The sequence below is a fragment of the Camelus dromedarius genome, chromosome 21 (genome assembly GCF_036321535.1).
Source record: "Camelus dromedarius isolate mCamDro1 chromosome 21, mCamDro1.pat, whole genome shotgun sequence".
Classification (NCBI taxonomy): domain Eukaryota; kingdom Metazoa; phylum Chordata; class Mammalia; order Artiodactyla; family Camelidae; genus Camelus; species Camelus dromedarius.
The window spans coordinates 26,010,050-26,082,138 of record NC_087456.1 but is presented as its reverse complement, the minus strand read 5'-3'; positions in this window follow the sequence as shown (position 1 = coordinate 26,082,138).

The following is a 72,089-nucleotide window of genomic DNA, read 5'->3' as shown; positions in this document are numbered from 1 at the left end:
CGAGTTTGAAGACACATTCAAAGTCATCCAGTTAACTCAATACAGAAAGCTCTTCTTTTTACAACTTCCCAACAATTGACTATTTATACTCTTTAACTCTAACAGTGGGATCTCACGATGTGGGACAATCCTTTCCATCTCTGGGTAGCTGAGACAGTTAAAAAGTTCTTTCTTAAAATGAGCTAAAGTCTGCCAACCTGAACTTTCCATCTCCTTGCCCTACTTTTTCCTTTAGGAAAAATATAAACTAAACATGATTCCTTTTCTATATGCTAACTGTTCAAATATTTGAAGACAGCTATCACGTTTCCCTCGTGTTTTTTTTTTTCATTTTCCCTTTCATGCAATCTACTGTTAAGTCAAGTTTCCCCATTTTACAATTATATTATTGAGTTTTTGAGAAACAAATGTATAACGTTATATTTTTTCAAATTTCACTGTGTCAGAGGAAATACAAATAGCTGGTAAAATACAAGAAATAATTCAATTTTATATGTGATACAGAAAGTCAGTTAAAACAATCGAGATACCATCTGTGACCTATACATGGACAAAGATTCACAAAAAAATGAAACCAAGAATTTTGGCCAAGGAGAAACATAGGGAGCCTTATATACCACTGGTGAGAAGGTAAATTGATACAGCTTTTTTTTGGAAGGCAAGTTAGTGCTCTCTCTATATATATATCGTTATATATATATATATATATATATATATATATAAATCACATTTTAGGATTTCTTAAAGAATTAATGGTTTGAGCATTTAGTTATAAGAATGTTCATGGTAACCATGTCCAAAATAACAGAACTGAAAACAATCTTATAATTGTTAAATAAATTACAGAATGCCTCCTGTGGTATTGGAAGATGATATTCCAGAAGAATATTTAATGATGTGGTGTTAACTGGAAAAAAATAGATTACACAACACTATGTGCTGAGGGATCCCTATTCTCTGACAAATAAAAGTGTACACGTTTATCTGAACACATATATACTTACATAAAACTAGAGAGACAGAGAGGTGTGGATAACAACAGCAACAACAGAAAGGAAGGGTTTACACCAAAGTGAAGCCAGTGGTCATTGCAGTGAGGCCCTTTTTTGGTTCTGTGTAATCGTTTTATACTGTCTTTGGAGATCATTTTGAGTCGTTTTTCTGGCAAGCACTCTGTGAGCCCCGCCTACACACCTTCGGCGTCGTATCAAGGTGTGAATCATCTTTAAACGCGACAAACCTATTGCCTCTGCTTCCATCGGAATCATTTTGTGCAATGCACAACAGGACAGGGAGGGCCCAGGACCAAGCCAGTTTTGTGTTTTGCCACCAGGATCACATTGTCATGGCAGTTTGACTGTGCGCTGATGTCAAAGACAAAAGTTCATTAATTTAATCATGTATTTTTGAATCAAATATTTTTAAAACACCCGGAATGTATCAGGCCTGTGCTAGACACTGAGCTTCTCAATCATCTATTCAACATCTTGTTCTACTTTAAGGATATTTAAACCTTGGCCAGGGACTCTTCATCTGTTCATTCAGCAAATATAGGCTCAATAATATAATTGTAAAACGAGGGAACTTGGCTTGACAGCAGATTGCAGGGATTCAGCCAGTCTGATGGGTGTTAGGGACATTAGACATAGTTCCTGCCTGTATGGAGTTTACAGACTTGTGTGGGTTAAGCTCAGAGTTGGGGAGGTTGCATGCAAAATTTTTAGTTTGTAAAATATACCAAGCACTGTTATAAGTGTTTTGCATGTATCGTTCCATTTACTGTCCTTCTCAACCTTAGGACATAGTGCTACCCTCTTGGCTTTAGAGATGTGGGTGGTGGTGCTAGCAAGGGGGATTTAGTGACTTTCTAGCCTGGGGAGGCCATGATGGGTGATGTGATGAGAAGAGGGAACTTCATTTATCAGAAGTCTGGGAGGGTTTTCTTGGGAAGCTGAGACCTGAAGGTTAGTAGGAGTGACTTGACACAGAGGGGAAGGAGAAGAGGAGCATTTCATGCAGAGGAAAGAGTGCAGGCCCCAGTGTTGGGAGGAAGATGAGTAGAAGGGACCGAGAGGACAGCAGGACCAATGGAGTAGAGAAATAAGTCAACACCACACCGTGGGTCATCTTTGTAGACCATCTGGAAGAGTTTAGCTAAACTTTAAGAGGAATTAATTGGACTTAACAAAAGACTTGAGGCCAAGAGATGTTTGAATCACTAAGATGTGAAATCCTTTTGGCTATAATATTGAGAATAATTGAAGGGAGGGAGACAAAAGTTGGTGTGCAGAGATCAACTCGGAAGCTATTGAAGTAGTTTAGGCAAGAACCTAGGATAGTAGCCATGGAAGGAAAGAACAGTAAACAGAATTGAGCAGCCTAGACTTGGGCAGCAGAGCCCTGCCCTAGGCCTCACACTTTAAAGGGCCTTGTTCTGGCCTATTTCTGCCTATGCTCCCCACCCCTCCCCAGGGCCAACCCACCCCTTTCTAGACCACACTTGGGTATACAGAGCCCTGGAATCCTTGGCCCAAATAGCCCTGTGTCTGCTTCCTGGGCCTGTGCTGGCCTCTTTCCAGGGTGTCCTCCCCAGGGTGTGCAGAGCACACAGCATGTATGCCCCAGGCTCCAGGGTGGCCAAGAGGCAGCTATGGGCAGAGATGGTAAAGAAAACTTACAGAGCTTAGACATGCAGCCTGGGTGCTCACGTGTGTGTCCACCAGATCCCTTGCAGCCGGATAGGGTGAAAAGGGGTATGCAAGCCAGCTCTTCCTGAGTCACTGATTAAGGACACAGAATGCCAAGGAGATGAAGAATTTTTCATTTGAACCCTTCTCTCTGGGTCATTGTGGAGATGTATTTGTCAAGGTAGGAGAATAAAACTCTCTTATCTAACAACTTGTCCACTTTATTTATAACTTATAAATATTTGGACATATGGTATGTGGGGCTCTTTCCCTGGGCTCTGCAAATGTCAAGGGAAAGCCTCTATTTGAGAGTTATGTAGGGGGTTAAACAGCAGGATCTAGAGATTGGATATAATGCTGAGTAGAGGGAACTCTATATAACTGTGGGGTTTAGCTCTCAAGGAGGTGGATGGCGGTAACATTTCCTGGAACAGAAAACATGGGGAAGACTAGAATTGGGGGGAGGACCAAGAGTTCATTTTCAATATGTTGATGTTAGGTGTCTTTGAAAAATCTAGGAGAGGTCAAGGAGGATTTATTGACCTAGAACTCAGTCTGACTAAATCTCTCAGTGCCAAAAAAGACAGAAGGTTCCAGTAGCTTTCTGCTCGGGTGGCATGAATAGACGAGGGTATGTATGCTACAGAGTAGGAGGAAGATGAAGTCTCACAAAGGCTAGATCCACTGATGCTCTGCTTAGCGGTACAGCACTGAGTGATAAGAAGACTAGCCATAGGGTCAGTGTGTGAGCAGTGGGCCTCCCGGGTCTTCATTCTACAACTGTTAGGACCTTAATGCTGTTGCTGGTATAGCAAAACCATCCTACTGGAAGCTAAAGTGTTCATCTTTCTTTAAGCTAGCATTCCATGCACAAAAGCTTATTGAGCATGATGGTGGTGATGCATGGTGATGGTGATGATGATGGTGGTGGTGATGATGGTGTTGGTGATGATGGTGATGATATGGTGGTGGTGGTGGTAATGGTGATGATGGTGGTGATGGTGATGCATGATGATGGTGATGATGATGGTGGTGGTGATGATGGTGATGATATGGTGGTGGTGATGATGATGGTGGTGGTGATGGTGATGATGGTGGTGATGGTGACAATGATGGTGATGGTGATGATGATGATGATGATGATGGTGGTGATGACAATGCAGTAGAATCCATTAGTATAAAGATGGAAATTCATTGAAATAATGCCTTTTTAAAGAACATTTACCTTCTCAATTTAGACTTTAAAAAGATCAAGGTGGAAAAGGTTGTGTCATTCCTCCATTACTGAACAAACTGAATCTCAGAGTAGATGGCTTCTCCAAAGTCAAGTCATTACCTAGTAGCAGAGTCAGAAGAACAGAGACATTACTTTGGAGCCAAATATATGGTTCCTGCCCTTGAATTAGGGTGTAGAAGATTTGATCCCTCAGTCGTCAGAGGGGCTAAAGACACGAGATGAGATTGAACTCCTTCTGCCTAAATGAACTTGTGGTTTGACTGTACCCACAAGGATTTGCTATAATGACTCAAGTTCAGTGGGAGGGCACCTTCCCAGAGCTGAGATTACATAAAGAATGAGTAGCCAAAACAGGGAGAGAACGCACAGCTTCTTTTTTCCTCTCAGAGATCCAAACGAGAACTGCTCATTTTAAAGACAAAAGAAGTCTCTTCCACATCTAAAAACGTTTATACATGTGTATATGTGATATTTATTTATGACTCCCATGTGGTGATTTTAGTACAAATGATTCTGGAACATATGGAGTACATTTTTTTAAAAGTAAACAGAGATTGCTAATATTCAGGAAAACCCAACAGCAAAATGAGTGTTGGTTCCTCTAAATCCTAAGAGCTTGAGGAAGTTACTAACTTGAGGTTACAAAAAAGAACTCCACCTTTCTGGTGATAATCGCAATTTCTGAGCTAACATAAGTTTGGTCTCTGTTGAGGGGTAGTGGGAGGTTTATGTGCAAGGTACTCAGGTGTTACAGCAGGCAACGTGGTGATGTAATCCGTGTTCAAAGTAGTACAGTATCGATCCGATCAGATCAGAAGCCGATCATCCTTATATTCATAATTAGTGATCCACGCTTGGTCCAATTAAAAGTGTTAGCTCAGGCTGAGGTTAATGGGACTGTAGACAAGGATCACACTCAGACTTGAGCCTATTAGATTTGTTCTAATCCATATTTATAGACTGCTCGCCCTTAATTTACTCATCATAAAATATGTACTTAACCTTATTTACATAATCCACCACAGTTTAATACTGTAGGGGAGGAAAAAATTTTTCTGTACCCTCTCAGCTTCAGTGACTAGAGTTTGTTAATTAAACTGATTAGAGGATGATTAACAAGGCAAAAGTCATACATGTTAGATATTAATATTTAACTTGTGTGTGTGTGTGTGCATGGAAGCCTTCATAGAACAAATGAACACCCAAAAAGCAGGTTGGATGTGGGGGCTTACATGCCATTTTAACAAAAGGGTTTGAACTTCTAGGGGTGCTATACAGTGGGGAGGTAGATATTTGGGGAAACTATGGAAGATAAGGGTTATTTTAGTAAGGTGGGTCGGTGCAGACCCATCTCCGTGCTGACTTTTTGTCTCCAGTGAAAAGAAATTTTCTTTTCCTGGTTACAGAGAGGATCAGGGGAATAGCTTCACAAAGGGAAACTTATGTCCTGCTTTTAAGCAGAGAAAGGCAGGGCAGGGGGCTCTTTCTACATTTGCTGCTGCTTAATTGCCTTCAGCTCAAAACAGTCTTTATGCCAAAGTATCATATTTGGAGGTGGCAAACACAGACTCCCATCAATATCACCTGAGATTTGGGTGAATGAGGATGAATGAAACAGATTGTGTGACTTTGAAGATCCCACTGTCAGCGGAGAGAGAAAGGCACGCACACAATTGATCACAATCATGCAGGCGATGCCGAAGTTTTGGACTGGATGGCCAAAGTTGGTGTGGAAGAAGGAGTGATTACTTCCTCTTTGAGGATGTCAGGGGAGGGTCAGAGGAGAGATGCCTAAGCAGAGTTGAGACAGCTGAGTGGATGCAGTGGCTTAGGGAAGAACTTTCAGGCAAAGGGAAAAGCATGCTCAAGGCATGGAGGTAGGAAACAAGAGTGTGCTGGGGCTGGGGTAGTTCAACATGGCAGCAGCCAGAAGTGCAACGGGCAGCGTAATAAAGAAAATATTAGGGATTCTCTTAAAGAAAAATAATGCAAAATCAGAAATGCAAAATTTTGGTGTGAATATGAAGACTTATTTAGAATGTGAAAAGAAATTACCACAAATCAAATATTTTTTTAAAACTTGAAAAATAGCACAATAATTTTTTAAAAAAAAACTTGATGTTAAAAATTGATTAATAATCATTCATTTAAATTAATCTGTGGCTGCATAATCATTGATTACCTCTTCACATAAAACTTTAGTAGTACTTTTTTTCTATGCTGGACAAAGAAAGATAATCTTTCCTCTTTCATGGTTGATACAAAGTTATTTTTAATAATGACATTTTAATGATATTTCTTTCCAATTCCCAACTCACTTCTAATGTTGTAAGTTTTAGAATTTTTCCCAAGTTCAAAAAAACATTTATTAAGTTTATTCCCTATATGAGTTCCTTATGAGTTAGGAGAAGCTTCCATAAGTGACCTTTGAATTCCATCCATTTGGATTCTGCTCCTTGTGCTGAGTGCTATAGAATGTGTTAATGCTGCGGCCCTGCAGCTTTGTGTCACAGCTTGGGGTGAATCACTAATGTGGCCACTAGGAATATTCTTGGAAGCCATTCCTACACCAGCATAGCCAGCAATAATTGAACTATGCATGGAAGTGTCTGGGAGCCACACAAATCTGTTCCACTGAAAGCAAATGAAATTGATCTCAAACTCAGTTTCTTCTTTTCGAGACCTTAAAAATGCCCGTAACTGCCTCAGAGTCACCCGCTATAAGGGGAAGACAGGGTGGATGAAATATCTTGGTTTTGTAAGTTTTACAAAGGTAGTTGACCATATGAAACACACGATTAGAGCCCTCGATAAGCCTCGAAAAGGCCGAGTGCAAGTGAGAGGTCTTGGTGTTTAAGCATTAGAAGCTTCACGGAAAAGTCATCTCTGTAGTACGGTGTAGGGCCCAGCGGAGGCACAGACCTCTCTCTCCTTCTGTGGGAGCAGGCACTCCACTCATGGGTACCCCTCCACCCCCGCTTTTCTATTAAATAGATTCTATGTGTGCTGCTTGAAAGACAAAAGTGGAGACCCCTGGGCTGGTATTTATTTATAACCTATTGGACAATAATCGACTCTCTAGCTGTAGATTATTGTAGACAAAATGGGTAGCATCCAGGAATTGGTGAAAACAACTCCTTTAAACTTAATGTTTCCCAATACTAGACAGGGATGTCTTTCTATATATGAGAAGGGTGTTACTAAGCCAGCATTTCAGAGCATGTTCATTACATTACTCAGGAATGAATAAACAGAAAAATAAAGACAAGAAAAATCTTTTGCACCATGAGAGAAGAACAAAGGATTAGTTATTCAGAGAAAAATGTAAAGATTTCTTTCATGAAATACAAGAAATATTTAGAGAACGTCTTGTTCTCAGTGAGGATGTTATTTCTATCGGGAAGCAGGTCGAGGTCAGAATTTTTCAAAACAAAAACAGTCATCAAAGTAAATGATGTTTTAAAATCCTCAAAAGCAGACTTACTAAGACAGAAAATTTGAAGAACGGGATAGACAATTAATGGAGAAAAAAATCTCAGACTTCAGAGGAAATCAGTACCATAGAGGTAAAAATATGAGAGAATTGTTAGCACATGTGAAGGGCAATTCAGGAAGACTCAAGCCCTGAATAAAAAAATTGTCACTGAGAAAAAGAACAAAAAAGATCACTTTCCAGATATAAAAACTATCTGAAATGAACAGACTTGCCCTTTTCCAGTGTGTGTTAGTAAATAGAGATTCACACAATTAAATATGTTGATAAATATTCAAAAGCTTCAAGTATAAAACTCTAGCCACTCTAAGGAGCAAACACTTCCTATAGAAACAAGAGTCGTATGTGAATTCGGGCATTTTCTCTGAAACAACAGATACGAGACAATGGCCGCAGAGCCTTTTCCAAAAAGAAATGAATCTTAGGATTCTGTAAGTTGCCAAATCGATGCTCAGGTCTACAAAATTTGGTAAACTTTATCAGCTAACTACCACAAAAACCGCCCCCAAACACACCCTCGGTAACTCAGGAACGAGGTCAGCTGAGAAGCAAACAAGAAAATGTGGTAAACTACCTCTTTGGTACTGTACACTAAGAAATTCTGAGGTTCCAATATTTGAGCAGATTTATCATTTTTGTTTTCTCTCTATTTTGGAATTGTATCTGGAGAACATTGCTTTTGTCGCAGACTTATTAGATTAGAGCATATTGAGTTTAAGACAGAAAGACAGCATTCTCTTGTTTGAGATTTATTGATGAGTGTGTGCATGTGTGTGTGTGTGTCTGTGTGTGTGTACACGTGTGTTTGTGTGTGTTAAAAGTATAAGTATGAATTTGTTGACAGAACTGGATTTTCTATGACCTAGACAAAAATATAATTTTACTTATTCCACTGAAGGAGATACTTTGTATTTGACCTAGATAATATTAAGATGTATCTAAAATGTAGACAGATCTTAGGGGCCAGGATGATTATTTTAAGATTAATTTAAATATATAGAATTTAAATGCTGTTTTAATGTGGTAAAAAGCAACTGTGTATGTTAAGAAAAAAGTTGTATTTTAACCTGCATTTTTTTGATACTATAAATCACACTACTTCACAGGTAAACTTTTCAAAATAAGGAATCAGAAATTTATCAAATTTACCTTCCTTCCTTTGTTATTAAAGCTGAAATATTTTGTAAAAAAACTAAGCTGAAAACCAATGTAATTGTTAGCTTTAAGTTGTTGTTATTTGAAAATACAAAAAGAAAACCATGCCACTCTTTAGTAATTTAAAAACATTAACAATTGCATTAAGGAATTATGGTTGCAACGTACTTTAAATGTTAAGAACTTCCCTATTGTGTAAATCATAGTCACTATAATGTAACGCATTGCATGTCTATTGAATATGGATTTCAACCACGTATGCTTTATATTACTAAACACACATTTGAATTCATTTGTTTCTATTAGATTGTCTCTCATGAGCACAAAGAGTTATACTACCAATTTTAAAAGTACTATTTCTGGCAAATATTATAGTTTAGAGAAAGAAAAGAAGATTGTGGATTGGAGACAGGAAAGCTTCTCTAGGTTACTAAAAACTAAATCTTATTTTTAAAAATATCTTTTTCTTTTCAGTTTCTTCTCCCTTTTCCCAGAAAAGAGTGTAAGGAGGAAGCTATCTACTTTCAGACTGAAACCCGGGCGACCCTCTAGGGGGCATTTTGCTGGGCCCTAGGACTCTCCAAGCTTTGCTGGCACCCAGTAGTCATGTAAGATCTGCCCCAGGTCTCCAAAATTGCCCTCAGCAAAATTCAACGTAATGGTAGGTATACTAATGAGTTTAATTGGTTTAACTGTGTGCATCATTTCACAATCGATACACATATCAAAACATTATGTTGTATACTTTAAATATATACAAATGTTATTTGTCCAAAAAAAAATGAGACATAAGTGAATACACAAATCTAAAAGCAAGACTGACATGAACCTTTGCCGAAAATGCCAATCCAACCTAAATTGCCGCCCTGTTTTTTAGGTTAAAAAATTCTGGCTGGTTATTTTTTTTTCCAAATTAATTTTGGATCATGAGATTCTATTAGCTGGTTTTTGCTGGCACCACATTGCTGAAAGGATGACAAGAAATGGGGAGCCTTGGAAATTTTACATGTCTGTCCTAAGAATTCCAGTCCTATTTTATAACCCCCAAAGTCTTAGATCACTTGGATCTGGTTTAGATAAGCCAACTAGAATGAAACCAAATCAGTGAATCTCCTAAGCTTCTCCCAGCCACCCTTCATTAAGGGAAGAGTCATTTTTGCCTTTTATGAAAAGGCAGAGCCAAAAGACCAATCTCCACCGACTTTCCTTTCATCTAAAATTTTTCCCACAATTCTGCTGCCAACTCAAGAGCAGAAGTTTCAGTTTTGGCATTGCTGTTTCTGCAACGCAGGAAAGTCAGTTGGGGATGTTCCCTGTAGCCTCATTGGGCCCTCTGCCCCGCTTCGGTTCAGAGTTCCTGTAGAGCACAGACACGGGCATTTGTCAGGGCTCAGGCACCAGCATAGACTTGCTGGTGCTTGTAACACACGTAGATGTGCCAAGTCATGTATGTCTTCCCTGCTAAGGGCTCAAAGGAGATACCCTGAAGCGGCACTAGGTGTGCAGTAAACTTTTTGGTCTTTGCAATCTAGCCAGTGGGGCATCTTGGGATGTGTATGTATTCTTGTCTCTGGCTATTCAGGCTCTCGCTGCAAACTCAATAGAGTGTTGCATATTATAAACGAGAAAGAAGAGTCTCCTGCCCTTGGTGGACGCACTCAACTCTGACTTCCTGGGAAATCTCACATTCAAGGAGGACCCTTTGGCTCCTCGTTCACTTCTACTCGGTGGGATCTGAGACACAGAAACCTTGTATCAAATTCCAGCCTATAGCAATTACAGAATCATAGAACTTGAGCAGTAGAGGTTGTCTTTGAGATGGTCTAGCTCCGTTTTCTGCATTTTATAGAGAGATAAATGTAGCTCAGAGAGATTGGGTGCCTTTCCCATGGTCTCATGGCTGGTCTGAATCTGAAATAAGATTAGAGAGGAGGCTTTTCCATGCTTGGCAGCTTCAAATATGTCCTTGGAGACTGATGGATTCTTTCGGTCCTTGTAAATTAGAAAAGTTTCGAATTGCAATCAAGTGGTTACTTTTTATTCTTTCTATTGCTGTATTGCAACTTTTAGTCTAAACCACGAAGAAGTTTATGAAACTGGCTTAAACTTTCTGACTTTCTCAGTGATGGTTTTGAATATCTGAATACATGCTTTGGCTAAACTCAAAAAGAGTCATTGGCTGAGAGCCCATAAAACTCTAGAACATATATTGTCACAGGCCCCCTCAGTGAGGTCCATGAGGGCAATTAATTATGGGTATCGGGTGCAGAGTCTAGCATGGTTCCTGCACAAAGTTGGTATGCAACAAGTATTTTTTTTTCATAAATTCTTTCCCTTGTCTATTTAACTTGTCCAGTTTAGCAGCTCAAGTAATATTGCCCTCCCAGCAGCAACTCATATTCAAAAAGTTTCTGTAGTCAATTCACCTGTCTTACACCCCTCTTCAGTGAGTTGCTTCCTGCTCTGTGTTTGATACCTTCATAGTTCTTCCAATGGCTCGACCAACCCACTAATTGTATGCATTTTTCTATTCTCAGAAATCACTTACTGAATTACAATACATATACACACAGAAAGATGCTCATGAGTGCATATCTTCTGGAATTTCCTCAAATATGAATATTGCTTGGTTTTTTAATGCAAAATACAAAAACAATAGTAGATCTTATCCTTGTCCTTGAGAAATTTATAATTCCTTTAAAAGAAAATACGTACATCAGAAATTAGTTCTGCAAAGGACAAGTGTAGACTCGTGTGTGGTGACAGTTCCCCTGGAGATGTTCAGCACTCAACCTGCACAAACCTGCATGGATCCCTGATGAAGCCTGTCCCAGAGTGACAGCATCGGGAGTGGAAAGAGAAGATAGAATGAAAAGACCATGAAAGAATTGAAGCGTTGTTGAACATAGCTTAATTGGTGGTAAGGAATTAAAAGCCAACCCTGGTTTACTATGTCACTTCCCTAATAACATTTTAGGCTGAGCTCTTGATGTTTTAATTCCAAAAACTAACTTGTGAGTTTCACTATGAGGTTGGCCCAGAAGGTGATATATTTTTGGTCAAAGGCTTTTTTGATGAGCCCGGAGAAAAAACAACTCCATACTTCTTTCATTTGTAAGCTTGACCCCACGAGGAGGTATGGGCTAGGCAAATAAATAACAAGAATAAGAACGTCTTTATGCCTCTCACATTCCCATGACTTTGCCCTTTGTGCCACAGCAAACTGGAAGGGGACATTGAAGCATTAATATGGTTGTGTGAGGCAATCACAGTGGCCCCTGAGGAACATTTTTCAATATGTTACACTGTTATGCTAAGAAAGTTTGCAACCCAGATCTCTTGACTCAGTGCCCCTCTAGGAAGAATCAGTAGTGTCAAGTTGCTCAAAGAATATTCACTAAATCTAAATAAACACGAGAATTTTACAAACTTTCCACCAAGATTTATTGGGTTCCTCTTGTGTGGCTACCACTCTGGAGTGTCTTCCTGGCATGTGGGTTGGTGCTCAATAAATATTTATTGGATGAAGAATTAATGAATTGGAGGAAACTAGTGTTGCGGGAGGCTAACGTGCTGGGTTTGAGAGGAAGGAGGCGAGAGGCAGTGAGAAGAGATGAACTTCTGTTGTAATCCAGACCTTTGATTGTGAAGGTTGACATGTGAACACAAAGGAAAGGGTCGAGCAGTGATATTTGGTCGGGGGTGTGGGGTGGTGTCAGTCAGTGGTACATTGTGACTCGTTGGCTGTAGGGAAGCTATTAATTCGAAGGAGAGGAAAAGAGTCCAAGATAGTTAGGTATCTGGATTTGAATAGAGGAAGAGTCACGTTGTGGGCAGGGAGCAGGAACAGTATTAGCTATAAACAGACTTGATTGTGATCATGGAAGAAGCCTTTGCATGGAGGCATCCTGTGGACAGAACTCTCCAGCTGACACCTGGGCCAGAGGCCTGAGCTAAGAGTACCCTTAGTTGAGCAATGAACAGAAGTATGCACAGCAGGCAGGCATTTAGGTAGACTGACACGACACAAAGCAAATTCAACCATGGTAGGTTAAAAAAAATTGTCTGTTTTATTGTAACCCAATAATCAAATTTCTTTTGTACAACCAGTGCACTTTATTTAAATCCGGAATGCATGCAATGTGATTGCTACAACAAGTACAGTTTTGAATCGCATTAATATGGTGTCCAAATCAAGGGCAATGCTGTACCAAAGTGTTTCTCAGTCTTTTTATTTTTTTTTTTCCCCATTATCATTCCCTAAGAAGCTTTTTTTACACAGCTTGAGAGTGATGGGTATTTGGGGTTCATAAAAAAAGGTGAGTTCACCAGGAGAAGAGTAAAACGGGCAGAAAACTAAGGACAATGCCAAGAGGAGGTTAAGAAAAGGTGGAAACAAACAAAACAGACATGATGCACTTAACAGGTTAAGAGTATAAGATTTGCAAGTCACTGAGTCAGGAGAAAGCGGAGTTTTCAGGAGGAGGAGATAATAAGGATTGTCAAGCACTAAAGAAAGGTTAAAGAACAAAAAACAATTAAGGAAAGACCATTGGATTACTATTTTTCAAACTGGGCTTATAAAATTTATACCTCTGGCCATGCATATGTGACTTATGAATGACTAGTCAGGTCAGTTCTGCAAATTAAGTGGAAATCATTGCCAGCCCCCAGTTATTTGGAGCTACGTTATATATATCTTAAAATAAAACTGTTTGGTTTGTAGTTTTCCATATGCTGTATCGACGCTTGCGCAGCTGTATCACAACATGACTTTAGATAGACAGTCCCTTTTTTAGGAGTGAAGGCTATTCATTGTTAGTATCAAGGAAAACACAGTCCATCTACGATTGGGACATATTTTCAGCAGGAACTGGCAGTCATTTACCCATTGGGTGACTAACAAAGAATTTTCAGTGTAAGGACCAAGGTGGGGTGGTCACTGGGCCCCAATGTTCAGGTAGCCAATGTGCTTGGCACTGCGGTTGAACAGGAATGAAGACACATCACTGACCACACAGGGAAGATTTTTCAGGCCACTGCTGTGTGGGATTTTGTTTATGGGTGAATTTTGCAAACAACTTCCCTCAGACCAAATGTTCAAGTAGGTTAAGCTTGGAGGTAATTAGGTGGTTCTGCACACACACTGAGCCCCGGACTTGACCGGTCCCTGCGAGATCATCTTGCCCAGCCCCCCAGCCTGTGATCTGTTCTGCTTCACAGATACTCAGCCAGTTTCTGCTTGATTGCTTCCAGCACGGGGACATTCGCTACATGATGGAGAAGTCCTTTCTGAAACGAGTAATCGTGTCTTAGAACAGTTAGGTAGTCAGACAAGTGGGGGTACCAAGCAGTCTGCCCTCCTTCAGCATAAAGGGGCTTCACTTCCTTCAAATGAGGGCAAGCAAGAAACCGGTTAGAACCCAAAGGCCACAAGTGCGCGGCAGTGAAAAGGATGTAACCGACATGACCCAATGCTCATTTTAATATAATTGGCTTTGTGGTTTAGGCACTCCCGTGGATTTTTCTGTGTGAGTCATGGGTAAGGACATGTGCAAAAGACGATGAGTATGACTAACCACTCCAGGGGCAAGAGCCACCAATCAATCAAGAGGTTACCCCTAAGCGAGGGTATAAGAGAAGAGGGCAAACAAAGACCATGGCTATCTGCCCTTGGATCAGCCCACCCCTCATTTTTGGAGGTGTACTGTCCCTTTGCTAAATAAAACCTTTAAAATCTTTCAGTACACAACACTTCCATCTCCCAGCTGAATTCATCTCTTTCAGGTAGGACAAGAGCTGGGGTCTTTTTCCTTCCCCTTTTAGGGTAACAGAACTATTAACAATTTCCTCAAATGAACATTAAGATAGTGCATATTCCTACTGGCTACTATTCTTAGCACTTTATAGTTATGTTAACTTATTTAATCTTCTCTTTAACTCCATGGATAATATGGCCTCATCATAAAGTAAATTGCTATTAATATCATAATTTTTTGACAAGGAAATTAAGGCATAGATCACTTATGTTATCTTTCTAAGGCCAAAGTGTCCAAACCCACAGCTGAGCTCATAACTGGTTTACATTAATGCTTAATCCTTCTTGCTGGTTATTCAAATATTTGAGGACAGTTATTAGGGATTCCCTAAGCATTCTGTTCCCAGGCTAACACTACCTGGTAACGTAACCACTTTTCTCATGCTATGGCTGTGATCTTTTACAAAAGCATAATTTAGTTTGTCATTGTTCCTCTTAAAACAAGTGCCCAGCACTGAATTCAGACTGGGCTAGCATCTGACTAATGCATAGAATTGTGTGAAATTATACAATGGTTAGGTTCTAAAATCTGCATGCAGGGTGAAAATTGAGTATAGCCAAAATTACCCTTGAAAAAGTCCTTCACTTACTCATAATGGAGGGTACATATGATATTGTGTGTACAGTCCTGCACAGAAATTCTTCTGTTCACTAAAATTTGGGAACCATTGTGGTCAACTAAAGGAGGAACAAAAGGAAAGCTGATATGCAGATGCCTGGGCATTAAGAACATTCTGCTTTTAAAGTAATGATCAAATTCCTAGCGGTGAATGAAGGATGAGTGGAAAGCACTTGACTGATCCTGTTTACTTCCAGTGCTACTTCATACATGTTAATGTTTTTATGTTGCAGTGATGATTAAATAAGAAAGGGGAGAAGGGTAGTTTCTACAATGAGTTTGTAAATTTGGTATAATATAATGACAGGCCTTACCCTCTAGTGGACTTTTCCAACAGGAGAGATGTCAACCCCAAGGGGGCAAGAATTGATTCTTGGAGGGTGAAAAACTAACTCATTTTATGTATAAAGCCCACACATACACGCAATACACATAAGAGATATACACTGTATCTAAGGAGCAGGTGTTATGAAATCAGGTCTTAAAAAAGGCTCCTGAGAGGGTGATAGTGATTTGATTTGGACACTGTTAACATAGTTCAAAACTGCATTTATTGTTTTAGCAGCTATATTGCATGCATTCTGGGTTTAAATAAAACTCACTGGTTTTACAGAAGAAATTTGATTTTTAGGTTATGATGAAAATAAAAATGTTTTCTACCTAAAGTGGTTGATTTTGCACTGTGATACGATCAGTCTTTTTTTTTTTTTAATTTTGTTTTTTACTGTAGTTGATTTGCTATGTTAATTTCAGATTTACAGGAAAGTGATTCAGTTATACATATACATATATTTTCATATTCTTTTCCATTATATGTTAATACAAGAAGTTGAATGTAGTTCCCTATGCTGTACAGTAGGTCCTTGTTATTTATCTATTTCATATATAGTAATGTGTATCTGTTAATCCTAACTCCTAATTTATCCCTCCCCTGCCCTTTCCCCTTTGGTAACTGTAGTTTGTTTTCTATGTCTAGTGACATGATTATTTATTTATTTATTTATTTATTTATTTATTTATGTATGTGCATGTATGTGGAAGGGAGATAATTAGGTTCATTTATTTATTTTTAAGGGAGGTACCAGGGATTGAACTGAGGACCTCAGGCATGCTCAGCAAGCACTCTACCACTGAGCTCTACTCTCCCTCCATTAATCTTAAGGGCTGACATTTGTACTTCCCTTGATTGATGAATTGAGGACACTATTAGCAAGACAAAGTAGGTGATGTGCACCTTAACTATCCAGGGCCAGTGTCCTGTTTTTCTCCATCCTGAATCCGTCAGGGTGCACAGGTGAGGGCAGCTAGAGTGACTGCCGGCTTGATGAGTAAAATGTCCTCTGTTTACTGGCAGGCGATGTTCCTCATCCGCGACGTTCCTCATCCGCAATGTAAATGAAAGTGTTGTGCGGCAGCTGCGGGGAACCTTCTTTAAGAGACAATCATGATCTCCCTACACCCTAGTTCTCCTTGGCCTTTTTTTCTCTGTCTTGGCAGAAAGACAGAATGTCTGAGGCTCTGGACGTCGCCTTGAACCAGTGGGAAGAAGGTCCCATTCTAGGGATGACAATGTAGTCCCTGAAGCCACTGTAGGGCTGAGCTTCCCTGTTACTCTCTTAATAACAAAGTCTAGACTTTTAGATGAGACAGAAATAGTTGTCTCATTTATGCCATTGACACTTTGGGTCAGAATCAAACCCAACCTTATTTATGTGAGTATATTGCCCAAAGTCACATAGCTCACGAGAGTGGCAACTGGGGTTCAAACCCTGGTTTGCCTGACTAGAGAGGGCACAGGTGCGTATCGTGGTGTTACACTAACCCTAGGAGGGAAGAAAGGCTCCCCACTCTTCAGTACCAGATATTTAAAATAGGGATACTTGATCCTGGAATACAGTTTATATTTTGTTTCCAGTTCGTCTGTCTTTCTAATTACATTTGACTCTGGCTGATACTAAATTGAGTTCTATACTCCAAGCACGTACGCACCGTTTTTGGCAAGAGGAAGGGGCTCACAAAGGCCAGTTTGACATTAAACTTGTGTTGCAGATGCTTGGGCTATGTGGCTAATACGCATCAAAGCTTTGAAACATTAGCTTTGCATAATAATGCTTTCCATCTGCCTCCTTCATTTGCATAAAGAGAACCCCCTGCCTGAAGGACTTGCTCTTTGAGATGTGAGGGTCTGTATCTGCAATAAAACCACTTAATGTTTCTTTGGATTTTGGATTTCAGGTATCTGCAAAATATCTCAATAATACTCAACATTGCAAATAAGATGGCAGTGAACTATACTTTGTCTTAAAGATGATAGCAGAAGGAAAGATAGAAAGTGATTATTATTTGTGGACATTTTGACTTCACTGCTCAACATCCCAAGAGGACTAATTGAAAAGCTGTTAAGCTCATTAAGAGTTCATAAGATGGACAGACAGGATACAGTTACAAATACGGGTAGTTTCCTACATAATAGATACAATCATATCTTCATTTTAGCAATCAAAAAACAAAACAAAACAAAGCAATTAAAAAATCTTAAGAGTAATCTGAACAATAAACATACTGATCTTTTAGGGAGAAAATTTCCATTTTTCTGAGAGCTTTAAAGGATGATTTAAATTAATGGAAAGACAGATCATGTCCTTTTATGGAACAACAATATTGCAAAAGTGTTGGCTTTTCCAAATTAATTTGTGGGTTATATCATTCTGTATTGGAATTTTATGAATTAGCAAAATAATTCTAAAGTTCATCTGGCAGCTAAGATAATTATGAAGAATCAGAATAACGAGGGTTTTAGATTTTAAAATTTACTATAAAAATAAAAGTATCATACAGTATGGTATATATAAAAGTATACACAGACCAACAGTATATGTAACAACTCAAAAAATAAAGCAGTAATAAATTGAGAGAGTAAGAGATTTTTCAAGAAATTGTTTTAGGAGATTTACTATGTGGGAAAAAAGTTAATTTTGATAGCAGTCATGATCTTATATTAAGATAAATTCTGAGTGTACTAAAAATTAGGTGTCAAATTAGGAAAACATAAAAATAGGTGACTATATGTCAAGTTTCTGGATGGGGATGAAATTCTCAGCATAAAAGCAGTAAAGGAAATAAGAAGATGAATAGATTTGATATTATACAAATTTATGATTTTTCTATGTCAAAAATACAAGGTAAAGTTAAAAGGAAAATGGGAGCCCTAGTTGGGGAATGAGGAATGAGGAGCTCTGTGGACCCGCTCTTCCAGGAAACAAGCTTGACTGGGGCTTTCCTCCAAAACTGGCATCAAAAACTTCCCTTATCCAAAAATAAATGGGTCAGGTCACCAAGCAACTAATGCCCCCAGGGCCTTCTGGAAAGCAGTTGAGTAATCAGCCAACAATTAGTGATGCCTAAGAGCTGGGTATGACGCTAAATAAGACAGCTTAACAGACGGCTCAGGGAAAGATTTAGCCCCTGATTCCTCTTAGTTGGGTAGCCCCAGAGTACTCAGGCCGTGAATCTAGTCTAAAGTACTCTGGTTGGTAATCTCTCCAGACACTTAACAAAGGACATAGCAGATTCTCTCTGCAAGCATGCACCTTTTCCCTAGGCCTCAATACATTTGCAAAAATAATTGTTCACAGAGGCCGGGCATCTCACAATCAAAAGTGACTAAGGTCACTGAGTACTTAGATCTGGGTTTCTAAATACTGCTACTCTTCTTTTCCTAAAGGATACAGGATTCCATGGGGAAGTAGCTGGTCCCAGACCTGAAGCAGGGAAAGCAAACATTAATTCGGAACATCTTTTTGTGGCAGAAAATCCGAAAGTGGTCCCTATGAAAAGGTCACTGAAGCCAGCTTAAAGGGGCTTCCACCAGTAAATCAGGGCGCATTTGAACATCAAAATGATGACTCACAGTAATGAACTGAAGTACATTGAATAAGATAATCAAAAACCCAAGTTGGTATTGAAAAATATAAACAAGTAAATAAAGTGAAGAAGAAGCTTTATTTATTTATAATTTTTGTTCATTTGTTTCTATTCTACTGACTGTCAGATAACTAAATACATTTAGAAGGAATGACAGAATTAGAAAATTACCATTTTGCAACCATCGTAAGAATGATTGATTTGGGCAAGAATCATCAGAGGATACTAGCAATACTAGAGCTATTGAGTGAACGTTTTTTAGGTAATCAGACACCCTGTCTCAGAGCATCGTCCCACGGTTATGTATTAATCAGAGGTTAAAAGAAGTACCTTCAGACTGGAGAAATTTGGCAAACACCGCCTCAACTAAGTGATCAAAGTTAACGCCACTAACATGACCGACTGAAATCACGTGCCTCTTGATGAAAGACACAGATCACTTATGTCATATCCCTGCCGAAAATGCATAACCTGAAACCGACTAGGGGGAACCACCAGACAAAGGCAAATTGAGGAGCATTCAAAGGACACAATTAGACTCTACTCTCCTGTGATTTCTGCTTCCTCCTCATCTCTCCCATTCAATCAATCATCTTGTTCTGCCGATTTCGCCTCCCAAATATTGCCGGCGTTCATTCAATTCCCTCCATTTTCTCAGTTACATCATGTCACCTAATTGCTAAAACAGTTGCTGGCCGTGTTCCCCTCGAATCCATGCTTCACAGGTTAGCCTGAGTGATCTGTCTCCAGTATAAATCTGATCATGCTACTTCCCTGCTAAAAAGGTTTCTGGGGCTTTCAGTGGCCATGAGAATAAATGCAGACTCCTCAATCTGTTTAACAAAGCCCGTCTTGAGCCGGCTCCTGTCTTGCCCCCTCCCTGTCTCCCTTGATACCCCTCCATTGCCAACAACATATTCTTTTCATTTGCCTCTTCCCTTAATTTTCAGGTTGAGAAATGTTCCTTTTTGTGCAGGCTTTTATCCACATCTCGAATGTTTTCTTTCCTTCCCTGCTACTCTTTTTGAGACAAGCCTTAGCTTAGGTGAGATTTATTCCGAGAACTTCTCTTTACTTCGCCATCCTCACCTCAGCCCAGGTCTAAGGTGCGTGTTCCCTCTGTGTGACCCTGACATACTTCTTGCTGCTGTAGACTCAGTTCTTAGCATATCGTTTTCTAGTTTCTCATTTAAAGCCCAGCTCCTCTGGTGGTCTGTAAGCCACTGCCAGGTTTCGTGTGTGTGTGTGTGTGTGTGTGTGTGTGTGTGTGTGTGTGTGTGTGTGTGTGTGAGAGAGAGAGAGAGAGAGAGAGAGAGACAGATTTGTGGTGGTAAGGGAGATGTGATGGTTAATTTTACACGTCAGTGTAAGACCTAGGTGCCCAGATGTTTCGTTAAACATCACTCGGGATGTGTCTCTGAGGGTGTTTTTGGATGAAACTACATTTGAATTGGGAGACCAAGCAGGAGGCCCTCCCTAATTTGGGTGAACCTCATTCCATCCATTGGAGGCTTGAATAAAACAAAAGGCATAATAAGTGAAAATTCACTTTCTCTGCCTCTCTTTTTTATTGAAGTGTAGTTGGTTTGCAATGTTGTGTTAGTTTCTGGTGTGCAGCATAATGCTTCAGTTATACATATATTCTTTTTCATTATAGGTTATATAAGATACTGAATATAGTTCCCTGTGCTATCCAGTAGGCCCTTTATCTATTTTATGTACAGTAGTGTGTATATGTTAATCTCAAACTCCTAATTTAGCCCTCTCCCCCACCCTGACTTTCCCCTTTTGGTAACCATAAGTTTGTTTCTATGTCTGTGAGTCTGTTTCTGTTTTGTAAATAAGTTCATTTGTATCATTTTTTAGATTCCACATGTAAGTGATATCATAGGCTATTTGTCTTTCTCTGCTGGACTTACTTCACTTTGGATGATAATCTCTAGGCCCATCCGTGTTGCTGGAAATTCTGCCTGACTCTGTGAGCTGGGATGTCAGTTTTTTCCTGCGCTTGGACAGGAACTTAGCCCGTTGGGTCTCCTGGTCTCAGACTTATCAATTACAGAACTTGGGGCTTCTCAGCCTCCGTAACTGTGTGACTCAATTCTTTATAATGCATCCCTTTATACACACACACACACACACACACGCACACACATCCTATTGGTTCTGTTTTTCTGGAGAACCCAGACTAGGGGTCATTTACAGGATAAGGTCTGTCCCTTTGAAACTAAAAAAAAAAAACTATCCATGTCCCCTGTGAGATAAAATTCCAGAACTTCAGAACACTAGGCTCTTCTCCTCATGGGCAAAATTGATTTAAATTTTTAATTTACTTTTAAGTTATGATGTACACTCCCACATGCACAAAGGAGAGAGAACAATACAACAAACACACATTTTAAAATGTCAGTATTTGCTTTAGATTGCTTTAGTAGAAAATTTCCTATTCATTCTTTTGCTAGTAACCAAACACCAACAAAACATAAAGTAATTACATTATAATATTTGCTTTGCTCTAGCAGCTTACTCTCCATGCACATGACTTTATTTTATTCTCATGTATTTAAAAAAAACACATTCATATAAAACTGGACTAAGAAACACCTTAAAGTCAATATACTGGAAAGAACATGAAAGCCATAAATGATATTTCTTTTCAAAATAATGTTAACTCAGATTTTTCAAGTTTACCTTCCCACTAATTAATGAGGGTTGTTTTTTGTTTTTTGTTTTTTGTTTTTTAGTTTTGCCAACATCCAGAGGCTGCAGGAGGTTCTTTCAGTGTCTCCCTTCCTGTACCTTAGATGCTCCAAGGAGGTTATTTGAATTTATAATATATTACTCGTAGAAAAGTCAGTGCAGCAATTTGTTCAGGGACGGGTGTCACTTTGCCCCCATGTCTCTTGCATTTTTGGAAACAGGCTGTCTTTGACGAAGAGTAGTTTAAAAGGAAAACACCCTCAGTTGTCCATGACTAAGCCTGAGCACCTTTCAAACTTCTTTTGAACAAGTCAAATTGATTTACTCACCAAAATATGATCAATTCCATCTGACACCTTGTTCTGATGGTTTGAAGTTGATGGACCATTGACTTGACAAAGATGACTGGTGCCACTTCCTTGACATGATTAATGTGTGTGGGTCCAGGCACAACCACAGCACTTGCTGTCCCCATCCCTGAGGGGCAGCGAGGAAACCTTGCTCAGAAGCAGTCAATACACAACAGAGGATTCTCTTGCAGGCAACAACTCCAGAAAGAGAGGCTGTCTTGGAGATTGATGAAAATAAGAAGAGTGATTTCCTGAACCCGCAGTTCTTGGCTGAATGTTTCCTGGAGCAGAACCTTAATTATAATTCAGATCTGTCCTCCTTCAATGGCCCGAAGCAGGGTGACTGTTGACCGCACTGTTGACTAAGTCTTCTGAATATCTCTTTAATTTTGGAGGAAGGGCAGATTTTCGGCACTTCTCTTGCATTCTTTCCTCCTCTCCCGCTTCATTTATAAAGCCCACCCAATACTCCTGCGATGGTTGATTTTATGTGTCAACTTGGCTAAGCTATGGTGCCCAAGGGTTTGGTCAAACACTGGTCTAGACGTTGCTCTAGAGGCATTTTAAGATGTGATTAACATTTACAATTAGCTGACCTTAAGGAAAAGAGATAATCCCCCATAACTGTCAGCTGAAGACTGTAAAAGCAAAAGCTGGTCTTTTGGAGAAGAAATTCAGCCTTAACACTGTAACATGGAAATCCTGCTTGAGTTGCCAGCTTGCCAGCTTGCCCATATGGATTTCAGACTTGCCAGCCCCCATAATTGGGTGAGTCAACTCCTTAAAATAAATCTCTTCTCTTAACATAAATATCTATCTGGGGGGTGGGGTATAGCTCAGGAGTATAGCATGTGCTTAGCATGCCTGAGGTCCTGGGTTCAATCCCCAGTACCTCCATTAAAAAAAAAATTGTCCTTACTTATTAAGAGTATGAAACTAATAAGATACACACCACTATATATTAAAAATAGATTAAATAAATATCTATTTCTCTATCTATCATCTGTCCTTCTATCCTTTAACTCTTTCTCCCCGTCTCTTTATCTATCCTGTTGGTTCTATTTCTCTGGAGAACCCTGACTAATACAACTCATTAAAGGCTTCCCCCCTTTCCCTTTTTTTTCATTTTTTAAACCATCTATCTGACCAAAGGAAAAATAATAACCTTTGCCTTTGCCACCAAAATTCTGCCTTAAAAACAATTAATTTCTTTATTCATTTGTACTGTTTAGATTTAGTTATATAATTGGACTCATTGGAGAGTTGCTGGGAAGTCATTCATATTTGAGAGGTCTCCCCAGCACCACCCTGCTCCACCCTACCATCTCACTGCTTCACAGCACTAACCCAAAAATACAGTATATTTGACTCATCCCTTAGAAGAACTATCTGAAGTTTATAAAATTCTTAATAAAGAGGGTAAAAAGTATATAAACAATGCTAGGGTTGATAAGGTGGAAGATAGCAAGACTTGTGCATGTCTACAGGTATGAGAAGGTGAAGGATTATAATATTTGAGCAATGAGAACAGGAGGAGCTGAGGCCCCCAGTTTTGATGTTACATAAGGCTCTGTGTAAGTATGTAAAGACTGTATTGTAAAAGAATAGAGATCGTGGTACTTTTCATTATTATTATTATTATTATTATTATTATTATTATTATTATTATTATTATTATTATTTTACTGTACTGAGATTTATATTTATTTTTCACTTCATTTTAATTAATTAATTATTTTATGGAGGCATAGTTTATGTAAGTTATTGTATAAATTATAGGTGTACAATGTAGTGATTCACAAATTTTTAAGATTATACTCCATTTATAGTTACTATAAAACATTGGCTATATTCCGCATGTTGTAGAATATATCCTTGTAGTTTGTTTATTTTATACACAATAGTTTGTACCTCTTAATTCCTACCCCTATCTCATCCCTCCTTGCTCCCCTCTCCCCACTGGTAACCACTAGTTGATTCTTTATATCTGTGAGTCTGTTTCTTTTCTGTTATATTCACTAGTTTGTTGTATTTTTATATTCCACATATAAGTGATACCATAGAGTATTTTTCTTTCTCTGTTGACTTATTTCACTTAGCATTTATACCCTCCAAGTCCTTTCATGTTACTTCAAACGGCAAAATTTTGTTCTTTTCTATGGCTGAGTAGTATTCCATTGTAGATATATACCACATCTTCCTTATCCATTCATCTGTTGATGGACACTTAGGTTGCTTCCATATCTTACAATTGTAAATAATGCTGCTATAAACATTGGGATACATACATCTTTTTGAATTAGTGTTTTCATTTGGGGGGATAAAGACATGAGAGTGAAATTGGAATAATTTTTTTTTTTTGCTTTCCTGAAATTTTAAAAATAGTCATTATTTTTTAATATTTCTAAATAAATAGCTTTGGTATCAAGACAACTCCTTGAAGCCAAGTCATGAATTCTTGAAATGAAGAGATTATATAAAAGCTTGTTCAGAACTCTGTTGTGTTAAAAAGAAAGAGATGTCTACACTACACCTGATAGTGAATTTGTCTTAGTTGTTAGTTTCTTAGTTGTTTTTCTGGTCTCAGTTACAATACGAGGGAAATTATTCACACAAATGTGTTATAAGGAGGTTCCCTCCCTGTTTGTAGTTTTTGAATATGCTGCTCTTTCCCAGAAGCATTTTCCCTGAATCAAGCTAATTTTGAGAAGTACCTTTGAATGTGGAAATAGACGTTTTAATCTGGAAGCATTTATTATAAACACATCGTTACAGCAAATGACCCACATTCAAGGAGCAAGCACTTGCCTGTATCACTTTTGCCTTTCTTGATGTTGTTTGAAACAGAACGGAGTGCTTATTGAAAGCACAAACTTACTACATGAGCACTTCCATGGCGTCCCTGTGAGCCAGCCCTGTACACAGAAGAGAGGGCCTGGCCAATGAAGAAGCCACTCAGTGGCCATTCATCTAGTGTCAGCTGAAATACCAGCTTGGCTCTTTTTGTCCATTCATCAGTAGACAATCAACCTGAGGGATTTTCTTTTGAGACATGCATTGGACTTAGCTAGTTGGGTTGGTGTCACATAGGCCCAGTTTAATTTCCTAAAAATGGTAGCGTCAGGACATCCATGATATTTGTGATGATGAATTTGGGCATTTATTTCTTGTGTGTCTAAAAACAACACACCCCAACAGCCCTGTTCCCAACAGCCTAACAATAAGTAAGTTAGCATGGGATGCCTATGACTTCAACTTTTAAAATTTATGGTGCCTCTATTTATTCTTGTCAATTTTAAGAGTTAATGCAACTTCTTGAAAAATCATTTAAGGGCAATGCAGTAAAACGTGGGTATGTCTCACGGCCGAAATGTGAGATTTGCTCATATACAAAATCAAAACGGATCATAAAACAGCCACTGAAACCTTTTGCCAATTGTCTGTAAAAGGAGACCCCCAATGACCTACAGCAGGAATATAGATGCAAAGTTGTACTTTGCCTCATGCCCTAGGGAGGTTTTTGGCTTTAAGATTTTTGTCTCCTTGCTGCCAAATGCTAAAGCCAAGTGCATGGCTGAAGATTTAGACACATTTTCATCAATAAAATTTCTTATAAAACAGATCCTGCAAATGCTGAACTTATCTGCCAAATAACCAATTAATTATTTTACATCCTTGTTGAACAATGAAATAATTTATGATGGGTAAAAGTTTTTACCATCACAAGTTAGTGTTCTGGAAACCACAAGGTCTAGCTTTCAATTAGCAGAAGGCATCACAATTAAGGATGAAAAGAAGTAATGTTGTGTGTTGGAAATTCTCCCTATAGAGAAATAAAACTCCCAAGGAACAATGACCCAACTAATTTGAGAGAGTTGAGTTTTCAGAAAAACAGATCCTTGTTAAAGGGAAAAGTTCAAACACTGCTTAGAGGCCTAGACTCCTCAGTCTTTCCCCTCCCCAATGGCCCTTTCTTTTCATAAATTGCAGCATTGAATTTGGACCATATTTGTCCACCATGCATTAGTGTGCATTAATCCCAGTTCAGACATTGTCTGTGAGTTCACACTATCATGGACAGTCACAATTTCCTGCATTGGGTCAGTGGGGAATGGTGCCTCCAATTCCCTGAATTTTCCAGAGAAGAGGAAAATCTGGCCTGAAACAGCTCTCATACAGTTGATCTTGTTTCTCAAGTTCAGGCCAGATCTGGCATAGAAGGAGAGGCCCTGTAAGAGAGAGTGTTCCAGGTTCCAGATGGCTGATTTGGAACTTAATGCAAGGCACTTGCAGAAAAATGGTGTCGAAGTGAACGGGCCACATAATTAAGTACCATATTTGTTTACCTAACCTGGGTGAAGTCAGCAACCTCCAGGGAAATGTAAGAAGTAGGCAGCTGGGGCATGGAACAAGGAATTGTCCTTTGGGGTTGCAGGCCAGAGAAGGAGACTGAAAGAATCTTCATTCCTGGAAGAAATGCTTGAAGCTTCTGGCATCCTCGGGTATTTAAGGAGAAGGTGGTGGTGGGGAAATATGAAAAAAAAAATCTCTTGGATTCACTTCAAATGATGTAATTGGATGAATCTTGAATTTGAGAAGCTTGACTTGTCTTCTTAAGAATCTTAATAGCCCCAATATCGTCTGTAGGTGTCTGACTTCCAAAACTCGAACAACTTCCTGACAGTGAGCTTGATACCTTAGAAATCACTTACTCTCATCTGGCTTTGCTTTCATAGAACTCCATGAGTTGTGGATTGTGACCTTGGCATCAGAGGGGTGGCTCCTGTTGGGATTCCTGGAAGCCACACATATACATCAGAGAAAAAAATTTGGCTTGATCTTTTCCTCTTTACCCAGTCCAGGATGAAATTCCATTCTTTCAGAAACTTGTAAGTGAAAAACGTTGGCAGGTCTTAGTATAGGTGTTGAACACTTAGACCTTCTCTTGTCCCACGTGAATGAAAGTTCAGTCTGGGCTTGGGTATACATTCTATCTCTGTGTTGCTCATCAGAATCATAATGGGCCGTGATGCTTAATCATAATGAACTTTCTCTTTGGTACCAGACCATCATCTGTGATGTGCTCATTTTATGACGGTCCAGGATGTAATTACAAACCAGATGAATTCGGAGCAATTGAACATTCTTTCTTTCAAAAAAGAAACTTTCTTTAAGAAAAGAGTTTTTATTTTATTAATAGAGTAACCACTAGTTCCCTAAATAATTTATTCCTTTGACACTTAATTGCCATCATTCAGATTTCTTTGAACCTGACTTCTAGAAAAGTCTTCAGAAACACAACAGTGATGGATCAGTTGCTAGTAAACATTCCTTATGGACTCAGCCACAGGGTCCTTTAAGCAAGGTGTTCCTGTGTGATTGAACTTCAAATGCCTGAAAGATAAACAAAACCAAAAAAACAATGACTTTCGTATAATAAGGGGCTTGTTTTCCCAGAGAAATAAAAACGTGAAACCTCTTATTTGGTCAAAACACTACCTCCCTAGGCTCAGCCCCTCCCTAGGTTGATAAGAACCTTCTCAGGTGGGAGGCGACCTCAGCTTTCCCTGACATCTGAGGCGTCAATCAATCACCTACTGGACCCCGTCTTCATTGCAAAAATCAAGACCAAACGTGGAGCAGTATTTTACCTGCGTACACCTCCTGCCTGGAAAAGCTGGACACTTCTCACCACCATGACCAGAGTGAGGTGCCATCCCTTTTGGACTCATGTGACTATTCCAGGGCGGTTCCCAACCACTGTTGGCCAGAGGTTGGGGCTTGATCCAGGAAATTGAAGCAGAGCGATGATTGAGGGGACACTCACAAGGGATTGCTAGCTGCATTGAGATGATGAATAAGGTCCCTACCTTGAGAGTTCTGCCCCCTCAGTTTGCTAAATTTGGTGTTTCCTCTTCAACAAACACACACATTGTTTTGGTATTCTGTGAGCAGAGGCTAAAAAATCATACACTATTAATTATAAAATGTCTGCATCTCGAAAGGGTCATAAACATCTTATCTTGAAGCGTGATGAAAAAGAAGGTGGAGGCAATCGTCCCGAAGAGTCAAAAAGAAGGGCAGATTTTCAGGCCGGATTTGATCATTTGTGGAATTTGGTGGCTCTGGGCAAGTCTTTTCATCTCCACGAGTCTCCGTTTCCTTATCCCTACTGGGAGGAAGGCCATTCCTACCTGAATGGATTGTTGAGGGATGAGGTGTTGGAAAGCACCCAGTATGATTCCTGGAACATAATACGGGCTCCAAATAAATACTGAGTCTGACTAACTGTGTTACAAATGGCTCTTTAGAATGAGTTCTTTTGTTCTATTCAACATGCTGCATTGATGTTCAGATATTCAGCCCTGCTTTCTGTCTTTGGGTTTGTGGGGGTGGTGGAGAATGGGGAAAAAGGGAATAATACTGGCAACACTGTAATCCCTGCTCCTATTTAGATTCTAATTTAAGATTACAGCTTCCTCTTTCAGTATTTCCTATGTGGAATCATATAGTGTGTACTCTTTTGTGTCTGACTTTTTAACAGCATGATAGTTTTGATTTTAATCTATGTTGTGGAATGTATCAATAATTCATTTCTTTTTGCTGCCGGGTAGTATTTCACTGTACGAATACACCACAGTTTGTGATCTCCACTTGCTTTTTGGACGTTTGTTTCGGTTTTTAAGTAATGTATATAAATTTGTGATGTGAATATTTACATATATAAGTACATGTTTATGTGGGCATACACTTTATTTCTCTTGGGTAAGTATTTACGTGTGGAATTGATGGGTCATTTATAGGTGTATGATGTTTAACTTTAAGAAATTGTCAAACTGTTTTCAAAATGGTTGTAGCATTTCATATGCTCCACCCCAGAGAGAGATGAGAGTTCCAGGTGCTTCACATCTTTGCTCAAATTTGATATTGCCAGTCTTTTTAATTTTAGCTTTTATAGTGGGTATTTAGTAGTACCTCCTTGTAGTTTTATAATTTAAATGTTTTTTTTTTAATTTTATGGTTGGTATTTTCTTTATGTTCTAGGATATCTTTGCTTACCCTAAGACTGCAAAAATTTCTCCTATATAGTCCAGTGTTTTATAGGTTTAACCTTTACTTTAGGTCTATGATTCACTTTCAGTTGATTTTGAGCATGGTAAAAAACAAAGTGTTTCTGCAGATGGATGTCCAGTTGTCCTAGCATCTCCCCCCATTGAATTACTTCAGTGCCTTTGTTGAAAATCAGTTAGCCATATACATGTACGTATTTTTTTAGATGCTGTATTCTGTGCCTTTGATCTATGTATCTCTGCCTTTACGACACCACACAGTCTCGTTTGCTGTAACTTTATAGTTAGCCCTGAAATCAGGTAGTGTGACTACTTCACATTTGTTCTTCTTTTTTAAAATATTGCTGTAGCTATGGATGACACTTTGCATATAGATTTTAGCAAAAGTTTATCAATTTCTACAAAACAAAGCATGAAAATTTTGACAGAATTGCATTAAATCAATAAATAAATTTGGAGAATTGATACCTTCTCAATGTTCAGTGTTCCAGTCTATAGATGGTATATCTTTCTGATGATTTAGGTCTTTAATTTCCATTACCAATGTACTATAGTTTTCAATAAGGAGAACTTCCGTGTCTTTTGTTAAAGTTATGCCTAAGTATATTATGTTAGGGGACATTACTGGAAATAATATTGCTTTTTAGTTTTATTTTTCAATTGTTTGCTGCCAGTACACACACACACATACACAACATATATACAAACAAATGTATGTATATATGTATATAGGTTTGTACAATATTTGTGGTAAATTTCATCTAAGTTGCCAAATATATCATTCATCCTTGTGAATATCATTATAAAAAAATTTTTTTAATCTTTCTTAATACTTTACATCTTAATGTCAAAAATCTTGCTTTCATTTAGCCACTCTAATCTTTTTTGGTTTACTGTTTGCATATCTTTCCTATCCATTCACTTACCCTTTTGTGTCTTTATATTTCCAATATATCTATATTATATACATATATACACACAATACTGTATATATATATATATATACACACACACACACAATATATGCAGTATATATGTATGTAAATCTAGATTCCAGTTCTCATAAGAAATTCTCAGTCTTTCCTATGTTTGGTAACTCCAAAAATTGGGTCATATGCATGTCTGGTTTTGGTTTATGCTTTTCTTTTTATACTGATTCCATATGCCTGCTACTCTTGATCAGTTGCGGACAGGTTGAACGCGGTAGATGACCTTAATCCAATGAAGGAGTGAGCTGATTTGTGGCTGGGCTGCAGTTTTTGTAAAGGTTTATTTGTAGTTTACCCCTGCTTCTAGGGAACAGCCCTTCAGGGGTCCCAACTGAAAGCATAGAGTGCTTGCTTGCTAAGGCCTCTCTTGGTAAATCCTTGAGTACAATATTTGTCTCATTTTCACGTGTGACTCTAGAAAACTCTCTTTGTATGATCTTTTTCTGTTTTGCTACTTAGCCCATAGCCTAGAGCAGCCTAAGAATTCAGCGAATGTCTTGAAGGGGAAACAGCACTGAATTTCATTCCCTTGTGTCTCCCTTCTCATTAGGTTTTGGCTACTCGATTCCTGGCTTCCTTGGTAGTCCTGAACGCTGTGTTTGTTTCTCTGGCCGCATGATACTGCTGACTCCTCTGTCTCCTAACAGCCATCTTTTGCCTGAATTCTCTGCCTCTTGTTCTCTTCTGAGAATCAGCAAATAGTCCACAGGGGAAAACACCTTAAAAACCATCAGCTGATCGGTCAGAAATTCCTTAGATTCCCAGCTCGTCATTCCCCAAATCTTGCTTGCTTTGCAATCTATTTAGGACCTCAAGCAAAAATAAATAGGTAAATAAATAAATTCTATTTTATCTGGCTTTTCTGTTTCTTCTGGGCTGAAATTGGGGTGCTGTAAACTATGTTATCATAACTAAAAGCCAAAGTCAGGCTTCAGATTCCTTGAAATTACATGTAGGTGCACTTGGAAATTGAAAACCAGTGTTTTTCTCCTTCTTTTTTCTCTTCTCCATTGGGTTTCCCTCATGCAGACATACCTTCGAGATACTGCAGGTTTGGTTCCAGACTACTGCAATAAAGTGAATATCGCAATAAAGCAAGTCACAGGGGTATTTTAGTTTCCCAGTGCATATAAAAGTTATGCCTACACTATAGTGTAGACTGTTAAGTGTGCAACAGCTTTATGCCTAAAAAGAATACTTACTTTAATTTTAAAATAGTTTATTGCTAAAAATGCTAACCACCTTCTATCCTTTAGCGAGTCATAATCTTTTTTTCTGGTGGAGGGTCTTGCCTGGATGTTAATGGCTGCTGACTGATCAGGGTGGTGGTTGCTGAGGGTTGGGGTGGCTGTGGCAATTTTTAAAATTAAGACAACAATGAAGTTTGCTACATCAATTAACTATTTGTTTTTTTTTTTTTAGGGACAATTTCTCTGTGGCATGCAATGCTGTTTAATAGCATTTTAACCACAGTAGAACTTTCAAAATTGGCATCAGTCTTCTCAAACCCTGCCACTGATTTATCCATTAAGTTTATGAGGTATTCTAAATCTTTTGTTTTTGTTTCAATAATCGATTGTTTGCTGAGTGTGCCCAAAAACAATAGCAAAAGTAACATCACTGATCACAGATCATCAAATAAATATAATAATAATGAAAAAATTTGAGATATTATGAGAATTACCAGCAGGTGACACAGAACTATGACGTGAGCAACTGCTGATAGACTTGCCATAAACCTGCAATTTGTATTAAAAAAAAAAGTCTGAGAAGTGCCATAAAGTGAAGTGTAATAAAACAAGGTGTGCCTGTACAATTAATTTGCACAACATGCAAAGAAGAAGTTAAAAAGTTGACAATTCTAGCTTGGCCCTTGTTCAAACAGACCAGGGTCCAGCCAGACCTTTTATCTAGTTCATCTGACTTCATATCCACACATAGTGCTCTGATAGCCAATAAATCCAGCCCACGGTCATTGCATTTTTTGTTTCTAACAATAATTGCTTACTCTCTTCACTCTGCTCTCAGTCTTGAGTCCACTTCCTCTCTTCCTCCTGATTTCTGTCCCATCACCAGCCAAACTCTTGCTTTTTTGGACATCAGCTTAGTTTCCCCAATCTACCCAAAGTGTCCTCAAACAGTATCGGATTAGAGTTACCCCAGGATCTGAGCCCTTCAAATATTTAAAAATCTGTTTAAAATGTAGGTTTCTAGGCTTTGGCCACAGATTCTAAGCCACAGCTGGTCTGAGACGAACCCCAACAATTTATATTTTTAGTAAGTGCCCCCCCCCCCCCCCAGCACTTGAAAACCACTGAGGAATGTGCAGGACACCCTACGGTGGCTTCCACTCCGGGAGTTCATGGTCTGAGAGCAGCTGACTTCACCAGGTCTGCTCTGCCCTGTGTCCTGGAAAGGGACATTACTCACTGAGAGTTTAACTCATGTGGTGTTTTGCTATTTGAAGTGATCCCTGCCCCCTGGAGAAAAATAATCAGAGGATTATATAGAATTATCTCCCCCAAAGGCGAGGAGGACGCAGTCCATTATCCATGTGAGGTGCCAATATGGCGGATTACGTGTGCTTCTCCTTTGCTACTCTCTGACTCAGAATATTTAGAATGTAAAGTTCAACTCAGAAACACCTGCCATTGATTGTCTGAGCTACTCTCGGGCAATCTGGAAAACCCTTTCTCATCTGATGCACACAGTCTCCCCGACATCTTAAGCTATTATTCAGAACATTTCTATTCTTCATTTTATACTGAAGACCGTGAGCCCAGCCAAGAAGACATTTTTGTATTCCCCCGTCTCCTCCCTACCAGTACTGGAGGAACGTCAACATGAAAGAAGAAGGGCTATTATTTAGGGTGGCCTGAGGGGTAATAAGTAGGATTAATGGGATGAAATTGAGCAAAGGAAAATTTAAAGCGAACCTCAGGAACATTTTCCGAAGATTGAGATCAATGATCCTGTGGAATTAAGATCCCAGGGGAGGTTATGGGAGCCCTATTACTCGAACCAGCTCAAACTAGACTGGACCAAATATTTGAATATAATCCCACCTTGGCAGAGAGTAAACCTGCGATGGCTGGAAGATGGAAAAAATGACCTAATAGGTCTTTTCCATCCCTGACTTCTATGAGTCATCCGATGTATGCTGTTGTGCGTCACACAGCCGGCCAGACTCAGGTCATTCGCTATACATTTCAGCCACAAAATCCTCAGCTTCTGACGGCGCCCCAGCTAAACGGCTACCTCAGCAGAGGCTGAGGGCTCCTTGGGGATTTCTGGTTAGTTTATAATCAATTAAATATCAGAAAAGAAGGCAGAAATCAGTCATAGCAGTGGAGGGTGGTGAGTAATTGAGTTCTTTTCCCCTGCCCTCTGGGAGGCTCACCCTCAGCCCTTTGCAGACAGACTGAAATCTTTCCACTGCAGTTGCCGTCTCTAGCTGCCTCTCGGGCTTGGCGGGCCTGTGGCTTGTGCTGGGACCAGCCTCCTGCTGCTGCTCCGGGCCTGCCGTGGCCTCTTTGGTCACAGTCACTCTCCCCGTCGGCTGTACTCGTGGAAGGCACTCTCCTCACCCGCCCCTGCCAGGGAACCAGCCTTCAGGAGCACAGTTTCAGGACTGTCAGCTGGCTCAAGTCCCAGAGCGTCTTCTGAAAACATCACTATTACTAGTATTATTAGCTGCGTCTTTTCTTCAAATACAATGTTCAGAGAACACCTAAAACTGATAAAGCAAAATGGAGAAGACTATGAAAAGGAATACATGTATGTATATGTAGGACTGAAACATTATGCTTTACGCCAGAAACTGACACAACATTGTAAACTGACTGTATGTCAGCTAAAAAAATAGTAACTCTGAAATATAAAAAAAAAAGATATTGGGTGATGCGGGAAATGAAAGAGTCAGCTTGGTGTGATGAGAAATCTTGAAGTGAGAGCAAGGGGAAAGAAACGGATAAAGCAGAAGGTCTTTTTATTTCAGCAAGGAGGGGAACACAGGGCCCCCAAGAAATTTTCTTCTTGCCACTCCCCTGCCTCATCCTTCTTTCCAGAAGCTTCGCAGATGAATGCATACAAGCCACTATCAGGAGCAGATTCAAAGCCACTTGTCTATAACCTTACATGCGCTTTCTTGATATTTTCCAGTCCATGAAATCCACCAATGGCAGGTGGGACCATGGCTGTCTCTCCAGACCTCGCAGAGCCCGGTGAAGTGAGGTTATCTATCCTCTCCTTTCCCTCTTCTGGTTCTCCAGCTTCTCATGCTGCTGGTGGCTGGAGGGCGATTGGAAAAGAGAGCGGAAAAGGAGGGTTGGCCTCTGGTACTCACAAAGACTTGTGTTTCACATAAATTACATCAGCCAGTCACCTCTGCTTTCCCTGCCACCGAGGAGAACTGAGTGGCATTACCTTGTCCACCTTTTGCATTTCTCCTCTCTTGCATGTTGTTTTTGGTGACTTTAGTTCTGCCCTAAATGCGCATTACGGCTTGGTTTTGCTAGGCAGGCCAGAAAGCATGGAGAAACCGTACTGAGATCAGCCCCCGCCCTGCAGCTCTAGGAAGTGCCGAGAGCATCCCTGGCTTCCCCACGGGATACCTTAGACAAGTCTCCTGAATTGCAACTGGCCTCCATGTTTTTGTTTTCCATCTTCTGGTTTTCAAAGCCTCCTCAGCTAAAATCCGAAGTCCGTCTAGCTAAGGGGGCAGAGAAGGGAACAGACTAGAGCCTAAGCTGGTATCACAGCCCGGAGTCTAACCCCCGCGTGGCACTTGCTCTCATTTAACCCGAGGGACTGCGCTGCCGCGGGAGTTCTCGGTTCTGAATTTCTAAACCTCCTGCTCTGTGCAGTGTTTCCATAAAGCAGCCAAGTAAAGAACATCACTGGGTTCGGGTTGATTTCCCTTCTCCTTCCTCTGGCATTTCTTCCTGGCTGCTTTCAATTTCAGATGGACTGAGGTGAGAGCTGTCCTCTCACTGGTCTACTGGTTAGCCCTCTTTCCTTTTATTGCCCCTCCCATTAACAGAGGTAAGTTCTTCCATAAACCAGAGTTAAATGCTGCCCTTAACTGGAACCTAAAGCTCCTTATCTTTTTTTTTTTTTTTTAAGTAATTTACTCCATTCATAAAAAGGCAACTCTGGGTTAGGAGCAAACCCAGAAGACACTGAAGTCCAGGTAGTTGGGGATTCTAGACTCAGAACTAGAAGGGCCACTAGGTTAGAGTCCTCCCTGCCTCCCACTTCCCTAAATGAGAAAAAAAAGAACCTAATGAGGTTCTGTGGCTGGTCCAGAGTCACACTGCTTACGGTAGAGAATTAGGAGTGAATTCAGGTTTGACTCCCAAATCCATGCTTTTTTATCTACTCCACATCACTGGGAGAAGATGGGGCAAAGGTTTATGGCACGAGCTCGAGCCACAGGTGGCAACTTGTAGAGAAAAGGTTTGTACAGAAATTTCCTCGGAGGGCAATCTTTTATGAGCCCGTCCTCAGAGGGCCTCGTGTGAACACATCAGAGACGTGTGGATTACAAACATTTAAAATCCATATGGGCTGAAGAAGGGAGACAGGGAAAAGAGCTTGGCAAACACATTTGCTTTTTTAATATATGCATGTGTGTCTGTATATGTATATATATTATCAAATTTAAAATGTTTGAAAAGCAGTCCCAGGCGTTTCAGCCTAAACCAGAGTGGCTCATCCATCCCCACTAATAAGTTCCAACCCTTCTGCTGTGTGGTCTCCCCATCCCACGGGTTAGGACCCCCTAAGTCTGTTATACCTCAACCTGAATCCTGCCTGTTTTATACATTTTGAAGCTAGGTACAGAGAGACACAATCTCACTCTCCCGTACAGGAACCCAACTCCCAAGAGTCATCATTTAGCCGAATGGCTTCATTGTATTGTAAAGTGTTTTAAGTCCACTTATAAATAAATTGGGCTATACCCAATGTGCTTTTATAATGCACAGCGTGAAAAATGAACAGTCAGCTTAAAATAGATTTTCTTTCACTGCCAAGTGCATTACGTGAAAAATGTACTCCATCTGGCAGGACAGACCATGTGGTCGTGTGGATGGAGCTCCGATAAGGGAGCGGTCCTTTGTGTAAAGAAGACGCCACTCAGACCCTGATCCCTATCAGGACCTACGCCACGATCCGTCTAGAAGCCGATGATGTAACAAGCCGTCTTCCCTTCCCGACACACACAGACAACAGCAGCCGACACTCATGAGCCTGGAATGAATTACACTCTGCCCGCTTTCTCCCGCAGCCTCCAGATCAGAACCTTCAGCGAGTCCGTCTAAATCGCAGGCGTAGCATTCATCACTTCACAATAGTTGACACCTCCTGGAGTGTTGGACTATTTCTTCACTCTGGCAAAGCCAATGTTACAACCAGCTCCTTGTGATTCTTTGAGCTTTGCCTGCGTTTCTCTGCTCATTTGCTTGCCAACCCGACATGGTCTTCTCCTCTTTGCCCATGAATTCATATTCATCCCTTTCATCAGGGTCCATAATAATGTCCAGGTCCTTAAAGATGGCGTCGCTAATCCTATCCAAATGTAGTAATCTACTCTTTGAATAAAAGTGCTCTCAGACTCTCAACTTTTTACCCTCTCTGGCTTCCTGTTTCCTTTCTTCATACATAACCACTTACCTGTGGGAGGAAATGGCAGCTTAAGCCAAATACACCATGGCTGCTAATCTTGAGTCCTTCAGTCTGGCGACTGGATACTTCTTGTCCTAGTTTCCTTCCTAGGAACCTTTCTAGAAATATCTAGGTATCGATCTTGATTACCATTCCCACTCAAACTGTCAGTTAGCTATCTCACGCCTGCTAAGCTCTTCACCAATCGTAGGTTAGACCTTTGCTAATCCTCTGAGGATCTGCGTTTTAGTAGAGAATCTTCAAATAAGCCAGCGTTACCTTGAGCCTTTAACTCCATGTGATATGTCACCATCACCTAATTAGGCTGTACTTATGGCCAAAGTCCTGGAGCCATTTCCCCCATCCTGCCCGACGCTGTCCAGCCCGCTCTAAGCTTGTACCTTCCTGAAGGGCAATGTGGTGGCAAAAGCTCCAAATCATGAGACAGACAGAACTGACTTGGGTTCCTGATTTCAAATTCAGGCTTTGACATTTGCTAGCTCTGTGCCTGAAATTTATCTGAGACTCAGTTTTCTTACCTGCAAAATGGGGATAATAATAGTATCCCATGCTCATTATGTCCTTATGAAAATTATCTGAAGTAATTCTTGTGAAATATTTAGCTTGGTACCTAGTAAAGAATCCATGAATTTTAGTTATGATTATTATGGTTGTTCTAAATATTTTTCTCTTGGTGCCTTCATTCTGCCTTAGTTATTATTATCATTTTTTTAATTGAAGTGTAGTCAGTTTACAATGTTGTGTCAATTTCTGGTACACAGCATAATGTTTCAGTCATACACATCCACACATATATTCATTTTCATGTTTTTTTTTTCATGATAGGTTACTACAAGATATTGAATATAGTTCCCTGTGGTATTCTGAAGAAACTTACTGTTTATCTATAGTTGTTCTGAATTCTGTTTTCAGTTTTGTGCTCGCCCATCAGATCTGACAAATTAGTAGATTTTTCTTTTGTGCTTTGACTAGCCTTTTTTCTCTAGATTCTGACCATCTTTATATGTAGGTTTTACAGCTCCTTCTGTCCTCATGTAGGTGGTTTTCCTGCCTCGTTTGCCCCCACTGTGGTATTATTCTATGTGTACTCAGGATAGGAAAGGGTCGGGACTCAGAGAATAAACTTCTGATGGTAGAGCAGCCAATATCTAGAACAGGATGCCCTGTTCACACTACCTAAAAAGATTCACCTGAATCGCTCTCTACCTACCACCCCGTTGGTAGGTAGACACAGATTCTGTCTGGTATAGTGTGACATGTATTATAGGCAATAATAAAAGTTCGTGAAGTGAGGAGGGGAGGGAGCAATAAACTAAAGAAAATAGTGGTAAATGAATTCCCATGGACCTTTTGGTATTATAGTCAGCCTCCTGAATCTGAGCAGATGCAGAACCCAAAAGGCTGATGATACTACCCCGTGTTATATAAAGAGACGAGCATCCCAGGATTGATTTGGCATCTGGGGGTCCTGGAACAGTCTGTCATGGACGAATGAGGGATGACTGCAGTTGGAGTTTGTTCTGTGTCTGGAATTCTCCTGAACTGACCACTATCATAAGTGAAATGTGACTCAATTTTCAACTAAACGTCAGAACTGATAAGACTTTCTGACTGATTTCCTCCCATTGATGCCAGGGTAAACTTGGAAGGAATGGTGGGTGGGTGGGCAAGCTCCAAGGAAGGGCTTCAGTAGCTCAAGACCCAGAGAAGATCAGAAGCAGTCAATCTTCTGGGGCCTCGGAAAAACACGTAACCAAGTAGGAGACTGAAGTGGAAAGACTCTATCCAGCACCAACATAAGAGAGTAAGCTCAGGATGGTGGAGAGTGGAGAGAGCAAGATGGAAGACATCAAAAGTAAATTGGGAAGAGTAAAAGCAATTAGAAAATGGGCCATGAACAAAATAGAGACATGAAATCCTCATACATATCGGGGGCTGATAATGAGCCAAAGCTGGTTTGGCTGTCTTCAGGACTGGACACAACTTTAAATTAATAGCCCACTTAAAGCCTTTTTTCAAGGGTTTCAAACCCAACACTGTTACGGAGAGAGCTGTCTCTGTTTCTGCTGCTCCCCATCTCAGCACGTTAGGCACCTGTGGATAAAAAAAAAATCAGCATTGAACTATACACATGTATGAACTACACACATGAAACTATATACATACCAGTATGTAGTTTTACTTTTGTTTTTATTCTAAAATCAGAAAAGAAGGCCCAAATAAGGAATCTCAACAAACTTCTTAGTTACCCATGACACTACATGGACTGCAGTGGCAGGAAGAACATTAGCCCCCCAAAGATGTTCATGTATTAATTCCTGGAACCTGTGAACGCATTGCATGGCAAAAGGGACTTTGCAGATATGATTAAATTGAGAATCTTCAGATGGAAAGATTCTCCTGGATTATCCGGGTGAGCCCAATATAGTCATGAGAGTCCTTATAAGTGAAAAATACAGGAAAATGAGTGAGAAAGATATTTGAAGATGCTATGTGGCTGGCCTTGAAGGTGGTCACTAGTGACAGTGGAAAAGGCAATGAAATGGATTCTCCTCTACAGCCTCCAGGAAGAACACCACTTTGCCAACACTTTGATTTCAGTCCAGTGAGACCCATATTGGACTCTCGACCTCCAGAACTGTAAGATAATGAGCTGTGTTATTTGAAGCCGCTAAGTTTATGGTAATTTGTTACAGCAGCAACAAAAAACTAATACAATTGAGCTACTACTGTTACCTTAAGAACTAGTTTTTTTCCAGTCTGGCACTCAGGGTGAAACTTTTTTCTCTTAGGCATTTTTTAGGAAATGCTGTCACCTTTGAAAAATGAAACTTTATATCTTGTGGTTTTTAGTGCTTTTTCTGTAGAAAATATTAATAAAGAGATAGGTACAGGCATGCTTTATACTCATTCTTTTTAAAATATTAATTTGAAAAAACTCTAAAACATCTAATTATTTTAATCATTTTTGTCTTTTTTACTGGTTATCTCCTTAGATATTTTTAAAATGCCTTTTTCAACTAGTCTTGAATCTTTACCTTAGAGTCAAAAGCCCTTATGTTTTTGAAAACATTTATAAAAAACAATCTTTTTCCATCTCTCTAAAGGAAAAGTGCTTCCTATGTTACTCAAATGACAGATACTATCTTGCCATTTCCCAGGGCATTTTTCTTTTTTATCCCTGTCTCAGTGAGTGAAAAAGAAGACAGTATCCTGAAGAAGAAAATGGTAAATTCATCTTCTTCATTTTCTCCCCATAATCTCCAAATATTTTTATCTACAGGTACCTTTAACTGTTGAGGAAGAGGCTTTCATCCTTTCTAAATCTATCTTTCTCTACTTGTATTCTCAATCCTACATATTTCTTACACATCTGGGACCTTGTTCCATAAGTTAATCTTTTTATCTACTTCCTGTATTCTGACATGTAAACCAACAAACGTACATGATCAGCTCCTTTCACGAGATCCTCTTCCTGTGTCTAAATATTCTTCTTTTTCTCTCTTTTCTTCAACACCAGATTTCTGATTCCTTACCATTCATTTATACTTCAACTTTGGCAGCCTGAATCCCATACCAACCTCTCAACTGAAATTATTTTTGTGAAAATCACAGATGACCTCCTGATTGCTAAACCCCATGAGAATTTTGAAGCTTAACATTCCAGGTCAAAATATGATATCTTTAATTTATAAGCATTCTTTGTAGCTAAATAAGAAAGAGGTAATAGCCATATTGAAAGGGCACTTTATATAATTTTATAATCCAGAAAAGAAACACAATTTGCCAATAAATATGAAAGCATCTATTCTATTGGATGTTGAATACCTGTTAAGATATTTGAAAACTGGATATCATTTTCAGTGCTGGTGAGGCTGTGTGAGTTGCTATTCTGAGTTGTGTGCAAAATTTATGAGGATATTCATCAAACGATTTTACTAATGGCAAAACTTTAGAAACAAACCACATTTCTAATAACTGAAATAATTGATTAAATTATAATATATTTTACATATCAGAAGTCTATGTAGATAGTTTAATGACTTTGGAAAATTTTTATTAAGATATAGTAAAGGAAAACAAATTTACAAGTCAGCGATTTGCTTTTGGGGGGGAGAAGGGAAAAAATTCATAATGTTTTCAGTAGTTAGAGATGATTTAAAGAACTGTTTTCACTTTTCCTTTGCATGTTTTCCAAGTTTCTACACAAGGTATTAATTTCATAACTAGAAATAAACAGAAAAATCTTTTGTTTTAAACCATAATGATGTATAACAACAAAAGAGACTATAAATATCATTTTGAGGACTTGACATTTTGCTAAGTCTCTGGAAAAGCCATGAGTTTGAGGGAATGTCATTTGAAAACAGTCAGGAGGTAGCTACTCCGTGGGGCTAGTTAAGATGGACTCATGTGCTCTAACCATCGGGAAAGCCCATATTGAGACTGATAATCTCTCATGGAGCTGGAGGAAGCTGACCAAAAAAAAAAAAAAAAAAATGTTGAGAGATTTTTCTTGATGGGAAGTCCTCCCCATCTTGTTTATTGTGGAAAAGACAGCAGATCTACTGACTTCTTGAGTCACAGAGAACTGAATTTGACCTCGTATCTAGGGAGAAGAGTTTGTAGAGTTTGGTGGAAGTGTGGTTTTGGATGGACCTTGAACAAGTCAGGATTTGTTCCTATAGGCACAGCCCACAGCGGGTGCCGGTAAGAGGCCGTTACATTCTTGGAGGAAGCAGGTGATACAAGCCTGAACTGAGACCCTGCCCAGGGCAGAGGAAAGGAAGAGCCACCATAAAGAAAGAATAGCTGGCGCCTGGGATTGTTTGAAGGAGGGGCTCGAAGAGGTGGAAGGTCGAAAATGATAACATTTCTAAGCCCGAAGTTGCCAAGAAAATCACAGAACATCTGTCAAAAATGCAGCTATGGGTGGAGGTTGGTTTCGATGGGAGATGGTGAGTGTAGTTTTTGATATAGTGTGAGGACAAATGGCAGAACACTTCGCTGCAGTGTCCAGCTGGTGCATGAGAACAAAGGACAGAGGTTAGGATTGCGTACAGACTATGTAACACATGTAATTATAAACTTTGTCAATAATTTTAGATACAAATTGAGACTGTGTGACTGTCTTGAATGAAATTACAGTCATGTCACTAATGATAAAGGCAAAAATCTCTCTTGGTATTTTTTTTTATTTCATTTTTTAAATAGAGGTACTGGAGATTGAACTTGCCCTCATGCATGCTGAGCATGCGCTCTACCACTGAGCTACACCCACCCCCCCTCTTTTTTTTTTCTGTTATACATGAATTTCATTTCACAAGTGCCATCAGATTCTTAGGCAACACAATTTAGAGTTTCTTTTTTTTCTTGGGTGGTTATAGCCACTGACTGTGGCCTTGGACATGTATACCTTATCATAGGTTATCTTATCCTAGAAATTAGCTTCAGATACCAAGAAAGATCTTTTATTGCATAAGAAAGCAGAATCTACTAAATCTCATCCTTGAGCTGTGTTGTTGTGAAACTAATTTATTCTGGTGTGGGAGAAATGCTTTCATCAAAATCTTCCACATGACACCTGCGTAGGCTGCTTCTCACTCCTAATTATCCAGATCAGAGGAAGGAAGGAAGAAGTGAAGATGAAACCAAACGGATAATTCAACAATTTTAGTGGTAAGAGTTGTGCAGTTGGACACAGTGACAGACGTCTGTGTTTGCGCACATCTGTATCTCACAGAGAGTTTACTGCCATGCTTTGTTTGCTTTAAGTGGCAAGAGACCTGGCTCGAGTCCTGGTTTCTCCCCCCGACAGATTGTATGACGGTAGACATGCTATTTATCTTTATGGGCCTTCCTTTTCATCCATTAAATAGAGATTACAAGACCCTGTGGTCCTAACTCATAGTGCTAGTGCAAAATAAGATAATAAATGCGAAATTACAATGGAATCCATTTTAAGGGTCAGCCAAATCTAATTTTTGGCACACATTCCATTTGCAAAAGGCCTCCTGAAAATCATGCAAAAAGAGTGTCAGTGAAAAAATAAATACTGGGTGACCCATTTGGCAAAACTTTATTTGAATGTAATGTGTTTTCTTTAAAAAGTTAATAAGCACTTTCAAAGTTTGTTTTGTCATATACGTTGGCACATGCATGTGTGATTGAGCGCGCACACACACACACACACACACACACTGAGCCTATGCAGATATTTTTTTCCTGCCTCTGGCTGCCATTTGCTGTCACTATTCAGGCAGTTGTGAGATGTGAAGGTAGCTGAATCATATTAAATTAATTATAGTTAATTTTAATCAAATCAGTAAATTGAAACTCAAAACCTTAAACTCAAAAAGCTATTAGCAGTGGTTTGCATTTCTTCAGGTTTTGAAATTCGGTAATATCAGACCTTTTTAAGAATCACCTGTTAGCTCTTTAATTTACCTGTATCTTGAGTTGCCCAGACCCCTTTAATCTGATCCAGGATCAATATTTAGAAGGCACCATCTTTACTAACTCTTACAAATTGAGTTGTGTTCCCTCAAATTTAGATGCTGAAGCCTTAACCCCCAATACCTCTGAATGTGACCTTACTTTGGATGTAGGGTCTTTATGGAGGTAATTAAGTTAAACTGGGTCTATTAGCATAGGTCCTAAGCCAATGTGACAGATGTTCTTACTTAAAAAAAAAAAAAGAGAGGACATTTGGAGATAGACACACAGGGATAACGTGCAAAGATAAAGGCACTGATCAAGATGATGATTCTAAAAGTGAAGGAACACCAACAATTGCTAGCAAAGCACCGGAAGCAAGGGAAGAAGCATGAAACAGAGTCTTCCTCGCAGCCCCAGAAGGAACCACCTCTGCTAACACTTTGATCTTGAACTTTTAGCCTCCAGAACTGTGAGTCAATACAGTTCTCTTCTTTAAGCCACTGATTTATGGTACTTTGTTATGGCAGCCTGAGTGAACTAACATGCCAACAAGTTCCCTCCTCCTATTTACTCATTGGCTGAACAAACTAAGAGAAAACTTTGAAGAGCATGTAAATGTTTATGAAGAAAAGCTATATTGTGTGAGTATTCAAAGCCAGTGACTTAAAAAAAAAAGTCCATTACCAAAGAGATATTATTTTTATTCACAGGCTGGCTGCTAAATTATTTGGAATATTTTGGTTAGGACAGATTTCTTCTTCAACAGAATTCCAGCAAAGTAGTGTGAGTATGGGCCATGTGCCAGGATATAGAAATGGCTTCGTGATGGAGAACAGAAGCTTATAATGGGATTAAAGTAAAGCTACCTCCATCTTTATTTAGCTTTTAAATGTGATAATGCAGTGAAAACATCCAGTTCCGTGCCTGGAACGTAGTAAATGTTCAGTAAATAAATCTAAAATCTGAAACCTTTGAAGTCTAGAGAGAGTCACCCAGTTTGATTTTAAATAGACAAATGTTTTTAAAGAGCTGTTATATGAACTCTGCTGTGATCAATATTGGCTGTTAAGTAGAGCTCCCAAACACGTTCCATCAGGGCACTGACCTCAACTGGTGTGTACTCTCATCCAGCTCCATGAAGACAGCATGAACATCGATAAAGCTGGGTTTTCTGGAGTTATCAGTTTGCATATTACCATGTACTGCTAAGGTTAGGTCAGATCAGAACATCAGACCTCCCTCCCTTTGAGTGTCTGTTGCACATTCTGCATTATCTCTATTTTAGTTCCTGCTACAGCTCAGCATTATTATTGTGTGTGTATTCCTTCCTACCAGACTCTAAGCTCCTCAAGGCAACTTGCCTCTTCCTTCTTGATAACTCCAGGACTGGGCATGGTGTCTGTCATATGGAGGCAATCAATGCAAGTGGTAAACACATTTGCAGGCTGAGAAAACTTCTGCAGGATGAAATGGTATACAAAGGTTTAGCTGCTTTACTTCTCTGCTGCAAGGCTGTTTCGGAATTGAGTCCCATTCCCATTTAAAACTCTAGAACCTCCAGAGTCTTGACATATGGTATCTTACTTGGGTTTTAAAACAGCACCCCCAAGATAGGGTGGATACTATTATTATTCCCATTTGAAAAATGGCAAAACTGATCCAGGAAAAGAAAAGTAACTTGCATGTGGTGATACAGATGTTTATAAGCCTAATAGGCTCCAAGTGTTGACTCCCCGTTCAGCAGTTCGGTTTGAGCCATTCTGCTCCCTGTCGCCATCGCACGATGTCCTTTCTTGTAACGCAGTTGATGTTATTGATCATGTGATTTTCTAATGCAGCCGCTGAGACCACTGAATGTCCTGGATCTACTAAAGTCCATCCAAACAGTTTTCAGTTGTCTCCACAAAGACTAAAGCTCTCCTAAGGTAGATAAAATAAAGGATATTTATGAAATAAAGACAATACCTCCAGGAACAAAACATAATCAAATTTGAATAAGCTGTGCATTGGAATAAGTTGTATACCACACATCTTTGTTAACAGGATTATTTTTTTCCCCTGAAACAGACCAGAAATGGTAGAAATAAGACACATGTCAGTCTGACTTATGTACCCTACCTCTATATGCCCCTCAGAGTTTATGGGTTAACTCTAAGGAATTGCTCGTAATCCTGGGCCAGCAAAGATACCCACCATTTTTGCAGAGCCCGAAGCAAAGACATCTCTAAACATCGGGATGCTTGGCACTTGAACTTACCAGCAGCTACTGCCAGAGGTCAATTTCTTCTTGACAATTTAGGTTGATGGAAAGGTGGTTGTAAGTATGTTTGAGTAAGCTTAGCACTTAATGACAACGACATCCACACACGCGGGTTTGTACATGTTTTCTTCGTATGGACATATGTGTAAAATACGAGGATAAGTCAGCACTTAAACAGGCATGTCTATTTCATATCTGTTTCATGAAGAGAGCATGGAAGAAACAGGGGTGTTATTTCTTGGCACTTGTGCTATGGTAGATGTGAGACTGCCCCCAGAATGAAAATATGAGGTGGCTTATATGGCACAATTTTATAGCTCCTAAAAATCCTGCATGTCACCAATCTTCCCTAAGTGTCTTATCATGATAATATAGGCATTATTTCAACAGAAGTTTACATAAGTGTATAAATTTAATAATCATAGCCAGTTTTTATGGAATATTTATCCAAGCTTTAGATTTATTAATTCATTTAATCTCAAAATCACACTTTGAAGTGAATACCCTCAGTACTCTCATTTTATCAATCGGAAAAAAAAAAAAAAGATAGGATTGAATCTAGGGAAGCTGCCTGTGGAGTTTGTGTGTTTACCCACAGTCCCACCACCTCCTGGGTAGTGGGATTCTGGGTTGGGGAGCTCGCTATGTCATTAATTCGTACTGCCTAAGAGAGGATTAGATTGTTAGCTTAGCTATCACAAAAGGCTGTGACCAAATGACAATTAAGATGAGACTATTTCAATGAGTAAAAGGAAATTTAAAATACCTTGTGGGATAAACTACTTACAACTCAGAGGGGACTCAGTAGAGGACATATAAGATTCAAAATTGTTTTATGGAGGGTGGGAATGGATAGACGGGATTTCAAAATTGTAGAATAGATAAACAAGATTATACTGTATAGCACAGGGAAATATACACAAGGTCTTATCATAGCTCACAGAGAAAAAAATGTGACAATGAATATATATATATATATATGTTCATGTATAACTGAAAAATTGTGCTCTACACTGGAATTTGACACAACATTGTAAAATGATTATAAATCAATAAAAAATGTTAAAAAAATTTGTTTTACAATACTTACTACACACCCAAGTTGGGCTAGATGCCATATTATTAACTATGGAGAGACAAAGATGAATAAATGATAACTTCTAGAGAAAATACACTAAGAGCAGGTAAATAGGCAGGTTAACAGACATGGCATGTACTGAGCGAGATAAACCATATGAAGGTGCCAAGTGAAAGTATCTCTGACCAGGAGACCCTGGGAAGAAGTGACAATTGAAGTTTGGGATGAAAGGAAAAAGAAGAATGTGTTGAGTGGAGAAGTTGGGGGAGGGCATCGTAGGGGAGAGAACATGTGTTCAAAGAAGGGCTAAGGCTTGTGGTAGGACCTAGGCTAATGAGAGAGGTGGGCTGTGAATGGAGCATGAGGAGCATGGTATGAAGTAGCAGGAGAGCCCAGGTCAGCTTGTGAAAGGTCCTGTAAGTCAGGCAAAGGATGTGGACTTTGTCCTTGGGCCAGTGGTTCTCACCTGGGGGTGATTTTGCCCTTCACCCACAGAAGGTCTTGGCAATGTCTGGAGACACTGAGCTGTTACAGCAGAGGAGGCACTACTGGCACCTAGTGAGGAGGGCCAGGGGTGCTGCTGGATATCCTGCAATCCATAAGATACTCCCCACAACGAAGAACGATCTGACAAAAATATCAGTGGTGACACTGTTGAGAAATATTGCTGTTGGGAAAGGGCAGGGGTTTTCAATAAGGGGACTGAAATCAGTATCTTTATTTTTAGAAACATACCTCCTTGGACTGTAGTAGAAAGGAACTTATGACAGAGCAACCTTTTAGTAAGGAGTGGCCATTTATTGAAAGCTCACTGTATGTGGGGAAAAAAAAAAACCCAAAAGCATTAGAAACATTGAACTTATTGCTCAAAATAACCCCATAAGAAGGTGTAGGTGTAGATAGATTAAGTATCTCAGTCAAGGTTACCCAGTTAGCAGCCACCAAGTTATGATTTATTCCTAACTCCATTTAGACTTCAATGCCTAGCCCGCCCCTCCACAGTCAACACTGTCCTAACTCCCTAGTCTCTGCATAACTATCCAGGCAGAAGACTAAGGATGAATTCTGAGAGTAAGAAGCGGAATGAAAAGAGCAGCCAGATTTGATAGACATTGTAAGTAGACTTCATCAACAGGATTTGGAAACACATTTGACGTAATGGGATGAGCAGCAGAAGGACCAAGGATGACACAAAGGTTTCTAATGGAGATAAGATTAACGATACGATATTTCATAGTATTTCACTATGAAGTCTTTAATAGCACCGAGGCCAAACAAAATTATTCCCTTGAAGTGCCCAAGAAACTGGCACTTGGTGATAATAGGGTTGCTGGAGGCAGGGATGCAATGAGGATCCTTTCTGGACATACTGAAGATGCTTAGAATGTGTGGTGGAGCAAAGATAAATGTTTGGGATCCATTAGCATATAGGTAGAAGTTGAAGCCATGAGAATGCCCAGGGAGAGTATGTAGAACAAGAAGAGAAAAAAGACCAGGGAAAAATCTTGGAGAATCCTTAAGGCACACTCAAGGCAGTAGAATGTGGGACGAGTAGGGGATTTACTTCATACCTTTAACTAGAAATATATATAAATATATTTCCCTCCAGTGATGTATAAGTCCATTAGTGATGTAGCTGTTCATATCTTTAGATTTCCTGTCTATCTAACCTATCTATCTAACTATCTATCTATCTACCTACCTACCTACCTATCTACCTATCTATCCTTCAATGGTAGATCCATGGAAGAGGAACCAGGCTGTATGGACTCACACATTCCTGTAAGAATGGCCTTAACCTCCACAGTATTAGAATTGGCTTTCCTGCCAAAAGATGTACTTTTTTGTATTTACTGCTGGCTGTTACTCCACCATGAGATGTAGCTGACTGGGGAAGCCAGCCTATGGTCCCTTTACCCAAGGAAATATGTATCTTCAAATGATAAGAGGTCAGTAGAGGGGATTACCATTTCTCCACACATGGAAAGAGAATTCCTAGCCTAGAGAACTAAGTGCTCTCCAGCATTTCATTCATTAAAAGTGAATAAATTCAACCCTATTTTCATTATTCAGCCTTTCATGGTATCAAGGTCAAACAAAATGATTCCCTTGACGTGGCCAAGAAATGCTTGAGACACAAATTGCAGATCATGAATGCATGATCCCCTGCAGGGAGTAAAAGCTAAGTTTTGACTTGAAAGGAACAGACAAGTGAAATCAAGGAATTGGACATTTTTTCAGTTGGAAATTGCTCTAAATCATAGGTGCCAAGGGTTAGTTTGTGCCTCAATGTTTTATACATTTCATGTATATATAAATAGGCATTTATACATAAACACACACAAATATGCATTATTGCACAACAGCATTTAACTAGACTTTTGCTTTGCTTGCATTGCATGCTAATCCAAGCCCATGTCTTGCAGAAGCCTCCTCAGATGATTTTTAAAATCAAATGTTCAACAAAAGAATTTTTTTTTTTGGCGGGGAGGAGTGGGTGAACTATGATGCCAAACAATCAGCTGATTTATTTCTAATATATTTTTGATGGCACAGAGTCAAGTCAAACAAATGTATTGCAAACTGAAAATTCAATCGAATACTTTTAAGCTTAACTTTGCCAAAAGAGGCCCATCCTGTGAAAAGACCACCGATCTCACTTGGGTTTAAAAGTTGTGCTTCCCATCACAGGTTTTGTCGGTGTTCACCAAAACATTAGCATAATCAGGTTTCATAATGGTTATTGGGCAGCCAAAACAAAAACAAAACAACTTATTTTTTTCATAACATTTTTAACTTTAGTGTACTCATAGCTGAGTAAGCCAATAAAAGCAGAACAGCCATAAGGCTAGACTCATCAGTATTCTGGGTACATGAGTAACCTTCAGAAGCTGATCACTAGAAAGTGAATTCCTCTTCAGTAAAGATCATGTCAGCTAAAATTAAGCCAATATGAGCACTCATTCAGTTACAGTCAAGGGAATGTTACTAGACTTGTTTTCAGCACAACTCTAATATTCGGGCCTCAGAAATGTACATGTATGACTACAAAATAATGGTATTTAATAATATTTCTTATACAACAACAAAATCACATCCAATAGCACAAAAACTGTTCTTAAAATACAGGCAGCAAACAGTCTGTAACAGAGAAGAACAAATCTGATTCCACATTGGATCTGTTCCTTTAGCTCCAACCCTGTGCTCTGTTTCCTGTGCTGAGTCATGCTGGTTCTGCACCTTTTGTAAAAGAATGTTGCCTGGAGCCTATAATATGCATGATAGCCCATTCTCAAGGCTCTGACCTTTGAAAGTGTAACATTTTAACATTCAGATAGAGATAAAAATTTGCAGAACAGAGAATAACTTTTGTCTTATTGGAGGTTTACAGGAAAATGGTCACCAGACCTACCTGGACAGCTGTAAGAACAAAGGATTCTGGCACCAAGATGTTTGCCATAACTAACCACACCACTTCTCCTTTTAGCATAAAAAAAGCTAACCGGGGTAAGATGGTTCTTTGGGACACTAGTCCACCATCTTCTCGGTGTGCTGGTTTTCCAAATAAAGTTGCTATTCCTTGCTGTAACATCTCATCTCTCAATTTACTGGTGTGTCATGCAGTAGGCAGTATGATCTTGAACTCAGTAACATTTCTACATATTTATATGTTACCTGGGGGATGGAAGGGATCTCTTTTCCTGAGGAAACCAGGTCTGGAAAAACTACTCTACTGAAAAATTGGCCAATTTGCATGATAAAAAATAACAGGATTTCTTCTGGCTGAAAAATCTGCATTCAGGTCATTTCAGGGTACTTAGGTTTTGCCCTCAGGTTGTCATGTGTTTTCATTGAGTATGAAGTAGCTTTCTGATGGAAAGTGATGGAATAGCTGTTGTGAAAGTAATTCAAATGTTCACCTCTCAGAAGGCAGAAACCATCTATTTTTTTTAAATATTCCTCCTTTTTTTTTAATTTAAATTTTCTGCTTGTATATCATAAGGTTAATGCAAACAAGTACATAAAGTCAGTCAGGGCCTTTTTTTTTTTCTTTTTTTTTTTTAAATTCTAGAGTCTGTCTACTTTTTCCCCTCCTCTTCCTCCTCCACCAAATTTTCCCTCTTTCTCTCCCCTTCCCTGCTCCCCCTCCTTCCAGCCACAGCAGCAATGCCGGTGGTTTGGCTAAGGTGACTGTCTTGCTGAATTCCCAGGTGGGTGTTGCATGTTGCAAGATGTGATGAGTGAGAGGTTTCTCTGCCAGAAACAGTTTGGCCCAGAACATGGGAGCATGGAGGGACCCAGGGAGACATGGGCCTGGGCTCAGAGGGCACCTGTCATGGCCTGGCTGGATATACTCAAAAGGCTAGCCTTTCAAACACTGAATTAGACCAATATTTTCCAGCCAGCACCATAGAGATATTTGGTGCAAGGTATTTTTAAAGAGAACAAAGGCAAAAGCTTCAATTCTTCCAGATAACGTTCCTGTGTCTCTTCTTTTATTCCATTGTCCTCCGGTCATTGTCCTCAGTTACAGAAGTCTTCACACTTAATGAATATTTGTCTCTTCCTCAAGCTCACCAATGGCAGGTATATTTTACCTAACACATATACCTGGCACAAAGTTGATATCCTATAATGCTTTTAAAAAAATAAAGTAACGAAAACATTGTTTTAAGTCAGCAAGAGAGAGTGCAGAATTTCTTGAAAATTTGTGAAGATGTATATAAGTTTAAGATTACTGTTCAGATATGTTTGACTGGGGAGGGGGCGGGGGTTTCTGTGTATGATTCTGTGTTTTTCAGTCACTTCTACTTCCCAAGACAATGATCTTTGTCGTTGGGCAATCCTACTGCCCTCCCTGGGTACTAGGCACCCATGTACTCTGAGATGATCACTATTAGCATGTGTAGAGTTTATAGATGTTTAGTTTACAGCATCAACTTTATGGACCGGAGCACCAATTCTGTTTGTGGTAAAAACCAGCATTAGATTGCCCTCCCTTAGAGGGCTCAGCAAATCTCCCTGTTGTGGGTAGTTAGAACCACTAGAGACAGAATTTCCAAGGATGGGTCATCACTACCCAGAATTCCTTCTTCCAACTCTGGGAAAGTGTGAAAAGCCAGTTACTGAGTGACAATTCGAACACCTTCGAGAAGGATGCCCCTTCCTGAGAGACGTTTAGCAAAAGAAGGACTCCTTTCCAAGCCCAAACACACACAAAACACCTTTTAGAAATGTGTTTTGTCAATCAGTTTCTTATTTTGAATATCTGGTAACTTCTAGACCTTTATGACCCAGTGTTACTGCTTGTACTTGGAAGAACCGTTGCCTGACTGATTCAATTTTCCCCCCGCCTCCCAATCTGTTTGCTGTGTAGACACAACTTTGGAGAAACCTGTCTGACTAGGTAACCCAAAGGAAACCTTCTGATGTGGTGGAGCCCCCACCCATCCTTACCCAATTTCCTCGTGGAATTTTGGAAAGTGCCGACGAACTTTTGTAAACGCACCACACCTCAAACTCTCATTTTTCCATTCTGTGGGCAGTTCTTTCTTTCTGACCCTGTTCTTCATCAAAGCAAACCAGACAACTCCGGGTACTTCCCTTAAATATTTTAGCAGCTGGACTTCAGCACCTACTCCAGATCAGAGTAAGCAAGATCACCTTTGGTGTGCTCTCATGAGCCACAGATTCTGATTAGTCTGAGGAAAAGTACAAATGACTTCCAGCTGAAGCAAGCTTCATCCCTGTCCAACTGGCTCCAGTTGGGGAAAGCTTCCTGTTGGCTCTCCAAACAGACCTACTGCCTTCTGACCAGGTCTTGGTTGGCGTTCAGGGAGTAGTAATGTGAGGATACGCCCTTCTTATTCAACCACTGGAGAGGGGATTCAGATAATTAAGTTCTCTAGTGTCTTTCCAACACTAGACAGATGCATTTTCTGTCATTGTGGAATATAAATAGAGCTGGGGATGCCTGTATAACAGGACATGACAGCTAATTTTCCCTCTTGGATGGGTTGCCAGGACTTTGAAAATAAATTTCCTCTCTCTTTCATGAAAGCACATCCTTGATTCAGTTGGTGTTTTGGTTGAAGAGTCACACTGGTCCTCATTTTACAAATTCATTGCCCTTGATTAAGAAAGCGAAAGTAACCCACCAAGGACCCACTTCTGCTGCGTTTTTGGATCTGCGTATCTCTCCAGAAACGAAGCTTGGCATCTTCTCTTTTGTCATTCTGCCTACAACAAACTGGAGAGCCGCTACAGATGCATTCCTTTTGAGGGACTCTCTTGGGTCCATTTGGGATTATTAAGTAGTCCAAGGTCAAAGTAGCTGAGTTATTGGGTAGGAATTGATTATAGGATGAAGTTCTTGGGTCTGGATAAAAGTCTGACTCAGTTGGACTTACTACCCTCCCCAGAAGTGTCAGTATACTGTGGTAAAAAGCTGCCTATCAGGGTGACTAAAATTATATTGGATCCTGGGAAACCCTCTAATCTTTCAAGTTGCTTTCAAACAGTGTCCTACTTACCCTTGCTAGGTGTCCTCTAGGATAAAACACGTCAGGTAGTCCCATCTCCCAAGCTGACTACATTTTTCTCCTCCATCTTACTATCTCTAGCAACACCATGTGCTCAATACAGTTTTGATTGAAGTAAATTTAGGGAAAGAATCAGCCCACTCTAGTGTCAGATTTGCACTGGTTTCTGCTGGTCAGAATGACTATGGTTTTATAGGTTATAACTTAAGTATGTAGCCTTTGTAGAGGAAACTTGCCATGAGTATACAGAAATTAAAAAAAAAAACCCACAGCATATCAGAGAATGAATGAAAATTTAGAAATCGGCTCTGAGTTCTTTACTTTGCTGGTGCAGAGACTTGGTCCTAGAGAAATGAACTGACGAACATCCTGAGGAATTTAGTAGTGAAGGAGATTGGAATGTCCCACCCCAAAGTAGGTCACTTTGGCATATGGATTGTTTTGAGCTGAAGACAATTGAGAATCGGCTGATGTATGAAGACTTATTGGAGCTTCCCTTATCTCACTAAAAGCAGAAACTTCTGAGAAATGAGGACTGCCATAAATCCCCTCTGCAGAGCAGTTTTATGGCCAGGAGGATGAGAAATCAGCACTGAGATGAGTCTGCATGCATAAACCTTACTAAAATAACTCTTACTTTCCATTAGTTTCCCTATATTTCCAGTTTCCCACATTTCTGCAATTTACTGCCCCTGAAACCCCCCAAACCCCCTTTTATTTGTCTAGTTGCCTCTCCAGAATTTATTACCCTTTATTAAAATGTTATATGAACTTCCAGGTCTAACCACTTCTGTGAGTTTTCACTTCTCTTCCGTGAAGACGTGTGCATGTAAAAATATTAACACGTAAAGAAATCTCTACCTTTTCTCCCACTAATCTGGTGATTGTGAGTTTAATTTGCAGATCCCAGTGAAAGGATCCAAGAAGATAGAGGAGAAGTTTTTCCTCTCTTAGAGCGGCAAAGTTAAGTGAAGATTCCCTGGTCTTTTGATAACATTTTGGGCAACTGAAATAAAATGAAAAACAAAAAGTATATTCTATTTATGAAATATTCTTAACACATTACAAAATTTCTTACCTTGTACAATTTGTTATATTTCCCTGTTTCTTGTTGAGAAAGTCTGGAGGAATGAGGACCATAAAGGAATTTAATTAAGACTGAGGACAGTATTTTCTTTGAATTCACCAGACAGTTTTCATATAATGATCAACTCAGGAAAAAATGCTGGTTTGCCGGTCCCCCCGCCAGTGCTTGTATGAATGAGCACAGGAGCATGTGTAAAAGCTCCAACCTTGGAGTCATATGGCCTGGGTTCATCCAACTCTTTATTGCATAAGGCTGGTTCTGAGATCTTCGATGATAATATTTTGTGTATGTGTATTGACCCTGTAGACAAATTGCTGAGGGTCCTGAAGTCTCAATCTGATATTTATCATAGCCTTTTGAAAAACTGTACTTTTCCTGCAGCTTTGTTTAAGTGATGGTTGAAAACCCAGAAAAGAGAGAGAATAGACTGAGCTGCAATGCTTGGTTTTCTGTTTCCTTCAAGGAGATCCAGCCTATACTTTATAGAGAAAGTTCTGCATTTTTCATAACCAGAGCGAGAGGCTGATGGAATCCTTTTGGTATCATGCAGCCGAAGTGGGCTGACTTAAGAAGACCTAACACTGCTTATTTATGTGTAGAGTTTAATGCTAAAAGGTGCCATTAAAGGTGAGGACCACATCTAATGTCAAGGCAGTTAAAATCTTAAACATCCCTAATGACTTCTTTTAAGTCATAGCTATTCCTTACAAAAACAAACCAGTGCTAGATTAAGTGCGGGGCACTCACGTTACAAATGATACCAGTCCTCTGGATTTCTCATTACAGAGCTTCTGCCAAGTTCAGACTCTGCCAAGGATGATTTAACCATTCAGAGTGTCAAACTGACCTTGTACTTGGGGCTGGGGGTGGGGAGAAGCCTATTTGCCTAAGCGTTATTTTCGTGAATTCTGAAATAGTGAGGAGATGAAACCATAAGTTAAAGACTTTCCTTCCCTCCCGTAGTTACCATCTGCACCCTCCGTAATTGCCCTGTTGAAACTCTGTGTGCTGGAGGCCTCTCCTGCTTTCACAGACTAAATCAAACAAATGCTTTTAAGAAAGGTTTTAGAAGACAATGGAAGAAAACAGAGATAAATGGGTTAGAAACTCAGAGTTGGTAAAATTAAGTATGAGGACCATTTAGTTGTTGGTGTCTGCTTATGTGTGTGTTTTACTGCCCTGAAAGACATCAGGCTTCAGTAGCAGGCCTGTGTAACGGGGAATGAAGCATCGTCTGAGCCATGAGCCCGCAATTCTGAATGCATTAAAAAATAAGGTCGTAAGTCTTTAGTTTTGAAAGCTTCCTTGTCACTCTGCTATTAGACTGGGAGATATAATTGTTGTAGGGCTAGCTAATGGAACCAAACATTGCCTCATCATTAAAATAATTAGAAGTATTACCTAATCGAGTTGTCATTAAATCACCCTCTTTTATGCTGAATGGAGCTGCATTATGGCTAAGGGGTCCTTAAAATGTTCTGGAAGTAGTTTGTTATTTATAGTATCTAAATAATTCTTTTGGGGAGAGATTAAGTCTTGCTGAGCTCCACAGCACCCACACTCATGTCATTTTTCTCAACGCACAGAGGGTGGCCCAAAGCAAAACTGCTCTATACGAGGGGACGACTGGTGGCAAGTGAAAATCACAAGAATCTCTCACTTGTCCAAACACTTTACAAGTCCTATGGAAACAGTTTCTCCATCTCCACCTGGCATTTGCTGATAAGGAATTGTACACCTGCTTTAGAGGTCCCAGCTTGTCAGATTTCACATGATGATGGTTTTCCCATTGTTACCGACTGCCCCAAAGCCATCACAATCCCAAGGGGACGTTAGGGACGACAATTTTGTCACTAACAGTGCAGCTCCTTTTCATGAACATCCGCTACACGTCAGGTGCTGTTTTACCTGTTTCCAAATTTAGTTTATCATTCATGCAAATCTTATGAGGAAGGTTTTAACGTGATTTACCTACTGGGACAGAAATAGAATTGAAGTATAGTGCTTAAGATTTCACAACTGATCTTCAGTGGAAGTGAGGTTTCAATTAGGTCTGCCTCAGTCGAAAGCCCAGTTTTCCACTAGAACATTCTACTGGTTCTGATCAACCACTTCCGTGGAATAGGTTGGTTGTTAGTTATTTTCTCCCTTCACTATGCCTCATTGATTTACTTCTGTAGTTATGGATTTAGAAGAGGCTGTAGACTTTTCATTTGAGATTTGGGGTGGGGTGGGGGGCAGGTTGTTTTTAAATAAAAGCTAATTTGGGAGAATGGCTTGAGTGCAGTCCTGCTCAGAAGCTGCTCTGAGGCTGTGATTCCAGGAACTGTCAGTAAACGTGACACTCATCGATGTGTAAGTTGCTTGCTAGGAAAGAGGTGTGAGGACTCAACTGAAAGTCATCACTTTCATACTTGGTCACTACGGCAAGCTACATCGACTGGACACATTCACTGCCCTTAGGTTCTAAATGTGATTTTCAGGTGGCCTTGAAGGAAAATGTTAAAAAAAATAATTAGCTATGCTATTTTTGAAAAATCAGGAAGATTCAATATCCGGGTAGTATCTTAGAAATTCTCATATGCACAGCCTCTGAGAATCCCAGGTTTGGTCTGTTTCTTTGTACTCTTAATCTGCATGTCCCAACGCTTCTTTGTTTATTTTGGTGTTGAAGAAGTTTGCAACTCATTGTTTACGTTGCTAAGATGGCTTCTTTGAATTATATTCCTGTAGTTCAAGGGAAAAATTACACTAGGGGGCAAAACTGCAACAAAGGTAAAGTTTATCCTTGGCATTATTCTAATCTGCCTCATCCCCAGCCCTCATTTTTGGCCTTTTAATTGGTTTCTACTACAACTGCCAATGGTGTCATATTTCCTTGTCATCTATCTGCAATAAAATATTCAAAAAACTCATTCATGCTAAAGGATTCCAGAATTAATAACATACTTCCCAGGGGCACTTGTTTGCTTGCTTTACTTAAAAAAAAACAAACAAACAAACAAAAAAAAAACCCTAAGGAGAGGGTCAATAATTATTTCAAAGGTGGAAAAGACTAATCATAGTACACAAATGCTCTGTGTGTGCGTATGTGTGTGTGTTTAACCCCCTCCCCCTTTGGGAAACCACACTTCTCCCACTGGGTGCCAAGGATGAGCATGCCAGCCAAAGGGGCTAATTATTGGTGCTTCATTTCCTTGGCAATAGAGATTAGCTCCAGGCCTCTGTGTTTGAGCCATCGAAGTTCAAAGTTCTTTCTTGGGATTCAGGGAAAGACAGAGGGAGAGAATTGTTTTTTTCTGCTGGGGTTGCTGCAACAGGTAAGTGTGAAAATGAAGTACCTAGGCAATCATTTTGTCCCCGTGGAAGAAGTTTCTATGTGGTGGGAAAGAGTAAAGTCGGCACACGGGAAGAAGAACTAGGAGATGGAGAGACAGCTCTGCCACTGTGATTGATTTCCAGCCAGTCTAGATGTACCTGAGATTAGATTTAACGGCACTGCTCAAATGGTGTGTGTGTGTGTATGTGTGTGTGTGTGTGTGTGTGTGTTTTGTGTGCACGACATTGTATGTATATGTTATTCACCACATCCTTTTTCATGGGGAACCACACTTTTCCCACTCAGTGCCAGGGATAAGCATGTGAATCAGGGTGACTAGGCTTCCTATCAATTTCTATTCCTTCATTTTGTGGGGACGGGGATTGGGTCTTGAGTTAGCTTGATTCAAGCTCTTGGAGGTGGAAGGGTCCCAACTGATACATTAATGGTAGGATTTAGGAGATTTTTAAGTGAAATACTTTTGGGCAGACAACCTTTTTGTTGTTTCCCTTGCACCCTGAGAATGTTGTTTTGCTGCCGGTTTTGAATAATGATGCTACGTTGACATCATCCCCTGCAGTAACTTGCTGGTAGGCAGCCATGACGTACTTTTCATCATTTCTTGTTGGTGTCTTCAATCTGATTCAATTCAATTTAATTCATTTTGGTTCAGCTTCATTAATCTGGACTAGATGCTCAATGAAGTCCTTTTCTGGAAGGTCAGCAGTAAACCATTTAGGCATCTATGCAGTGCTACACTTTTTCTACTTACGGAAGTATGAGCTACTGTTTCAGGTCCTGTGGGACAACCTATACATCTTAAGTCCGCCAGTTGATCATTGACAAACACTAATGACTTGCCTCTGTTTGGAACTTTGATGCAATTCGAAGGCCTTTGGTTAGCAGAAGATGAGCTTGGTGATGACAAGCTGATACTTGTCAAACTCACCGAAAGGAAAAGACCAATTTACATTTGTATTTCTAGTCCTGGGTGGTCATGTGGCTTTTTCAACATCATTGCCAACACTCCAATTAATGAAAGACTACAAACATGAGATGAAAGTGTGACTCCTCTGGTTCTTGTTTTGAATTTGTATTTAAGTGATTATGACTGTGTATTTACGTGTACATAAACTCGGGCAACTCTTTGTAACAGAATCTATAAATAGCTATAGTAAGCACCCTGGCTGAACACCACGTAGATTCCAGTGGAAGAAAAGGCCAAACTGGTGGGGCTGTTCTAACTTTCTGTTACCGCTCTCTTCCTTTTTAATTTTCTACTACGCCTTTGTTTTTGGCTCCTAGACTGTTGACATTGAGTGTGACTAAGCTTTTGCCCTGAGGACCTTTCATTTTTCTAGTCACTGACTTTTGCTTCCATCTGGAGCTGGGGTTCTCTTTGCCCCGCTGGGCTGACTCCAGGCTCGCAGTGCAGTGAGGGGACCTGTCTTGAGGGTTGTCCTGCCTGTGGTTGCTGCCGCCATCCTGGGCATCAAGTCAAAGTCTGAGCATGTCAGTGAGGACTTCCTCCAACTTGGTTTTATGAGGCTCAGTCTTAGACTGGACGAAACAACACAAAATCAGCAAGCTGAAAAGAGAAAAAATTCAGGCAGTCACAGAGTGCTTTAGTCGACAGATCAGCAAATAACCAGTTAGAGTGATTATTTTTTTCCCAAACCTAATTACTTGGGTTTGAAGCTGCGTCTTACACAACAAAACCTAGCATGCTTGCTTGGGTTATCTTTACTAGTCAAGAAAGTCATATGGAAAAATACTGTGTGAATTTTGTGCATTGACTCAAATTAAAATAACCAACTTTATTTTTTGTGATCATTTTAAATTGAATTTTAATTTTTGTGCCATCTGTAACCTAAATGAGATAAATTCTTTGATGAGCAGAATTATTTTAGTAATAAGAGACTTTAACAGGAGAAAATATGTTTATCACCTCAATCAGATCTATTTTTATTAGACCAAAGACTGAATTTCTCAACCAGTTGTACAGTAGACATGTAAATATACATGTAAACTATACTGATTACTTTCATTGTAATGAATTGCATATTCATGAGAAAAATCCCAGGAGTTATCTTATTTAAACTCCAATTATTTTCTTTTCACCAAGATGACAATATCTCTTAAATTGCAACTTTTTGATGTGTCATTTTGACTTCATAAGTAGACAGGTTTATGCATAGAAATTTGTCTTTTCAAATGACTGGGTCAAGTGGATTGATGATCATCCATCTTGATGTTAGAAAAAAAGCAATTGGTGATGATGACTCTGACAGTAATGCTGATGTTTGTGTTTTTTCTATACCACCAAGCAAATCTCTGACACTGGCTGGGTGTCCTACAGCTTAATTCTGACACCATCTACCTGGAGGTAGTGTGAGCTCTCAGAGGATGTGGGCCCAGTCCCATAAGACTGCAACACCCCTTTCTGATGCCAATCACAAGTCCAGGCTGTCACCTGTGCTTCTGAGCCATAAGCTCTAGATCAGAGGTTCCCACAGCCTTTCCTTGGGTTCAGTAAATTTGGTGAAGTGGCTCACAGAACCTACAGAAAAATTTTATCTGATAAGTTACTGGTTTATTGTAAAAGGACATAACTGGGGAACAACCAGATGGAAGGGATGCACAGGGAAGGGAAGTGGGGAGAGGGGCAGTGCTTCCCAGGCCTCTCCAGAGCGCTCTTCTCTCCCAGCACCTCCACGTGTGTTCACCAACCTGAGAGCTCTCTGGGCCCTGACCTTTTGGGTTTTATGGAGCTTCCATACACAGGCTTGATTGATTAAATCATTGACGAATGGTGATTGAACTCAGTCTCCAGACCTCTCTCTGGTCTCAGGAAGTTGATGAGTGGGACTGAAAATTTCAACCCTCAAAACACATGGTTGACTCCCCTGGCAACCAGTCCCCTTCCTTAGGTACTTTCCAAAAGTCGTCTCATTAACATAACAAAAGACACCTTCATGACTCTCATCACAGGAAATTCCAAGGGTTTTAGTTGTTCTGTGCCAGGAACGTGAACAAAGGCCAAATATATATTTCCTATTGTGTCACAACATCACGCTATCAAAACGGTGTATCTAATAAGTTAATCACGGAATGTTTGAAAAACACCATGCTATAGTTCAATGGGATGTAAAGGTATGAAACTGAACTATTCTCGACATTAAAGAATTTTTACTCTACATGAGGAGGATACGTGGATTCACACATGTACACACACAAGGTGGACTTAGATAACAAATAAATGTTGTTGTCAGACGTGTGGAGAAGGTTGGAAATTTCCCAGAGGGCTAACAAGACCAGGGACTTGAGTTAGGGCTTGAAGAACAATTCATATCACTGAAGAGGGAGAAGAAAATACTGTGGAGGAAAAAAAAATTGTAAAATGAGTCCTTATTCCTTTCATAGAGGAACAGTATAGCAATATTAAAAAAATAAAGGATAGGGTTCTAATAACAGGTCAGAGATGTGATCTGATGCCTCTGACCAAGTCCACATTATTCATAATCTTTTTCTTTCCACCTACTGGTTCAATGTTTATCATTAACCAAATCTACAAGCTATTTGATTAAATCAACAGGTCAGCAGGTGCTCAATTTTCTATTGATACATAACAGATCACACTCAAATTTATGGTTTGAAACAATAACATATATTTACAATCTCTGATGAATTCTGTGGGTCAGGAATTTGAGGAGGGCTTGATTGGATGGTTCTGGCTCGGGGATCTCTCAGATAAGTTCAGGCAGATATTGGAGCACTGATGCAGGGACGAGGGATGCTAAAGAAGCTGAGGGTTGGCCAACTTTGTATGGGTTCTCAGAGCCAATCCGTGAAGTCTGTCCACACAGGTTAGTTTGGGCTTCCCTACATCATGGCGTCCTCAGGGCAGTCAGATATAAACATGGCTGCTGAAAGCTGTCCAAGAGAGAATGCTGACAAATCAAAAGCTTCATTGCCTGCTTTTTGTGACCTAACCTTGGAGGTCACACAGCATCGTGACCACCCCACAGTCACGCTGTATCCAGTTTCAAGAGAATGGAACATAGACCCCCATCTCTTGATATCAAATTTCAGGTATAAGAAAAGAAAGTGGAAGAGAAGATATTGTTCTGTCCATTTTGGAAAACAGAATGCACTGCAACAGATCATTCTGGGCATTTTGTTTGACTTAGCACTCTCCTCGAGGAGTAAGAAAGTAGTAGAAAAATCTTGAACACACAATGCTTATTTATGTTTATTGACCAAAATGTATAGGTAATGTGCACTCAAAAGAGTGGATAGCACTCATTTATACCCTGGCATAATCACATTTACTAGTCATTCAAATAACCCATCCCCAGTTCATAGCTTCTGGTTCATAACAATAATACAACATTTGGAGAGTGGCCTTGTTAGTGATAGAAATGAAAAGTCATCTTCAAAACACCTCACAGGGTTTTAATATTTTATTTTCTTATTTATCCTTCATTTGCATCAAAATCCAACCTGGTAGTGTTTCACAGTAGCTTTCTTTAGGCTGGACTTGATTGCTGGAGAGACACCTTCTGTTAATGAGATGGAGTAATCTAAGCTGTAACCTGCATTTCCAAGACTTGGGCTTGTGTGTTTTAAAACACAGCTAAAGGTTAACTAGACTTCCGAAGCAGCACAGCTATTTTATTATTTTTGTTGTTATTGTTCTTATTTTAAACATGAAACTTCATGTTCCAAACATATTTCTTATGTCCTTTTATAAGAAAGGAAAATCCTCCTTGAAATTCTCCAATGTGAGCCAGGGAAGATATTACTGAATACCATCCTCTCACCTAAATGAGAAATAGATTTCCTCTTCATTTCCTGGTGCTATTTACTTTTCAGGAGAAATGTTCTCTCGTCTCTGCTTTGGGTTTCTTTGCCTTATTTCCCCTTCTTTCATGGATGAAACATCACCAGGGAAACAGCAGCTCCAACTGCATGTGGTTAACTTGCTTTCACCCCAGTTTTACAAGGCACTTAGGACTGAACCAGAATACTCCATTAAACGCTTCTTAACTGTCTCAAATTGTCAAACAAGTGAAACTTGTGTTTGTACGTTTTCCCTGTGTGCCTTCACCCCATCTCCAGCAGGGTCCTGCTTCACCAAGGATCATTGGTGTTTTATCAAGGGGACAAGTCCACATAATACAGATTGTTGTTTACATGAGGGAAGCCAAAAGGACTTCACCAAAGGTCCATGGCATTGGCCGTTGCTTGTTATGAATATCCCCTGTGTACAACAAGATTATAATTAAGTCTTTGGTTTCATATCCAGAATCTAGACAGCATCCCTGGAGTTACAATTTGGAAAAAGAGCTACTCGGTTTGACATCAAGTGTGGGGAACTGGAAAACACAATTTTCTAAGAAGTAGACTTTTTTTAACTGTTAGCATTCCAGTCATCACGTTAGACAAGACTGCAGCTAGATTAAATGTTCAAGTAGTAACTCTCTTTAAGTATTTCTCCTTATGTCTAGATGCTGTGGGGACTATTACTAGAAGTAGTAAAACAACTAGAAGTTTCAGTTGATTCATTTAAAAACTATGATATGATATCTTCATTTCTGAAGATTAAAAAAAAGTACAAAGCTTTTGAGAAGTTCATTTTAGTTTTTGCTTTCCTACTGTAGGCATGCATTTCTGACTTTTACTGGTATACTTCTAGAGGATTAAGGGGAAGTTGTAAATGAACCTCAACCTGAACTTCACACCTTGCATGAAATGAACTCTAAAAAGGTCATGGGGACTTCAGTGTAAAATGTGAAACTATTAAAACATTTAGTAAAAAAACATAGAAGAAAATCTTTGGTACCTAGGGCTAGGTGAAGAATTTTAGCCTTGATGCCAAAAGCATAATCCATAAAATGTAAAACTGGTAAATTAGATCTCATCAAAATGAAGAACTTTAACTCTGGGAAAGACCCTGTGAGGAGGATAAAAAGACGAAGACATATTGGGAGAGAACCTTTGCCAACTACGTATTCAATAAAGGCCTCGTGTCTAGAATATGCAAAGAACTCTCAAAACTCAACAGTAATAACATGAGTAATCAATTAGAGGATGAGCAAAAGATATGAGCAGACATTTCACAAAAGAGGACACACAGATGGTAAATAAGCACCTGAAAGGGTGTTCAACATTGGCTATTGGGGAAATAAAAGTTAAAACTGCTGATATCACTATAGGTCTCTCAGCTGTTAAAATATGAAAATAGTGACAACCCCCAATGCTGGTGGCTTCCAGAGAAACCAGATTTGCTTACATATTGCCAGTGGGAGTGGGAATGTCGCAGTCACCCTGAAAACCTGCTGGGAGTTGCTTTAAAAACTCAGTGTGCACTGACTGTACAATTTAACCATTGTAGCCTTGGGCATTTATCCCAGAGAAATGGAAACTCATTTTCACACAAAAACCTATATATGAATGTTCATAGAAGCTTTGTTCGTAATAGCCCCAAACGAAAAAACCCAAACGTACTTCAACAAGAGAATGGTGAGAAAAGTCCGTGGCACGTCCGCACCAGGATTGCTATCTGGCAGTCAAACTATTAAAATAGGGGAAAAGTGGATCCAATTAAGGGAATTAGGCTGCGTTTAAAAAAACAAATCTCAAAACACTACTTTGTATAATCCCACTTAGTAACATCTCTGAAATAGCAAAATTTATAGAGAATATCTGTGTAGCAATAGAGATGGTGGACAAAGCTCAGGAATGGAAGCGGGGAGGGGTGGCTGTAAAGGGTTAACACATGGCACCTTCCAAGAGAGATCTGTTCTGCATCTTGATTTGTGGTGATGGTTACCTGCATCTATACATGCAATAAAATGACACAGAATAAACAGACACCCTTGTATGTAGGTAGGCGCCTCCCCCACACAAATGCCTGTAAAATATACGAAATTTGAATAAGTTGTGCCATTTGCATTTTATTGGTTGTAATATTGTATTATAGGTTTACAAGATGTTACCGCTGAAGGAATGGGTGAAGGATACCTGAGAACTCCCTGTACAATTTTCCTAAAACTTTTGGTGAACATGTAATTATTTCAAAATAAAAAAGTTTAAAAAAGTCATTTGCTAGACTTAATTGAAGGTCCAGCCCTACATTGCTAATAAGGATGTATTTATTTCTGTTAAGAGCAAGGAATAAAAGCAATTAGCACCAAAATAATATATATTATATATACATATACACATATACATATATATGAAGCTAGGGACACGGCTAGGGCTGTCACTGAAATTTATTGGTAATTCCTTTGAAATCCATGCACAGTAGATATGTTTGATAAGTGTCACACTTGCTTACCTTTCTTTTTATGAATATAATTATAGGAGAGGGAGAAGGAGAGCAGAGGTAAATGCTACCAAAACACATCACAAAGCCTCAGAGCCTGGGCTCAAATTCCTACTGGCTTTATTATTGTAAGAGCAATATCAGTTTCTTCCAGATCTAAGCCTAGAGGAGACAGTAATAGTTGAAAATATGCAAAAAGTAATAAATCTCTTTGTTCCCCCAAAAGTTTTAATCATATTTTAAATATTTCTCATTTTATATTATTTATGTTGGAATTCGCTTAGGCCTCAAAACGGGTAGTTTTTGGAGAAGGAAAAGCAGTTTGGAAACAGAATTTTGAAACGCTGGTATTCTTACTCTCTCACATCAATAGATAAGCAAAGTTTGAAACCTTTTTGTGTCTTTTCAGCAATGATAGTATACATGAACTGTATGTGTGTGTATATATGTATATATAGACATGTGAAATTTTGGATGGTTCCAGGGAAAATGTCACGCTTTATTAAGCACCTTCCAAAAAGTGCAGAAGTTGTATAATTTACTTTTTGAAAATCACTATTCATTATAGCAACAGAGGACTTCTTTAAAAATTATGGAACATCCGCACGAAGGCTATTATGCTGTGAGCTGGCTATGTCATACCTCAATGTGTTACTATGGAAGATCTATAGGAAATATTATTAAGTAAAATATGCAGCAGAGAGAAAAGTACATAAAGTATCTGTCATTTGGCTTAGATGGGTGCACACAAAATTATGTATGTATATTTGCTTGCATTTTAAAAAATCAAAGCAAAAACATCAATATTTTAAAGCTGATTTCTTAGAGGGGAGTTGAGAATAAGGTGACCGTCACAAACAGAATTCTACTCAATTTCTCTTAGTCTACCTCACTTTGTAGTTCCGACCTTGGCATCATTTAAGTATTTCACATATTTTTAAAATAAAATTATCAAGCAACCCTTCAAACTTGAAAGGGAGATGAATCCTATGGTCCCAACTATGCACAAAGTTCTCTCTAAGTGACTGTAAAGTACAGTGGTTTCCCTGTACAATCCAAGTGACATATATTTTAGAGACAGAGCTGCAAAAATTTTGGTTAACTTTTTTCACATTTCTGAAATGTATTTTTGATGTTAGTATGCAATGATTGGACATTTGACATGAAAGAATGATCAGTTTTTTAAAATGTGATTGTATTATATTTTAAAAGAGTCCTTATCTGTTGGAAAAGCATGCTAAAATATTAACAAATGAAATAATATGATGCTTACTTGTTTCAAATCATCCAGGAAAAGAGAAGTGTGCAAAGTACTGTTGAAAGATGGCCATGGGTTGGTCATTTCTGAAGCTAGGTGATGAGGACATGAATGTCATTATCTTATTGTCTTTACTGCCATGTAAATTTGAAAAAATTCAAATTAAAGTATTAAAAATTTCCATCAAATCAGGGTTGAAATTTTAAAATAAAAGAATTTGTGTTGCTTCCTTCAATACTAAAGAAGGCGGTCTCTATAGAAATTCATTGTTGGTAAGCCCAGCATAATTTTTAAAAATTGCAAAAGCAAGTGCTTTCTGATACTAGTCTGCATCAAGGTTCACTATTTTACTTTATTTCAGATTACAAGAGTACAGGAGTCTAGGATAAGATTTTTGAAAATCATCTTCCATTGTACAAGTAAAAGAAAAGCTGATCAGTTTTTTTCTTGGGCATGGAAGAAAGTATAACTTCTTAGCCAGCTTTTTGTGAGAAATTCCAGAGAAACACAGAAGCACAAATTTTCACCTCCTGCTCACCTGGTCCTTCTGATGCAGGCTTCATCACCATTACTCTGATGGAGAAAAAGGACCATATATATAGTTTATATATTTAACTGTAAAATGGTACCTATTTCATAAAGCAATTGTGATGCTTAAATGAAAAAAAATGTTTTAAAATGTTTTATTTTTCCTTTCCCAAGGGAATAATATCCACTGCATATGGTTATTAGCTTCAGGTGAAATAATAATGTATGTAAATGTGGTTTTTGGTCATTATTATGCCTATGTGACCCCTAGGTCACAGGCTGATGAGACCAACACTTAGCAGGCTGCATATCTCCTATGGGGTTTTTGAGATGCATGAGGATGAGAGTTTGATGGACTTCCAGAGACCTGAGCAGGTTACCATCTCTGAAAGCATGCTTATTTATGTGAGACTATTCTTAACTTACTGGCAATCAGAGCTTTGTTTCATGGAGTGAGTCTGCCCTTGATTGTCCGACTTTCAGAAGGGAGTTGCCAATACTGGTTGCTTGGCTTGCAGAAGTGTGTTCACCAAATTGAGTTATTGATGGACTGAACAAGTTAAAACCTGGTTCTGATGGTTCTGTTACCAAAGCTACAGATCAATGAATCTTTTCCTAAGCTTGCGGGAACTTCTAGTTTCTCAAATCTCATTTTTCACATACCTACCAATTTTCTAAGGAACTCTCTCATGGAAAAGAAATATATCTTATACCCTGGATGCTGAATACCAAGCTACAGCTCCAAAGAGAAGGGAATTGAAGAAAACAATCCCTTATTAATGGTTTTAGAATGGACCAAGATGTTTAAACCCAAGATGGAAAATTAGACAAAATTGATTTGTCTATTTTGTGAATTCTTCTCATTTTGTTTCATCCATGCTCATCACCTAATTGAAATTTATTGGTAAGTGTAGCAGGTGCTTAGCAAATTTTATTAGAATTACTCTTGGTGAGAGAAATTGACAGTCCTGGTGTGGGGGAGTCACCAGTCACCAATTCAACTATTTTTGAGAATATTAAGAGAATTATCTATGAACAGACTCATTTTCTCCTACCTGTAATTTTTTTTTCAGGTGGAGAAATAACCAACACACTTTTGAGTAATTATGATATTCCTTACAATTGTGTTTCTTTTGCCTAATGTGTTATTTCCAAGCAAGTAACAAGCAATGAGACTCAGGGAGAATATGTGTACAAACCCACAAAACTCGATAGATGTCACAGGTCATCTTGTGATGTAGACCCATGCTCTAAGCATTGTTAGTAATCGATACATGTTTGTACAGTGAATTGTTGAGCAGTTATTACATGTCAAGAATTTTATTGACCATATCCTATTTAATACATCAACTTTATGAAATGCGGGCTGTTACCCTCATTTTACAGGAGATGAATCTGAGACATAGAGAAGTTCAGTGGTTTGCCCAACATCAGAGAGCCAGAAAATGACACTAAGAAAGAAAGTGGATTTGAATCCATACCTGTGTGACTACAAAGCCTAGACTTTTAACCCTTTTGCAGGATCTTAAGGCTGCGAGCTTTGTTAAGGCAAATGCTAAAGATGTTGTGATTTAAAGTAAAGGGGAAAACTCAACTTAGTAATTCACTCATTATTATTTCATCCACTTAACACATTTGCTGAGCCCCTATTATTTGCAAGGCACTGTTCCTGATGCTTCTGAAGATACAAAGATGAAGACGAATTCAGCATCCTCTTAAAGCTTAAGTTCCATTGAGAAAGGTTACAAACAAATAAACAGATAAATATCAAATACACTAACGTCAGCTGACAATAAGTTATTGAAACACTATGGTAGAACTTGTTAGGTCCTTTAGAAGAACTAACAATTTGGTGGAGGAGACAAAGCATGGATATATAAAAAGTTAAATGGATAAAAGTGTCAAGCAACCTAAATAAGATAAGAATCGAAACAAAGCATGGAGGATTAATTTCTATTAAGTACTGTAGAAAACAAACGATGGAAGTCTAGGGGAGGGGACGATTGTGCTGGACTGCAGTGTTCTGGGGAAGTTATGGGGAGAAGACGAACGAGTAGATATGGTTTGGCTGGAGGGAGGAAGTTCTGGGGCAGTGAAAACAAGTTAATTGTCTCAATGAGACAACTGAAAGTTCATTTTTCTGCTGATAGTTGCTAAACGCGACAGATTTAAAGAGTGTAAGTTTGGCCCTCATGGCTCTTAACACTAAATCTGAAGCCCCATTCAGTTTCACCAAGCTGGCCTCAAAAACATCAGCATGGTGCCTAGACGTTCATGCAGCAGTTTCTGAACCTCAACACATGGATAGGCTTTAAAAAAAAATGCAAACAAAACACGACATTTACCATGCCCCGTAGAGTATGAAAACCTAGCTGACATTCTCATTTACTCATCATCAGTCTCCTTTAAAATGTCATCCATCATTGGCTCTCATTTCCCTGAAGAGCCTGTGAAAAGTTGGAGTGCAAATGGCTGAACAGTCGGACGCCCGCCATTATTCCTCTGGTGGGAATAACAAGGAGGAAGTCAAGTTTCTCTGACAACAATGGCTGACGCACATCTGAGTCTGGAGGCAGCCTGGACAGAAATGTGATTTTGAACCAGTGGAGCACTCCTCTGTCGGGTAGAGCCCTGACACACTGGTTGAAAAGAGTTTACAGCCCTGTATCTATCCAAGGGTTTGGTGTATTTTTAAATAAGGTGCTGCCAAGCAACCTTTCTGGAAAGGAGCCTCTCTGTCTATGCTGCCTGGAATTGGAGCAGATGTGTCCAGAAGAGTAGGACCAGATCCTTTCACACATTCCCTTGAAATCCTAAAAAAGGTAAACTTGAAATTAATCCTGTGGGCCGAGGTGGCTGAAACATACGTGGGGGGAAGCGAGAGAATGTGTTTTCAAGTAATGAAAAGGAAGTGGTAGATGACTTTTTCCCTCCCATTTTGATGGAAAAGTTGAGGAAAGAACAATGGTGTATTTTTCAAAATGCAACCAACAATATATCTTTAACTGCTGTTTAACTTCAGCAGTGCCTTAGGTGTCAGAGACACACTTAAAGCAAGGGGAGTCAAATTTAATTTCCAGGGCTCAGTGATTGCCCTTGGAGCCTTGTAACTGGAAGACTCAACTGCCTTCCGAGTAGGCTGTTTTTCCACTTGTGATTTTTTTTTTCCAGGGACTTTTTGGTGGATGGGAGCAGTGGTATGGTGTTGAGATAAAGATAAAACTCACAAGTGTTTGTGATAAATACACACTTCGATTATTTAGAAATACTTGAATTGATCCAGTCAGAGGTAATGTGTCCTAAAATTAGAAACTTCTCAGAATGGAATATACCAGTATTCCAATTACCAAAATAAAGACACTTAAAATTAATTCAATGACTTAATATTAAATGCTGAGTGTTTAATAAAAGTCACTATGTTATGTGCCACGGGGAATATGAATAAAGACATTATATATATCCTTTGAGAGGTGCCAATCTTACTAATGTCTAAAACAGAGTCAAAAAACAGAAGCAAAAATGTCTTCATAAAACTTTAGTGTCTGTGTTTATGCATATATGTTGGTTTCAAAAATCCTACCAATGTCCAGTGCAGTCAAATAAGATTTTCTATAAGGGAGATGCAGATCTTATGGGAGATGAGATGCTAAGTTGGAGGAAAAATGAAAACAGTAAAATTCTGTTATATCTCAAGTCGTGCATCCTTCTCCCTTCTCATATGACCAACATCACCAGATTTTCCTGTGGCATTAGAAAAAGCTGCTGATGCTCGCTGTGCCCAGCGATAAGAGTTGGTTTGTGTTTAGGGCCCTTATTTAGCTCTGCCCTTGGACGTCGGGGAGAAGAACGCCTGCGCTGAGCCATGTATTTTAGATCGCCTCCCTAAATATTGCAAAATATATATTTTTTAAGTAAATAAATATATTAAAAATACATGACTGCTTCTGTCACTTGGGATTCAGGGCCCAAGTGCTGGTTGAGTATAATCCATAACCAGTGCTGGCTACATGATTTGTGGGGCTGAGTGCAAAATAAAAATGTCCCTTTTACAAAAAGCAGGAAAAAGTGCTATGAAAGATTCATGTGAAGATATTTTTTCCTTCTTCCACTAGCCTCTCTCTCTCTCTCGCCACTCGTAATGGTGTTTTTTAAATTTGCTCTTAATGTAGTCTCAAGTAAGGAAATTAAAACCTTTAAATTATTACCATGCCATCTTACCATTCATCTCTATAACGTATAATGCCAGCTGTAAATGTGAACATTGGAGCATTTAGCTGATAGGCAGAATTACTGAAATTATACATTCTACATTTTGTGGCTCAATCCTGGATCAAGCCAGGAAAGACACATCATAAGCCAGATTCAAAGTCGTTTAGAAGAAGGAAGACAGGATCCCCTCCAACCTCTAGGCTTGCGGCCAGCTGAGGGGTGCTTGGAATGGCAATAGTGGCTCGGTGGGGACCCTCCTTGCTCTCCAGTGACACAGATGTGAGGGAATCTTGCATAAAGAAGTACTGTTGCCCAGTTGTTCTGAGTGGCCATAGTCTTGCTTCCCTTCCCATCCCCATTTATGGTTCTGGAGATATTTAAGAATAAGCGTCGTATTTTCAACCGTTGGTACTGTAGGTGAGACACTTGCTTACATTATTGAACATTCATTTTGCTGTTAAATTTGTAAAATATAGGTCTAGATGTTATAATGTGCATCAAATGTGATTGTGATTCTTTACACAGGCTGCTAGGTGCACACTGAATGCTGGAAATGTGAATTACCTTTTTATTAAAAACTTAATGACAACAATTTTTTCAGACCTTTTCAGCTTTATCTAAATACTTTGGTTTCGATTTTTAGATTTTAGATCAACATTACTTTTGAATTATAATTTATATTATGCCTTTTAATTTTAATAGTAACTTTCAATATTTTAGAAGGATAATTTTGAAAACATGTATGCAAAAATTACTTTAACTTTCCTTTTTTACATCTACTTTAATTTACACTTACAGTATATATTTATATTCCACTTTGTGCTAGAGCAATACTATACTGAAACAAAAATTTTGTGAAAATGTTATTTATAACAATATAATTAGTGACTTTACTGAAAGGAAGAAAAGAATAATTATTTTTACAGGATAAATGCATAACACTTTGTATATAATGTACATATTTGCCTTATTACTCACCCAGACACCACCAGCCCATAAACAGGATATCCCTACATGCATAGTAATAATTAAATTCTGTTGTCTTTGATGTTTTGCCAACTTTCAGTCCTATAAAAACCACAGCTTTACTCACATTAATTTTTTAACTTTTGTCAATATGAAGATATAAATTTCAAGGATGAGAGATATAATTCTTTTACTTAACTCTCTGTTAACTTGATTTATGACTTTTAAGTACTTAGACATGGTTTACAGGCCTTTTTTATAGTCTTGCTCTTGGCCTCAGTTATTCAGTGAAGGCCTGTTCTTTGATTAAAAATTTGTCTTGATCTGTAAAAATCCCACTCACAG